This window comes from Cygnus atratus, chromosome 2 (genome assembly GCF_013377495.2).
Source record: "Cygnus atratus isolate AKBS03 ecotype Queensland, Australia chromosome 2, CAtr_DNAZoo_HiC_assembly, whole genome shotgun sequence".
NCBI classification, from domain to species: domain Eukaryota; kingdom Metazoa; phylum Chordata; class Aves; order Anseriformes; family Anatidae; genus Cygnus; species Cygnus atratus.
The window spans coordinates 110046573-110118661 of record NC_066363.1 but is presented as its reverse complement, the minus strand read 5'-3'; the positions used below and the strand labels follow the sequence as shown (position 1 = coordinate 110118661).

Genomic DNA, 72089 nt, shown 5'->3' with positions numbered 1-72089 from the left:
ATGGATGATGGTACTCCCTCTATTCTCAGGGGAATTCTGTGGATAAATACATTAAACACTTAATGTGGTTCTCAGATGTTATAGTGAAAAGAAGAAAAAGATTACACAAACCATCAAGTAAAGCCAATATTCAGGACTTGCCTTTACTTTGTAAAGCAGAGCTGTACTAATGGGTGATTCAAACACTTCCTAATAGATGTTCACCCCCCTCTGCAAATTAAATGTCTTATCTACTGATAGAGAACAGCTGACAGCGAGAAGTACAATGAAATGTGTTGATAGTGGGGCTTGGCATGAGAAACTGGCAGCGGAGGAACTATGCTAATGCAATCATGTTGTTTCCAGTTGCTGCAGAGGAACGAGAATTTGTTAATTCGCGTTGTTTGGCTCTGTCGATTTAGTGTCAAGAGCTGGCAAGAAGATGGATGCAGCAAGAAAATATTTACTTCAGGCTGGAGACTGCTATTCTGAAAGGTACACGTTGGTCTATTGGCACCTCGCTGCTTATGGTATATTTTGACAGTTATGGTATATGTTAGTTCTGGTCTTTGGACTCATTAAAATATTTAATGTGAAAAGTGTTTAGGTGTAGCTGATGGCGATGACTTAATACTGATGCTGACAAGGAGATTCCTTGGGGGAAAGGAAAGGTTACGTACAGCCTTATAACACAGCTACATATACAACATCCAGGAGCGCTGCGGGGAGCAGCCAGCCCTCACTGCACCCTGACAAGGGCACAGCACGTCATCTTCCTTCTGGTTCCTCTTCTGCAGAGGTTACTGCCTGCACAGCAGAGCTGGCCTTAGGGGAAATGTGTTCCTTCTCCACTGCTCCAGCTCACCGTGATGCACAGCACCACGGCTAAATGTGCAGGCACGGCCGAGCATGTCTGTCCGAGTATGGCCCTGCCCATGTGCCAGCATCCCCTGAGCAAAGCTTGGTGGAGAAGCCAAATTTCTCCTGGGGTGATGTGGAGATTGGGCTATGAAACCTCAATGCTGCATCTGCTGCAAGCAGTGAGCATGAGATGAGCATAATGTTGGACAGGTTACATTTCTGCGGGGTCTTCAGGAGACCCGATTCTCAAGCAAATGGTGTACAGGCACCCTGACAGGCTTAAGAAGATGAAGTACAACTTGGTAACAGAATAACCTTGCATGGATTTGGTCTCTGCAGTTGAGTTAATGCAGCACAAATAGATTGGACACAAGAACAGGAGCCAGGAACCTCTTCATTCCTACAACCGTGCGCTCATACAGCCACAGGAAGGTGTGCCGCGCTGAGCACAACCTGAGCACCACAGCCACAGAGGAAAAACTAGCTCTGCTAATAACCCTTGGGCTACCAGGGGATATCAGCAGCCCTGCAGCTCTGTCCAGACCATGTTGTCCAGACCATGTTGTTCTGCAAGGATGTTCCTGACAGCTTCAAGTCATGGACGTGGCTGCACTGTGCTTCATGCTGAGCAGCACGGTCTTCTTCTTGTGCCTCGCTTCTCTACCTGTGGTGTGGGCAATGATGATCACAGCTGCACACTTTCATGTTTCTCACAGCTGAGGGGATATAATGTCAGCAGTTACTCTCTTAATTAAAAAAAAAAATCATGTATTTCCAGGTTGTTCACAGAAATTATGTGTGAGAAGAAAGGAACCAGGGAGAGCAGGTGAAGGGAGGCAGCCTTGGTAGGCAATAGCTGAAATAGATATCAGGTAATTTTCAGCTGTAATATTTAATTCTAGTGAGAAATGCAAAGGAGTTTTGGCACTAGCTCCAAAGGCTAGGTGTTTGTTGCATTAAATAAATAGTAATTAGGAAAAAGCACACAGCGCTTACACATACACTTACCCTGTTGGTTGCCACACCAATTCCTAGCAGTGCTAAGGCCTGCAAGGAAATCACAAACATTCAAGACTTGCTTCTGGTTTTTAATTCCCAGCAGAGTTACCCAGTAGCATAAAGGATGGAATAACAGTTGATTCAGCATACTCATTTTATAGAAAATGTTACACACTTTATAAAACATTTTATTGATATTTTTTTTTCTGCCTTCTCCGCTCCACAAAAAACGTGAAGAATTATATAGCAGTGTGTGCGGAGCAGTAAAGAAATGCATGTTCTGTATGTCTGGGGTTTTAATGGTGCTGCCAAGTGCAGCATGTGGGGAGCACAAATGCTGAACTAAACTTCCAGTTTCATTGGAAGCCACACATTTTTAAAAAAGTCCATTCACATTTCCTACTAAAAGTTGGCTGCCTTCCTCATGCAGACATTACAGTTGTTTTACATATATTTTTTTTTTAGAAACAAGCTATTCCTTTAAACTTAAGGGAATACAGGTGCAGAATGTGTGTCAGGGTCCTGTAGCAAATATATGTAATGACACCCTGAATAACAAGTTCAACCTGAACTCTGAGTATGTCAAGGAGCGGTATCAACATTACACCACAATTTTCTAGACTGTGTCATTTTTTAAACAAATAATAATAATAAAAAAACCCTCCAAAGAATATCATCTGGAGGAGTTGACTCCATGAGGGTTTAAATTCAGCCAGTTTAGTGACCCACTCTATTGCTTTTATTTCCCCTTGTTGGTTTGCATCCAGCATCTGGGGATAAGGAAAATAAGAATCAAATACACTGCAGGATCCTATTTACTTTTTCTGTCAAACTCTAATAAAAAGAGCTGAAACATTGATATGAAGTGATGGGAATTCAGGAAATAGAAAGGAAATTAAAAGCTGGAATTCACATTCTGCCTGTATTGTGTGCTTTGGGCCACACTTACTCCAGGAGCTCGCAATGACTATAGTAATATCCAAACTAGGTTTGAGCCAGGCAAATCAGGAGCTGCAGGAAGGAGAGCAGAGTCTTCTGTGGGAATGAGTACATCTTGGCAGCATGTGTTGGATCAAAGCACCCTAAAGCACAGACGTGGCTGCCTAAAGTTTTCAATGGAAAAGATTTTTTTGACAAAAAACATAGTTTAAATAAGATGGCTACCAAACCAGCACCTCTCTCTCACACAAGGGAGAATTTTCCTGCCTTCAAAGAGTGAAACACCTGAAAAAGACACTACACTTCCTCTACATGCTGTTCAGGTCCTTGTCATGCTGCATTCAGAGTTCCTGATTAGGCATTTCATGATATACGGCACCGTGAAAACCTTGTGCTGCACTGCAGCACCCATGGTGAGTAGGGAACAAATGGGGCAGAGATTCCAGCCCATAGCAGTCCAACAGAGCAACATTTCTGAATCAAAATGCATGACTTCCATCTAATTATTCCTTATCAAGCTTTCCTCTGGAAGCCTCCCTGAATATAAAAGACATGCTAAATCTTCTAGAAAGCAATCCTCTTCATGAGGTTCCTCCACAGACCTGAGTGAAAGTTCTGGCACGTAAAATACTTAGTCATACATCCACCTCAATCATGTCAAATAATGCTCTTCTTTGGTATTATATCACCATTCACTGCCATTATTATTCAGGATCTGAAAAATGAAAAATAATCTTTATCAAGAAATGTATATAATGGGAGATATTTCATCCAAGGATTTTGAGGTAGCATAGTAACAAAAGGTGATATTCCCCATTACCTTTCCAGGGCCAGTCATTTGTCATATAAATCTGCATCTGTGAATATCGTACTGCAGATCTGCACCCACCTTTATTTTGAAGCCAGATGCACATTTGGAACAAGATATAGAACACTTCTGAATGATTAATGCAGCTGTAAACTGGGATCCATAAACTAGAATTCACAATTGCAGCATCACCGTCTTAATGAAAGAATTTTCTTATTACTTCTCTTATGAGTAGGCTTCATCCTACTCTGAAAACAACAGCAATGTGTTTTTTTTTTTTTTTCATCAATCAATGGAAACGTGGTTATTGTCATTTGCAATCATCCTTCAGCTTTGCCATACCATTACCGTTTTTCTGCAATGCAGTATTATGCAGCAGTGGAAGTGGGGAGGTGTCAGAGATACACAGAAGCAAAGACATCACTGCCCTTATCACAGACTTGAAAGAGTTAGACAAGATCTAGTCTATCTATCTGTTCAAAGTATAAAACACAGAATACCATTCAATATATTCAATACAAGTGTTTTCTGCACCTTGTCCAGCCCTCTCTAAAGACCTCTGTGCATAGCTGCCAATAAAGTTATATCAATTACACATGTTCAAATAACTCTAGAATAATATTAATTTACACATCTTTAGAAAAAATAAAAAAATATAAATTTTATTTCTTCCTATGAGCTAGCAGAAAGCCAGCAGAAAATGAGATCAGACATATGAATAACCTCCAGTTGCAATATAGGAACCAAACTCAACTCAGCCAAGTATAACATATGACAAATCTTTCTAAGCCAGATACGAACATCTCATGACTGAGCACTGCTATTTCTAGATATAAGAGGTGTATTTCCCAGAAGACAAATCCTAGTTGTATCAACTAAGTCTGACACCAATAAACTGTCAAAAGCTTTCACAGCATTTCACCGAAAGCCAAGTCCATCGCACATACCACCCTCTCAGGCAGGAAGGATGCTGCTCCCCAAAGGAAGATAAGGACCCTTCTCCTGTTCACAGTTTCAAAGTATCCGTCAAAGCCAAGGCAACCAGGGGTGGTAGAAGAAACCAGAAATTATTGGACTTTAGAGGATCATGTAATCAGCCAAGGAGACATCCCCACTTCTCAAACATGAATTTACTACAGGCTAACAGCACTGTGCTTCTGCTCATAGCCATCCTAGCACAGACTCAATGTGTTTCCATTAACTCATAACAATCACACCTTTGGTTAATACACATCACTTTCCTAGTATCCCTATGTGCTTCAGCTCCTGGTTTAACCCAACACAGCTGCACCAAAGTAAACTCTGTTGTACACAGCATACCAACATGAAGAGACTTCCATTTCAACCTTAACACATAGTTCTCAATACTCAAATTCTTTGGGTACAACGCAAGGAATAGAGAGGACTGTAACTCTGTCTTACTGGGAGAATTAGTTAAATGGCATTGGGCCTGGTTTTTACCTCTCAAAATGTTTCTGCAAGGTTACTTTTTAACTCAGTCCAGCAAAACTTCTAAGTGTTTAGGAACAAGTAGTGAGAACTGATCATCATCTGTTAGCATTTCCCCATTCCATATACCATTTTAGGTCCTCCTGTTGCAAGAGAGAACATTCAAACCTGTTTTACCTGCTGGTCAGAGTAGTGCAGCCAGGCACAGGATGTTGTATAAGCAGGATATCCATGCTTCAACATTTGCTCTTCTGGAGTAGACGACGACTGTCTCAAGCCCAGTTGGCGTTTTAGTCAACAGAGGATTATTTTGTTAAATGGCTGATCAAAGACTGCTCTTTTGGGAAACTGAAGGAGTGGAGGTGTTTTGACCTCTTCTTTTTTTTTTTTTTTTTTCTCCTTAAAAGTCATAATTTTGATTCAATAGATCAATTTTTGAATTACCCCCTCTATCTTCTCTCTAGCTATTTCATTGCAAGAGAACTGCAAATCAGAAAAATCCTTGGAAGGAGCAGAGAACAGCACGATCTCCTTGCTAACCCAACACAAACAGCTGTATGCAGCACAAACCAAATGTCTGTGACTTTGTGCTCCTGGGACACAAGAGAAGATGCTGGCAAACAGCATTCTTCATCTCACACAGTCACCTTCCTATTCTCTATGAGATGCAGAGCAATGGTTTTCATCAGGTGCAGATCTGCTTTGGCTCATCCCTTTCCTTTTTCCCAAGCAGGCTATTTTGGAGTGTTTCTGCTGGGGAGCAAGAACATATTTCAAATTACACCAAAGGATTTCTCCTCGCCCCCTGAATTTCATCATTATGGTTGCCCCTCCAGCCTAAGTTGCGCAGACTGGTGGGGTATTCCTGTGCTACTCCCCCCAAAACTGATGAAACAACTCAAGGATTAGGAAGAAGGAGGGTGCCAAGGTCTACCTTTGAAGGAAAGATGACTTGCTATGACCTTTGTTAGCACATCAACAACATATCTGAAATCTATGCAGCACAGCAATTGTTTGGCATCCTGATTTAAGGATGGCATACAAAATAAAAAGCATAGCGTAATAAGACAGTATGATGATAACAGGTGAAGTAATGTTAGCCACTTGAGGCATGGCTATCAATCTTTTCCCTGTTCCCCTTAAGCCAGCAGGGAGCTCAGATGCTGCAGCTATTTGAACTCAGCCTGTGCTGCACCGCCAGACATGTAACTGTGGCTGTGAGGAGTTGATATAAGCTTCCTTTAAAACTCTGTACAAGCAGGAGTGAAAAACTAAATGGGAACGTCAAATCAAACATCTCAGCTGTCATATTTACCCAGAGAAGCACCCCCTGTTGTCACACCTCCTGCTCTCAGGGAAAAGCAGGCTCTTTTAGAACAGGAAAGTTAATCTTGGAAGTGAAGAGAATTCCCCCAAAATGACTGATCCTTTCAGCAAACAGATCAACACACGAGGCCCAAGTATTTGATAGCAGACAGTGGTAGCATATGAAGTTCAGTTACTTGGTTTTCAGTTTTCAGTAGGGAGCTATTGTTGAAAAAAAGACCCCAGCCATTAAAAAAATGAAATCAAACACCCAATTATCCAAGCTTAAAGAAAAGTAGCTCCTCTGCAAAGTCATAAACAAAGACCTACAGATTAAAGCATAATCTCCAGGTACACAGTTTCCTGCTAGCACTCGGCATCAGTTCTCATTATCTGTGACTCTAGAGCTGCACAAGGCAAATTGCAGCCACCTCCCTGGAGGATCTCACATCAGGAGGGACATGGGCAGGGCTTGCTGGAAGGGAAGGGGATCTCTGAGCAGAAAGTAACACCCACTGCTGGGGAAGTGGCTTCTCTCCAAAATGAGCTGTGAGAGCATTTCATTTGGGACACAGTGCCCAGTTGCCTTTAGACTGGAAATACAAGAGGATTTCCTTACCATGACACCTAGTAATTTCCACAGAAGCCAGAAGACAAAACAGACTGAGTAACTGGAACCACATGGATGCCATAAAGGAGGTAACATACAGATGCTTTTTTCTTCATTGAGGAAATGTCACAAAGTGCAAACATGTTTACAATTGGCACACAAAATTAATTACTGACAGCAAAGCGATGTGATTCTCAACCCCGGGCAAGAGCATTTGATGCTTTCCCCTTAAAATCATTAAGGCTTGAGCATCCATCTTGGTTTCATTATGGTAGCAATACTGGTGGTTATTAAAAAAGAAACAAAAGAAGTGAGCCTCATCAGAGACCTGAAGTGCTGACCTTCCCCATGTTCCCCACCCTTGCTGGAAGGCATCGCCATACAAATGACCCTTTTTACATTTAAGATGCCTCTGTGAATTTTTGATGAACCTTTTTTTAAGGACTGTGTTATACTCCTGGACTTTGGTGAGCTGAAGGCTGCTGACCAATTTCCCGAGGAACGATATCCAAAGGCTCCATCTGACAGAGCTGAAGCAAGGACAAGAGTGGATGCTGGCAGCCCTGAGCCCATGGGATTGCCCGCCTGCAAGCTGTGTGCTCAGGGTAGAGCCGCATGGTACAGGAGCCAATTTCTGCCCAAGTAAGCTATTTTTAATACTCAATAACATGCTAAGTATATGAGATTTGGCTCCTGGATCAGGAACATAGTCAATAAGGAAGTGACTAAAAGATTGAAATCTCAGATAAAAATCTCCAAGTGAGAATGACAAAATCAAGAGAGGGGCATACAAACATCTGAGAAGCAGAGCTAGGCAAAAATCTTTTCTTTCAGCCAAAGCTCCAACAAAATCACTCTGAAATGTTCTGATCGATTCCACTTCTAAGCAATGCACAGTTGTTGCAGCCTTCCACACTGCAGAAACTTAGTCCTGTGCTGAGACTCCAAGAATTGTGATGCCTGTACTTTATCCGATATTTTAAAGCCAAACATGTAGAAATTACTACAAAATCAAGACCAGATGTGCAAAAGAGGACAACAAGGAGTGGGGAATCTCTCTGGGTTAATGAGAAGCATTACATTCAGGCCCCATGAACATTATCTTTCCCTCTTGCTAGGCCTATAGATCCCACAGAGCATTCAGGACAGCAGTGGTGGCCAAGTGCACAGCACCTTTCTCTGGTCCGATTTGTTGAACACACAGGTGTGCATGCACCAGTGGCATCCACAGTGCTTTGATACTCACCAGTGCCTCTGTTTCTGTTAAATGACATTTGTTTCCTCAAAGATTAAAACACATCAGTGCTGATAACACAAAAATTACAAAAGAAATAGATGCTGAAACATGCAGTCTGTATCAACCGCCCATCCGGAGTGCTCTCAGTGGTCATTTTCACACTTCCTGCTCTTAGCACCTTATATGTTCAGAGTTTCCAAGAATAAAAACTATTTTGTGAGAATGCACAGCCTACACATTTGTTACCTTCCCTTTCACAACACCACCCCCAGCACATCTGACCAGCAGAGCTGCCTGTTGCTGGTGAGCTCTCTGTGGAAGCCAACATAGCTGCTGGCAATTTCTTCCATGTCTCTTTTGAGGACTGGTAGCACAAGCAACTGCAAAGCACAGTAGGTTTTCCTGACTCACTACAGCAAAATACCTGTAGCAGAATGACTGTGGGTCCTTTCTGCAGGTGATGCTGAGAGAAGTAACCTTTTCCCAATAGCCTGTGAGCGTGATGTGTCAGTATCAAACCACTCACTTGGCACCCAGGTCTGGGTGGCCACTCTCTGTCTAGTTGCATGGCCATGTTTCATCTCACACTTGTCTGTTTCTGGATGCTGATCCCTTCCACAAAGCATATCATAATTACAAAAGGCTTTCAAGAGGAAGAGTTGCTTTTGTATCCCTTCTGCTCCACAGGGGAACAAAACCGCCACCGGTGTAAGCTCCAAACCGACAGTCCAGGATGCTGTGGAGGAGACAGAGGCTGTCGGATCCCATCTCCTTTGGAGAAAGCAGCACTTCTGTAACTGGGAGTGGAGTGCATCTCCCAGACCTGTTTTGGTACTTGCAGTCATGTCCAAGCACCCGTCTCCTAACAAGGCACCCAGCTGCTGGGAATGATGCCGTGGAGGTTGCAGTCCAGCCATTTTGAGTCCCCAGGATTCAGAGCTGAGGCAGAATTATGTTTGTTTCCAGTCCTACATACCACTTCTCACTCAACAGATATTCCCAGCAAGGGGCTTTTGTTAGAGTAAAATGCATGCAAATCGTGCCTAGCAAGCTGCAGAGGGTCAGAGGGAGGACAGGCACAGTATGAGACTGCATACAAACCATTGTTTTCTGCAGCAGCAAGGAATAAAGAGAGTCTTAAGGAATACAAGACCATGAGTCCAGTTCTGTAAGATCTCTCTTGTTGAGAGTATTTGTTTGAGATCCAAGAAACTAGTTTTGTAGGAGCCTCTTTGTGTGATTCTGGGCAAGACACTTGCCTGTGCCTCAGTTCCTCCACTGTTCCCACCTGAACTGTGCGGAGTACATCCCATCCCACTTGCCTTGGATGCAATGAATCATGTCCTAGGGTGACTAAGGTCATGTAGGTGTGCAGGCAGGCTGTACCAAGCTCATTTCACTCGTGAAGATGGAAGGGTGTTCAGCATCCTGCATTCCTGGGGCTGGAGCAGCAGGTAACAGGCAAGGAGGCATGCAGGCTCAAATCTTAGGCTGATTAAAAATAATAATGAATCCTTAAAGAAGCTTAAAATAGCTGAGTGGGTAGTTGCCAGATTGCTAGTTGAATTAATATATATATATGTGTGTGTGTGAGTGTGTGTGTTGAAGTTTATATATAAGAAACAATTGCAAAGGTAGGCTGAGAGAGGAAAAGCCATGATATCATGAGGCCACAGATCTGTGGGTGTTCAGCTGATTGCTTGGAGGTTTTTGATGCATGCAGCAGTGCCAGTGAAACACTGGACTTGAGTGGCAAAGGAATTGCTTGTACTGCAGCCTAGGGCACCCAGTGGCTGAAAAGGACAACAGAAAGGCCTTATAAAATACTGCTGCAAACCAGTATTGTATGAAACACACAAACAAACAAAATCCCATGCAACTCAGCTCTGCCTCTTCATGACAGCATAGCCTTTTGCATGCACAGGAGAGAGGACATCCTTAGCTACCCTTCCCAGGAGGCGAGAAGCACAGACTTCTGCTTTGAAAGTGCAGCTGGTGGGCAGGACAGGGAATGAGCGACCACACAGAAGAAGAGTTCTGTATAAACAAGGGCAATGCTTACACAAATAAAAACACTATGTAGAAACCCCATTCAACTCACTCTGATCACAATTTTAAAAAAAGTTCCCCCATGTATTTTTTCCTTGGATTTCTATCCTCGCTGTCAGGGCTGCAGCATGCCCCGAGGTCCCTTACAGACCCTGCCCTGAGGCAAAGGGTGCCAGGCCCAGGGTGGCCACAGCGCGGATGTGGCAGCAGCAGCATGAGCAGCACCCACCCCACATGGGCTGTGCCTGAGCTGGGCCCAGGCCGAGCGTGACAGGGGCTGGCAGGGTTTAATCCAGGTTTTTCCATTTTTCGGAGTAGGTCAGGTGTCTGCTGTGGGGCATAATGGGAAATTACCGCAGGCTTTTCTTAGGAAATCACATCTTTGAGACCAGGAGTCTTGTTTGATAGGAGGTACTAAAATCCACCCATCTGCAAGGTTGCTCCCAAACCCTGTATTTTGTCTGCTGCTTGGTCATAGTCTTCAACTTGATCCTGGATTAGACAAGATACCCTGCCTTGATTTCCCATTTGGAGATAGTGAAACCGATTTCATTTTTGAAGTGTTGGAGAGTGAGAAATGCTATGCTGGTTATATAAATGCTGTAAAGACTGTGGGGTAAGATGGCAGATGCCTTGGAAACCCCAAAGAGAGATGCTGCCTATCAGTAGGTTTCCACTACTGCCTGGCAGAACAGTGTCAATTTTGGGATGAAGAACAGGTGAGGGCTGTGCCAGCTTGTTGCTGATCCAAGAGCACCTGCACAAAGCAGGCTGGTCTGTCCAAGTGGATTTTTATCTCATTAACCTCCTGAATGCCATCAGCCATCCCTGAGCTGCAGAGACTGTCATTCCTTCTTACTTACCTCAATGGGCAAAAGTTGAACTCATTGGGCAAATATATTGCTAGGTATACGCAGACTTGCTCACAAAATATTGCTTAGCGTTTTGAAAAGGCTGGAGCCATTCTAATGACAGTGGCACCAGGGACTATATTTAGCCTAACAGTAGTCTAATTATTATGATCTTAAACCCCGTGAAGCTGAACTTTGGTTTTGTATGAAAAAAATCTTTCTTTGCAAATAGGCCGTCCTGTGATAAAGGTGGCAAGAAGATGAAATGCACAGATTTTGATGGGATGACCTTACCAAATAGCATTGAATTAAAATGTAAATACTCAAGGCATTTCTACTGTACTTGCAGTCCTTTAGCACAAAGAATATACATTTATGCTAGTCATAAGCCAGTTTGATAGAGACAGTCATTCCTCAGAGCTTCCAAACACTGAAACAGAGAAGTACCATCAGCCACAAACCCCCTGGAAGACTGCCCTAAATGTGAATGAGCGTGGGGGTACCGAACAAGCAGTGAATGCAGCACGTGGCACCTGTTGAAGCCCAGGAAAAAAAGGGAGTTGTTAGCACAGACGGGATGGATTTTCAGGAATCCATCTGCCAGTACGCACTTATCAGTAGCCTCAGGGAGAGACTCAGTGACCTAGCAGCAGGGCACAAAGGAGAGGGGTGAAGTCTCCCACTGAGAGTAGCTTTCTGATAAAAAAAGGAATGCTTTCACAGCAGTTAGCTCCAGCGCTGGTGCATGACTGATTCATCATGAATGCTTGTACTCAGGTTTCCCTTTTAAATTTGCAGTCTGTTCTTCAGGCCCTGCTGAGTTTAACTAGGTAACTGTCTCCTCTCCTTTAGGGAGAACAAATGAAAAGCAGCACAAGGGCCAATGCATGTTTCTACTCAAAATAAATGAAATGCTTGGGGGAGATGGACCGTGTTCTATAAAAGCACACAGTGCTTTGAATAACTTGATGCCCCCAATAATAGTGGGTTTTACACTTTAACAATAAATATAACTTCAAATTTAAAGAAAATGTTTAAAATAACTAGTGTGTTATGCCTAATAAGCAAATGTTTGCATGCAGAACTGGCAGAAGAAATGAGCTCAGTGGGTCCCATAAAGACTATGGGTCCTGTGGTGAATGCCTGAACTCTAGTAGGTTCTGAAGCACTCTACACCTACACAGAGAGGAAGGAAACCTAATCTGAAATCCTACATCAATATACCACCACAAGGAAAGAAATGCTAAACTAAGCCAGAGTATCTGAAATGCCATCACTCTGAGGGTGAGTTCCAGAGGCAGGCAACCCTGTCAAGCCGGGATCCAGACTGGTATCTCTCTGTATCATTTTTGCCTAAGAACTGATCAAGGTTCTTTCTTCCAAATGACAGGAGGATGTTGCTCTCTTTTTATATTGGGACCACGTAATATCAAGGCACTCTGCTAGGAACCAGGCAGTGTGAGCTGGCCAGACACACAAGCACCACAGAAACAGCACTCAGCATCAGCCCTTTTCCATTTCAGCTGTGCACAGGACAGCAGAAGCTCCTCAGTTCCCCTGCATGCCCGTTTCTACCTCCTCCTCAAAATACAACGCAGAGGAGAGCAGATGATATGGGCAGTGTCATGCCCCTCAACCTGCTTCCCTCTGCCCCGTGGAGAAGTGTTGAACTTCTTACCTCAGCTGCTCACCTCCATCCTTCACTCCCGCTCTCTCCCTTTCCCACCCCTTTGCTGCAGAAGCAGGGAAGCTGTTGATGCTTCTCCAGCTCATCTTCTCCCCCTAAGTGTCAGCAGGGAATGCTGCAGAAACTAGGAACCTTGTCCTAGAGAAAACGCTTAAGCCTATGTCTGTGGATGAAGTCCTGCACTGGGTTCCACTCCCTACCTTTAACACAACCCTCACACTGAACAGCCACCTACTTAAGATCCAGCAGCAATCCAGGACTCGAGATCAGAGCCCAAGTTTCCCACTCTAGGCCATTACATAAAAAATAAATGCAACCACGCCATTCCCATCTACTGCCTCTTCCCATCTGGCTTAAAAAGGCGTTTGCTGGAGATGTGCATCAAGAGGATTCCCTGTCCTGCACTGACTGCAAGCCTCCAGCAATGCCTGGAAGGTCGACGGCAGCAGTGTTCCTGCTCCATGATCAGGCTGACACAGGAGCAAGATGCGAAGGCACCTGCACTTCTAGGCATTCACATAAATATGTCCAGGTACCCACCACACAAAACATGAGCTAGATATATAGGGAATGAATGAATATCAATTCTGGACTTCAGCAGCTGTCCACCCAGACCTGCCTTTGGTGCCCAAACCAGTTACACAAATTTAACCCTGAAGTCTTGACTAGTACGTGACGATTTGAACCTGCTGTTTGCAACATGCTGCTTAGCTTAAGAGCATGCTGTGGTTTAAAACCAAGATGACTGTGTAGCTCCACAGCAGTCCTGTGTACTGAGGGAAAGTTGGTACAAGTACAAACAACTACACCCTCTTCACAGAAAACATAAAAGCTGAGGATTTTATTGGATTAAACAGATCAAAATAAATAACAAGAGTGAGGGCTCATTAAGTTTAGTTAGGTTTATATTCATTTTCCATGTTTGAGGTTTCTCAATGTGGTGTTGATAATGTTTCAGAATAAACACTATTCTAGATGACTAAGGGTGAGATAGCATTCTGGCTTGTCTCCATTTATTTATTTATTTATTTATTATTATTCATTCATTTTTAAAGACCTTTCTAAGGCTACTTTTCAGCCCAGTGAAATGACATTTCAGTGGTTGCAAGGGTAAGAACACATAAAGTTCTTTTCATCGTGCTTTATACTAAAATTGGGATGTATTTTATCTAAACAGTAGGATCATACACTTTTTTATGTTTGGAAGTTTACTTGAAAGTAGAAAAATATTCTTAAAACACTACAGCATGAAAGAATGAGTGACAGAAACAATCTGCAGGCCTACCACGAAGACTGGACATGATGACACTCTGATGGGACAATGGGGAGCACACAGATTACCAGAAATTACATGACTGTTGTCATTAAAAATAGCAAAACATTAATTACAGTACAGAACATATTTAAAATACAGTAAACCTTGCAGCTCACAGGATCAGTAAGAACACTTTTAGCGCCGTGTTATGAGTTGTTATTGAAACTCAAACCGTATGTTGGCAGCAATAGCTGCTTCATCTAGTGGCACTGCACATGAATTTCAGGATTTGTGATTTGAGCGCACTGGTCTTTGTGACAGCTAACAGTCTATGAAGTTGAGATAAAACACCAGCTATCACAAGAACAAATTTACAAAGTTCCCTGAAAAAAACTGCGCAAAAGTCAGCAGTGACTGCCAACAGCAGATAAAGGGAGAGAGGGGATGTGCGCCTGGCAGGCAGCGTGGCAGCGGTTGCCAGCCCAGAGCCTACTTCGGGATTGCTCATCAAAACCCCAAGCCTGTCTGTCTGTCCATCGCGGGGCATTTATTTTAAGTTTAGAGAGAATAGTTCTAGCCAATTCCTCCCAAGGACTTCTGAACTGCTCTAGAAAAAGTCTCCCTTTTCACAACAACAGTTTCTAACACACCATGAACTCAGCATTTTTTAAGGAAGTACATTAAAACAGTTTACAGAGGATAAAAATACACCCCAAAGTCATCAAGACAGCTATAGATTCAAAGTTCAGTTTTCCTTTTATTCCCCTCCTTTTTCCCTCAATATGAAGGCTTTTGTTCTCTCCCTGCCACATTCCTCCCCCCCCCCCCCCCCCCCCCAAATAAGCAGATGCAATCAAGGAGAAATTTATTTTGAACCAATTCTGCAAAACAGTTCAACAATGCCATACTTTATAAAAATACTTAGTTACATAATTAAACGTATTACTATTTATATAAAAAGTGTGAATGTGAATTTTAAACTCTGTTAGGGTAAGAACCACATCAAGATCCTCAGGTGAAACAAATAAATTTTCATAAACATACAAACTCTTTTGGAGAAGTCTTATAATACACAACCATTTACAATGAACACGTTCATTAAGTTAGTGTTTTATTCCTTTGCTATACAAGTGTTATTACAATGAACTGTTCCATTCTGTAATTAAAATCCAAACAATGCCAGTGTCATTTTTGGCATTTTTTGTTATAGCTGTATTAATACATAAACTCATATGATTGTGTTATTTATTTTAAAATATTTAGAAAAATTAAAATTCCATTGTATTTTTCGATTTTGTTGTGTTTTTGTTTTGTTTTGTTTTTCTTACATAAAGCCCTTTTAAAATTTGATAACCACAGATGCACAGGTGATGAGTGATGATGAAGGAAAATGGAAAATGATGGTACTGTACTTACAAAGATCTGTTTGGTAGCTGGATTCAGTGTAGTGTAAACCCATGAAAAATGGTAGGTTTAGTACCGGAACTATATTACCAACTTTTCTGAAATTCATTTGTTGGATAGCTTTACAATGCTAATATAAAGTCAAACCCGATAGATACGTAAGAGTTTAGTGTTTCAAAATTATATAAGCTTGATCAGAAATTCAAAAACGTCATGCAAATTGTTGAGTAAAAGACATGATGTTATTGCTTGATATGTCAGTAGCCAAAGAAAATAAATCTAGATGTCGTGTGAGCTGAGCTGAAAGCCAGCAAATTTCAATGTCACTATATTTGGACAATATTAAATATATTTTCTCCCTTTAGTTTTTAAACTTTCACATTTTCTTTTCTTTATTTTTAGTTAAATAATTCTGTAGGAAGGGCATAAGTGGGAAGAGCAACTGTGTAAGGGTGTCTTAATAGTCAAGAAAAGCAAAAGTGCAATCAAATCCCTGAACTAGTGACAATTAACATTTGTGGCACCCACCCTTGCTAACATATATAAGCCACATACAACAGTACCAAATCTGTCTCTGCAAAAGGACTAAAAAGTGGCCATTTACCAGCTTCAATCTTGCTTTCATGGTGAGCTTTGTTCAGGTAGTCTTCCCATACAAAAGCTCTCTGTAGGATCGGAGCTTAAAAGATTAAAGGATTTCCCCTCATGATTGTATCACCTAGTTTCAAGTTCAAATATCATCATACTTTAGCAACATGATTTTATAAAATATTACCTCATTTTCTAGTTACCTTCATTATTCTTAATTAGCTACACAGAAAGAAAAAAGAAAAATCTCTCATGCTACTTTCCAGTTATATTAATACAAGTATTAACACAGTGCATTATGCTCTCTAATTTCACTATTGAGGTCTACCACTTAGATCAAGTTTGTCATTCACTGTTCCAATTTCTCTTTTAACCTGCCTACCCTAATTAAGTCCATGCAAGAGGAAGCTTAAAGATCAAGACTATGTATCAAATATGGTTGTATCATCTTAAGGGGGGGGCGGGAATGGGGGACAGGACATGTAATTTTGAACACAGGAAGTTTTACAGAACTGGAATAGCATTGCTTGGTCCCACGACATTCTTCTGCTTTAAAAATGTCCTACCCCAAGATCACTTTAATTCCAGACAATTCCCTCCTTAGTAAATGATTAAATGTTGGAAAAATACAGGATTTGAAACAGTTTTTTTCTGCTATCATTCACACCAACACTCATTTTACTAGCCCATATTTTCAGTAAGCTTCCTTTGGACCCTGAAGTAAGTTGGGAAATAGGAAAAAAAAACCCATGTCATTGGTAAATTAGATTATAACACTTTAAAAGTGGTTTTGTGCAACTGTATTATGAAATTCCAGTTTGCCATTAAGAGCATGCAAAGTAGCGAAGATTTTCTTTCCTTTGATTCCTTACAGACGTCACGAATTCTTTGCAAGTCTTTTACATTTGGCAGATTTGTGCATGTTACATAGACTGTTGGCTTATAAATTGTCTCCAGGCTGGTACTGTGGTTCTGTAGCAGTAAAGTAGTCCTCCAAGAAAGACTGTATATATTCGAATGTTGGTCTCTCATCAGGGTCCTTCTTCCAACACAGTTTCATTAACTCATGGAGAGACTCTGGGCAGCCCTGTGGGCAAGGCATCCTATATCCACGTTCCACTTGTTCCAGAACTTCCCGATTCACCATCCCTAATAAAAAGAAAGCATTTTACCTTTGAATGACATACAAAGAACAGTTAGCCAAGGCTTTTGAAGCTTTTCCAGCCACGATGTTGTTTACAATGTGCATGTGAATCTACCCATTTCAGAATATTTCATGAATGCATTTTATGTTGAGTGAATTTTTAAGTTCTTGGATTAAATACATTTTCTGAAAACTATTTCATTGTTCTGATAATCCCTCAATACCTGGTCCTTCCTCCATTTGTATAGTTACTTGTATGTTTTGCTACAGAACATTTACCACTGTTTTGAGCCTGTTATTTCTAAAAGGAGACTCAAGCACAGATACCTTCTGCTTGCCTGAAGTTCTATTAAAGGACCACTTAACTTGATATCATTATGCCTTTTTATTATGCATATGCCTAGCAGAACTACCTTACAACTCTAGTCACAGAAAAATATCTGACAGAACATGTTACATATGCTTAGTTTCAAAAACAGGTCTGGCAGGTTCACTCCAGGGATGCTTACTGGAGACTGGGAAAATGTCAACAAAAGTAGAAATTTCAGAAACAGACAGACAGGAAAACCTAAGAACACCCACTAATCTGAAAAGAACTATCAGTCACATTTGCAAATTCTATGAGCTTAAAACACTTTAAGGAGCATGTAATAGTTAATCTGTAAATAAAACAAGTAGCTTTTGAACAAAGGAACCAGTGAAGCGTTACTAAGCTTTTGTCTCTGCTTGTCAGCTGTGAGCTCTGGATGAAGGTAAAAAGTCAAAAAGGTAACTTCAGAAACACAGAACACTGCTAAGTAAAGAAAAATCTACCACATTATCAAGAAAAATCTATCACATTGATCACATATCAATCTATCACACAGAAACATCTATCACATTTCTTCTCACCTGGATATGGCACTCTCCCCTTTGTTACCAGCTCGGTCAGTAAAATGCCAAACGACCACACATCTGACTTAATTGTAAACCGACCGTACAGCGCTGCTTCTGGAGCGGTCCATTTAATTGGGAATTTAGCTCCTGCAGACATTGGAAAGACAGATACTCAATTTACCCTTGGTCATGCATCGTTTACTTACACTTCAAAATATTTTAAAAAGAATACAGCACTCAAAATTTTTTAGTTTGCTTGGTTGACCAAATTCAAGGTGGTTTAATATTTTAGTATTTTAAGCTGGAAAGCAGTTTCAAACAAAAGCAGCAACTACTGGCTATAATTACTGGAAGCAGTTAAGACATCTGGGATTCTTAGTTAAAGATGTTTCTAAAAGTGGGGTGATCTTCAGAAAGTGAGGAATACCCTCTCTGGAATCTCAGCTCTCTTCAAACTGTAGCAAGTTTTTACCTGAAATAATCATTTCAAATGTCTTTCGAAAACATAAGCAAGTTGCTAAATAATTTTGAACTCAGAAAGTTTACAAAAAGTGCACTTAAGCAAGAGGGACACCCAAACATAGCTGTGAAAGCACATACATGCATTATCTTTATTCATGCAGACAGCATACATAGATATTCTGCTAAATGTAATAGTTCTAAATAATTTTAAGATAACTGGACTTATTTATACAGCAAATAAATCAACCTTACCTTGTCTTGCAGTGTACTCATTGTCCTCTATTAACCTTGCTAAACCAAAGTCTGCTATTTTACACACAAGATTGTCTCCTACAAGAATGTTAGCTGCCCGGAGATCCCTGTGGATGTAGTTCATTCTTTCAATGTAAGCCATGCCATCAGCAATCTTAAAAATAAAGTTTTATTAAAAATTACTTTCCATCTATCCCAAGCATTAAGTTATATCCTTTTATTTTAGCTCTATTCTCATTGTGTAAGTATAGGAAGTAAAGCACAGCTTGTGACAGCATTGATTTGAGCATGCCTGGCTCTATAGTATCTATTAATTTGTAACAGACCATTTCTTTCTGACAAATCACAAAAACCTACAACAGAAAATGTAAGAAAGAACAGCATACAATTGCTAGTGTTTAATATTTATATTTACTTGATATTTGATATAGTTTTAAATTTCTAAGCAAAAAATACAGTTTTCTTGGTTTATAAAGTGTACCTGAGCAGCCATGTCGACGAGCTGTGGAAGTTTTAAGTACTTCCCTTCTCCTTCTTTTAAGAAGTCTAGTAAGCTGCCTGTAAAATATGACACAATTCAGTGAAAAACAACAGAAAAACACGCTAACTTGTCCTGAAAACATGAACAAGATTTTTTTTTTCCTAGACATTACGATTGATGCATTCAGCTCCCAAAATCTGAGTTTGAAAATCCTCATTTACCAGAGCAATATTCAATGAGTATTCCTGTATAGTTGACTCTACGCTGCAAATTTTATCCAAGCATTTTTGAATCAATTTTAATAATTCAGGTAACGAAACGCTGATAAAGCAGACTGCCATTTGATGATTATATGCCTCATGATTATTTTGCCTGACCTTCCTGGTATCGATGCCTTTCCTAGCTGGACTTCTTGCCACAATTAATAATTAAACGAACAACAACGACAAAAAAAAAACCAACCCTGTTAGTTAAATCTTCTGCCAGCTCCAATTCTATACCAGAGAAGTGATTCTGAAATTGCTGCTTTTAATCCCTCGCATGGGAAAACAAAAGTATCTTCCATACTTTACGATACATTATGTTCTCATATTTATATAAGACAACTGTGTCCAGAATATTTCAACATTAGTAGTATTTAGAATTAATTCCAAGGACCTGTGCTTTTTTAAAGACAATAATTTTTACATGCATGTTAAAATCCTGTTTCTGACACAACAGCTTTCCATAAGGGTAGAGGAACAGACTGAATAAAGACTAATCCCTAATCTGTCTTATTGCAGTCAAAGTAAGACAGACAAAATGAAAAGTGCGGTGATGGTGGGGGAAAAATCACTAAATGGCAGGTCTTGTAGTGGACTCATGGCAGTAGTAATGAATTAGATCTCTCTGATGCGTTTTTAGTCAGTCGCTGTATTTTTTCATTGAAAATAAGAGTGTGAAAGGCTCAAGGCTGCTTTTTCAAGGTAACATCCCTAGAAAGCAATTGTTTATCTTGACTGCCTTGCTAAAACCCAATTTCTGAACAACGTAAACTGATTTTGCATGACTAATTTAAGATCTGACAGAGAGACTGTCTACTGTTATCTACAAAAAACAACAAAACAGAAGGAAATTCTTAGATTTTCTATTCCTATGTTTTCAAACTTGCAAAACACTTTAAAATCTCTTTAAACGGGGAAAAAAAAAACACACCCAAAACATATTTGTGGAAGAGTACTGAACACAAGCAGCTACTCTCTTGGCTTTGGCATTATTTCTATTTCTTACCAGGATAGCAAAATTTCTCTGAGGTGAACAGAAGTTTGCATTTTTCAAGATCTGGAAAAATTGACATGAGAATCCGTTTCTTCTAAATACTAAAATGCTTTTAAAGTTTATTTCCACATTCAGACTAAATCTCTATTTCACTAGCAGGGGGATATATCAAGGGGAAGAAGGGTGAAGGACTGAAAACAAGGAGAGATAAAGGCCAGAGTCTGCTAAAAATAGCCAACCATTTTAAAATTCATCACTCTTCTAGACAAGAAACAAAACAAAAACAAAACAACTGATTCTGTAGTTGTGAGCATGGACAGAAGGAAGGCATATTCTTGTAATGGTATTTGTAGCTATACCACCCAATTTAAATATACCAGGCAGTATGCACCAAAAAAATGAGGAAAAATGAAATGAAATGAAATGAAATGAAATGAAGTCATGTACTTGGAAGATTAGCAAGGGTGACACAGATGCATCAAAAAATTCATGCCTCCACCCATGATCTAAATCAGAACTGCCTCAAGTAGGTCAAGCATTGCTCATTTTAATTTAATCAGAATTATGATTTATACTCCAGCTAGTTTAAACCTAACATTAATTAAACATTTAATTTGTTCCTGAGATTTTAAATAATCTTTTAGATACAGTATCTTCAGACTATTCTGTCACACACCTTTTGTCATGAATTCAGTGACTATGTAGATTGGTTCCTCAGAAACAACGGCATACAGTGGAACAAGCTTGTCATGTCGTAATTTCTTCATGATTTGAGCCTCCTGCAGGAAAGCTTCTGGCATCATCGTTCCAGGTTTTAGTGTCTTGATTGCTACTTTTGTGGTTCCATTCCATGTTCCTAGAGAAGCAAATTAAATGTTATTCTCTGCTACAAAAACAAAGAGGTTTTCTGCTAAGACTTTTTTCTTTTTGCTTCATTTTTGTTAGATAACAGAGAAATCTTAAATTATTAACTACACTATTATTTTTAATTTTATATTTTATATCTATAACTTGATATTTTTTCCTTCAACTGTTTATAAGATTACCTTTTCAGATTCTGAAACTGACTTACTTAAAATACTATTAAATACTATTAAATACTTAAAATACTACTAAAACAGACAACTGAAAGATGTCAGATTAAGCTCTTACCCATCCATACTTCACCAAAACATCCTTGGCCCAACTTAACTTCCAGCCTCAAGGATTCTCTAGGGATTTCCCATGCATCTTTTGCTAGTCCCTGTGTTTGTGGTTTCACAGTGGGACACACAGTTGTTAGCTTATGACACAGCCCATCGGCATGTTCTGGCAAATGGAAAAAATAAGCTTAATAGTTAAACAGGGTAGCGCTATAGCAGAAGTAATGTCCTAATGTTGATAAAAGAACTATTTCATTTACTGTTTGTCAAAATCAAAAAGAAACTTTGTAATTGTGAATTTTAAAAATAAGCTACATATGAAGTTTTTCTTCCTCATGATAAGCACAAATTAGGATTGGAACACTAAAATTTAAGCTTACCTCTGTAGTGCTTCACCAACTTCTGTAGAGATTCAAATTGTGCTCTGGTTGTGATATAGTATCCACCATTGTCAAGTTTTCTGATTTTGTAGTGTTTCACATTATCACCTCTGACCTCATCCCAGTCACGTATGGAAAGGGAGTAAGCACCTAGGAAATAAGTCATACCTCCTGTTTCACCAAAAATTTACAAATATTTTCAATGCATCTCCCCTACTGTCATTATACACATACGTGTGTGCACATGCATACGTATAATGTAATCGACGTTAAAACAGTCATCATGCTCACCCTGGGGAGAAGAGGAAGAAGAGATATACAGAGATACACATACCTTTAGTGGTTTCACTCTCTCTTACTAAGAAAATGCCACGCTGGTTCCCAGGATTTAAAAGTAGCCTTTCTGCATCCTTCCTGCCCATTTTACCAAAATACCACCTAGAAAAAGTTAAAGGAAATACGTGTAAATAAAAGTCTCCTATGCTTTTCTAGTCATATAAATAGAAGATTTATAAATCTCAAGCATTGACTGGACTACTTATATTACAAAGCAGTTAAAAATCAATAAAAGTAAAAACATCCATATAATTGGAAGATTAAGATGACCTATTTCTACATGACTCTAATTTCTATTGTTCACAAAATAAGTATAAAAAGGCCTCTGTCTGCAAATATTATGTTTTTCTTATGGTTCAACAATAGATGTCAACAGTATTCATCACTGAAAGTAATGCCCTCCTTGTAGTAAAGTTCATAGGTCAAGCTGAATCAGGTGACAACGAAATACTGTTGGTGGCATACTCAAAACACTGCAGCAGCCAAAACTACCTTCTCTAGGAAGTTTCAGCTATATATTAAAAAACAGCATTTAATGCAAAGTGGGTGTGCAGCAAGATCATGGGATCACATGTTTATTCAGGTTGGAAGAGCCCCTGGGGGGGTCTCTGGTCCAGCCTCCTGCTGCAAGCAGGATCAGGATCATCTGTGAGATCTGACCTGGCTGCTTAGGGGGTCTCCAGTTCAGTCCTGAAAACCCTAAAGGATGAACGCTGCATAGCTTCCATACGCAACCTGTGACCCTACCTGGCTGCCTGTCCTCAGGATAAAAGGCTTTTTGTTACTTCCCGCTGGAACCTCCTCTGTTCAACTTCTGTTATCTCTCACCCTTTTGCTGCACACCTCAGTAGGGGGAGCACTTTTTTCTACTGTTCATGTAGAAATACCCTTGTGGTAGGTATCATGTAGTTCCCTCTGAGCAACACTCCATCTTTGAATTCTAATATTGAAAAGTATGTAGATGTTTTAACACATCTGCTTCTTTTCTTGACTGAAGTTATTTCAGAAAAGGAAATTCTTCTTCTATTAGAAGAAAATGATAATTTTCATAAAATTCATAAAAGTCACTAAATGATGCAAAGTGTAAATTTCCAACAATTTAATTTGGGACTGTTGTAGCATCAAGCTAATCTGGCTTTATGGTTGATGGAAGTTGGCAAAAAATGTAGGTAAGGAGGGATCATTTTGTTGGCTTGCGATTAGAATGGCCTGTGCAATCAGTTAGGAATTTTAAACTTATTTTTACTTATTATTGTGTTCACAATTTGACTGTTTAAGTAGACATGCAAAATTAGAATTGGTCATGAGCGTACATACACTTGAAACAACTTTGAAGTAACTCTTAGTCTTAATGAAACAAAGTTGAACCCCAAGACTATGATAATTTACAAACGATATTGTAAAGTGTTACTTTATTTTAGTACCTATAAAATAATAGCAGGTTTAACTTTTTTTTTTTTTATGAGTGTTCAACATCTATGTTATAGCAGCATTCAAAAGCCACAAGGATAATATGGACAAGCAGTTTGTGATATAAATGCCTTCAGGCTTAGAAAAGACCATTTAAAGGAAATCCTAGCAATTTGGGGATGTATATTGCCTTTGCACTCGTAACTCCAGCCGCAATCACAACACAAAATCTATAAACACAATCAAGACTAAGGGCTAACAAATGAGCTCTAAAGCAAATGAGCTCCATTCCAAATGCTGTAGTAATATTTAATAAAATTAGCACTAGTTCTTTAAAATACTGTCAGTTTAAAACAGCTTCCTCACTCATTACCCCTCACTCTCACCTCCAGTCATCACAAAAACCTATAACAAATCCCAACCACCCCATTTTGCCCGTCTTTAGGAGCAATACTTTCTTTGCAGAAGCACTGCATTCTTTGTTTGCAAAGGGCTACTGTTTCCATTTTACCACTACTGCAGCGGTAATGACATCATGCTTTTATTGCGGAGTTTAAAAAAGGGTAATAATAGTAATAATCTCAACTTTTTTCAAAAAACCTCAATTTTAAAAGCAGCTGAAATGCAAAGGCATAAAATAACAAGCCTGTGGCACAATCACTTTTCAATTGCAAAAAGCCAGGTGAGAGCAGCAGCATGCTTAAGTCTCAGATGAGATTCAGGAAATGTCTTGGAAATTGTGCAGTTTTCCCAAAAGTGCAGTAGGAAACACAGAAGCGCCCAGATCATGTATGGGGGACCTGCTTATTTGCAGAACCATGCCTGTATATCACAGCAAGAGCTGTGGAGCTTTACACTGGTAGTACAATAAATACAATTAATCCCTTGAAACAATTATCACCTGGAAGTATACCCCAACTCAGAACTACCAGAATAACTTTACACAATTCTGTAAGCACTCTGGGATCTTTGTAAATAAATGTAGGAAGTACTGGTACCCAAAGTCATGAAAACTTCCCAACTCATAGTTGTCCCTAGTGTGCCTAACAATTTCATCACCAAGAAGTTGCTATAGATTAATAGATTAGCAATAGCTGTCCATACCACTGTTTTTTAATAATGTGAGAACGGGTACTACTGAGGATATAGCTGATATTAAACTTAGGGTCTAGCAAGCAAAAATATGGATAAAAACCTACAGTTGAGGATGTGTGAACTCTTAACTAACAGCATGTATTTTTGCTCTACATGAAATACAGTGCATGTCCCACAGTTCTCACCTCCATTACTACACTCTCTCAAACTTTCTCCTTTAGCCCTGCACATGGCAAGCAGGCATAAAACATTTGCAGAAGTATCCACTTTACCACTAGTAATAATTATCTCTTTGACACTACCGACATAGCATTCCTATCCTTTAATTAGTAGTGTTATCCTACTATCCCTTAAGTGTTACATGCAGGGACTTAAGGGAATAGCATCACCATAGGGTACAAATGCAGAATGGATAATAAGAACAGATTGACAGGATACAGTGTCTTACTCTTCTGCTTGAATGGAGTCTGCAGGAGCTACATAATTGCTTGGGATGTAGCCTGTTTTTCCCGTAGCAATGGATCTTGCTTCCCACCAGTCTCCTTCCCTGCAATGAAAGATCAGTTATTTCTTCCACACATAAACAATACATCATTCCCTAACAGCTATAGCATCCTCACGTATGAAAGACATGTTAAATTTAGGTAGCATTTTATTTTAATTGAGAAGGAATCTGAAAGAATTTGTGCTACACCGGAATGTATTTTTCTTTTCACTGTGAACAGTGTGAGTGCGTCTTAGTGGAATTTTGTACTTTAAAGGATTCTTTGTTTAAAGTAAAAGGAGTTTATCTATATATGCAAAATGCAAACCTGCAACAAAACATTTTATGATGGAGGTGTGTAGACAAAATTCCCTGTTCTCTAGTCTTATTCTGCCTCACCCACATCATTCTGCCTGTACGCTGACAGTAAGCAACAAAAGAAGCAGAAAGCGAGCTAATAAAGAGAACTGGATGAATGAAAAGTGCCCCATCTACATATTAGAACTACTACCACAGCCAAAATCTGCATGCAAAGAAATCTCCAAAGTGAAAAAAAAAAATCTTCTTTACTGGGCTTCTAGAAATCAGGCCATAACACTCCAAAACATCAAACTACTACTAAGCTACCCTAGTGTGGGTTTACTATGGAGGCCAGCGAGATGTGCGTCCACGGTCAGAAGTCCTCTCCTACTGGCAGGGTGCTCACTCCAGCATTCGTGGTGCAGTGCTGCCAGTTCCCCCACCTCCCTGTCAGGTGTGGAGACTGGCAACATGCAGAGCCTGTGACATCTCTGCTGCCCTGAAGGGGATACGTGTGCCTTGCTGCAGAGGGGAATGCAAGCATGCAGCCCTATCAGCAGGGGAGGAGGTGGCTTTGGGCTTCCCTGGTCACTACAGCTCTACATCTGCACCCAAACATGACCTCAGCCTGAAAGTTATCGCCTTCCCAGTATCATTATTTAAATCCCATGCGTGTTGACTCTGTCATTCAAGAAAAAAAAATAATCCATCTACTCTTCACTGAAATATGACACACATTTGAAGTCGGGCTAAGGAATTCATTCATTCTGTACAATGCCCAAGTGAAGTTTGTGAATGAGAACACTTACGTGTTGTTTATTATCTGGAACCGTTCACCTTTCTTAAATGAAAGGTCATCTGTAGTTCTAGCTTCATAATCATATAAGGCCACAAATACAGTAACACCACCTTAGAAAAAGGAAAAAAAAAAGATATAGCAGTAATGCTGCAACTCTTGATTTAAGGACTTGCCTGTGAAAACAACTCATCAATTTTAATTTGGAAGCAACTGAACATTTCGGGTTCCATCTCATTTTGGCAGCTAGATCAATAACTGGTTCATTTCTTAAAGATAAAGGAAAGTCTGTAAACAAATAACCCTAAAAGGTATATTAATTCCACAGCAAAAAAAACAGTTAGATACACCACTGGAAGTACCTTAACAAATAGAGTACTTACAGAGAGACATCCGCAAAACACATCAATAGTTAAAAAAAAAAAAAAAGAAAAAAAGTTAGCTTCTTTATTAAGTTGGCTTCTTAAGAAATGCTATAATAAAATATTCTACAACACAAAAGCAGTCAACTGGCAGACATTAATTATATTTTTTTCCAGAAGTAGTTTCCTGTTGAACTCAGTTGTAAATAACTGTCATATTTACAACTTTCTGGGATTACAGAACAACAATCTACACAAGGAATTCAACTAGAAATACAAGTATTCTGTTGACGACAAAGACATTTCTCTGCTTTAATACTAACGATTTTTAAAAATTCCATCAAGTATCCCAACCACTGAAGCATACCCTTGCTGAGGATGATCCATCAGTGCATTCTTCTACAGAACAATGCCTGAGATATTTCACAGGACAAGCAGCTGCGCTCCCTCAGCCCTAGGGAATTTGCTTCCCTTGTCCCACTTCTGGTACAGGGCACGTTGCTGAACGTGACCCACAAACATGACACAAGTGTGAGAGAATGATGCCAGGGAGGCTCCTACACTTACGGTGGGAACACGTTTTCTATGCTTGAAAGAACTACTTAATAAAACTGGGCTAAAAGAAGAGAAAGAGGGGAAGGAGAACAGGCTGTGTGAGATGTACAAGCCATGAGCAAAAATAAGTACCATAGCTAGAGGAAATTTAAAATCGAAAACTGCAGATGGGCAACTCAGAAATACTTCCTGAGCTCTCAAAATGCTATTTCACAGTCTAGTGGGCATTTAGGAAGCCTAATGATAATCCCAGGAATAAAATAATTTTTGAAAGTACAATATTACATCTCTAACATGCATATATATGTACCAGGATATACACAGAAGACCACCTACAGAAACAAGCTGTGTCTAATCTTAGATGCGGCAATTAACATGATGGTGAAGAATACGTAATGCAATGGGTATTGTCTACATCTAGTGTTATTGTACTACGGATATTTTCTGACATTAAAGTTCCAAATCAGTAAAATATTTTAGTTTGATTTAGAGTCTTTCTGTGCTGATACTATCTCAGCAGGCCACAAATGGGAATGAATTTATAGTTCGTCTAGGAAAAATAGAAAAAACTCCCTAAGATTATAAAGTAAGTGAGAGTTTACGACATGGGTTTATGAAAGGTAGGTCCTGCTTGACGAACCTGATCTCCTTCTATGACCAAGTGACGCGCCTGGTGGATGAGGGGAAGGCTGTGGATGTGGTCTACCTTGACTTCAGTAAGGCTTTTGACACTGTTTCCCACAACATTCTCCTCAAGAAACTGGCTGCTCAGGGCTTGGACTGGCGTACGCTTCATTGGGTTAAAAACTGGTTGGATGGCCAGGCCCAAGGAGTTGTGGTGAATGGAGTCAAATCCAGTTGGAGGCCGGTCACTAGTGGAGTCCCCCAGGGCTCAGTGCTGGGGCCAGTCCTCTTTAATATCTTTATCGATGACCTGGACGAGGGGATCGAGTGCACCCTCAGTAAGTTTGCAGATGACACCAAGTTAGGTGCGTGTGTCAATCTGCTCGAGGGCAGGAAGGCTCTGCAGGAGGATCTGGATAGGCTGGACCGATGGGCTGAGGCCAACTGTATGAAGTTCAACAAGACCAAGTGCCGGGTCCTGCACCTGGGGCGCAACAACCCCAAGCAGAGCTACAGGCTGGGAGATGAGTGGCTGGAAAGCTGCCTGGCCGAGAAGGACCTGGGAGTACTGGTTGATAGGCAGCTGAATATGAGCCAGCAGTGTGCTCAGGTGGCCAAGAAGGCCAACAGCATCCTGGCTTGTGTAAGAAGCAGCGTGGCCAGCAGGTCTAGGGAGGTGATTGTCCCCCTGTACTCGGCTCTGGTGAGGCCGCACCTCGAGTACTGTGTTCAGTTTTGGGCCCCTCGCTACAAGAAGGACATGGAGGTGCTCGAGAGAGTCCAGAGAAGGGCAACGAAGCTGGTGAGGGGTCTGGAGAACAAGTCTTATGAGGAGCGGCTGAGGGAGCGGGGGTTGTTTAGCCTGGAGAAGAGGAGGCTCAGGGGAGACCTCATTGCTCTCTATAGGTACCTTAAAGGAGGCTGTAGAGAGGTGGGGGTTGGTCTGTTCTCCCACGTGCCTGGTGACAGGACGAGGGGGAATGGGCTCAAGTTGCGCCAGGGGAGGTTTAGGTTGGATACTAGGAAGAACTTCTTTACTGAAAGGGTTGTTAGGCATTGGAATGGGCTGCCCAGGGAAGTGGTTGAGTCGCCATCCCTGGAGGCCTGTAAAAGACGTTTAGATGTAGTCCTTAGTGATATGGTTTAGTGGAGGTTTTGTTAGTGTTAGGACAGAGGTTGGACTAGATGATCTTGGAGGTCTCTTCCAACCTAGGCGATTCTGTGATTCTGTGATTTATTTTGAAGTATGAATTACAAACAGAAAATTAGACTATCCCCCAGAAGTTAACAGTACCTAACATACCTAACATTAGGGGCTGGAGTCAGATGATCTTTAAGGTCCCTTCCAACTTGAGTCATTCTGTGGTAAGTTAAAAATCAACACAGTTCTACCAATTTTTGCCTGCATTATTGTGCTAATGCGTTATTTTGATGACACGAACTGCTACATGGAGTAAGAAAATTGTGGCAACAGATATCATATTCACACAATCAGAAACCGAATGTTAAGGAAATAAACTATCCCCAGAGAATTCTTCAGCAGATTATGAAAATCAATACTCCCAAGTCACAATATTACAAACACTTGTAACTGTTATAAAGCAACTTGGAGACTCCAAGAACTTCAAAATAAACTGTACAATCTCTAGAAAGATGCCAGGTCTCAGGCTGCAGGGTATGTCCAAGTTTTTTGTCCGTGTCAGATGACAGCAGTGAGTACGCTTGTGGGACGTACGCCTAGGTAGAAGAACTGCTCAGCCTGGTGGTAGAGCTTCAGGAGGAGGTGGGCAGGCTGAGGAACATCAGGGAGTCAGAGAGGATCAACTGGTAGAATCATACTCTACCACCACTGAGACAGATGTATCAGCCAGCCGCAGCACAAGAAATGAAGGATCCCCTACCCTCTCACCACCAAGCAGTAGAAGGGGAAATAAGAGACAGGGGGGAATGGAAGCAAGCTTCTCCTCTGGTTGGCAGGTGAATCCCCTCCCTGCATACCTCACATTCCCAGTGCCTTTACACAACAGGCATGAGGCTCTGGAACTTGATGGACAGGCAAATGATGATGCAGGTGAAGGTCCAGCCAGGCTGGAGGGGTCACCTTGGACAAGTCAGCCCACTCCCTGTACCACCTTCGGCACTAAAAAAACCCTGTTGTTCTCATAGGTGACTCCCATCTGAGGGGAACAGAGGGCCTGATATGCCGACTGGATCCAACCCACATGGAAGTCTGCTGCTTCCCTGGGGCCCCAGTAAGAGATGTTACTAGAAAACTCCCTAGCCTGGTACAGCCCTCTGATTATTATCCTTTATTGGTTTTTCATGTTGGCAGCAATGAAGTAGCAAAGAGAAGTCCAAGGGCGATCAAATGGGACTTCAGGGCTTTGGGACAATTGATTAAAGGATGAGGGGCACAGGTAGTGTTTTCCTTTATCTTTCCAATAGCAGGGAGCAATATTGTAAGGAACAGGCAGACCCAGCTAATCGTTGGCATTGCAATGAGGCACTGGCACAGGCTGCCCAGAGGAGCTGTGGATGCCCCATCCTGGAGGTGTTCAAGGCCAGGCTGGGGCTTTGGGCAACCTGGTCTGGTGGGAGGTGTCCCTGCCCATGGCGGGGGGCTGGAATTAGATGATCTTTGAGTTCCCTTCCAATGCAAACCATTTTGTGATTCTATGAATACATGGCTCGGAGGCTGGTCTCACCAGAAGTTTGGGTTTCTTGAACATGGGATTCTCGAATACCAGGCCTGCTGCTGCGTGATTGGATGCACTTTTTTCTCAGAGGAAATTTGAGGGACTGCGTGCTAGTGAGATCCTTCAGTCCGCTTCATGAGGTGCTGGCTACAATGAAGCACATTTGAAATGTTTCTACACCAATGCACACAGCATGAGGAACAAACAAGAGGAGCTAGAAGCCTTGGCTCCATCCCAGAGCTATGACATCATTGGCTTAAACAAAACCTGTGGGAAGGAAGAGTCCTGTGACTGGTGTGCTACAATGGACGGTTATAGGCTCTTACAAGGGACTGGCAGGGCAGGTGAGGTGGGGGGTGGTTGGACCATACAGAGCTCGCCTTTGGCGATGACACGGCTGAGAGCCTCTGTAAGGATTGAGGGACAACCAAATAAAGCTGATGTTGTTGTGGGAATCTACTACGGGCCACCCAGCTGGGATGACGACATCACAGAATTATTCTTTAAGGAACTAAGAGATACCTCTAGGTCAGCCACCCTTGTCCTTATGGGTGACTTCAACTTGCCAGACATTAACTGGAAAAAAACACACAGATGATACAAACAGGTCCAGGAGATCCTAAAACACCTTGATGTCAAACATACTCCTTCTTGGCCTCTGTCTTCAACACCAATGATGGCCTCCAAGAACCCTGACTGTGACTGTGGGAATGATAAACTCCCAGCCGACCCCAAACTTCTGTGGGATTTGCTGCTCCAGCTGGATGCATGTAAATTTATGGGGCCCAATGGGATTAATCCCAGGGTACTCAAAAAGTTGGCTGATGTCATCATGAGACCTCTCTCAATTATTTTTCAAAGTTTGCAGATGACACTAAATTGGAAGGAGCTGTTGGCTTCCTTGCGGGTAGAGAGGCCTTGCAGAGAGATCTTGACAAACTAGAGAGCTGAGTATTCAGCTGCATGAATTTTAACAAGAGCAAGTGCTAGATTCTGCACCTGAGATGGGGCAACCCTGTGTATACGTACAGACTGGTGGAGGGGAGGCATGGAGCTAGGACAGGGGAGGGTTAGGCTGGGTGTTAGGGAAAGATTCTGCACCCAAAGGGTGGTCGGGTGCTGGGACAGGCTGCCCAGAGCAGCGATCACTGCCCTGAGCCTGCTGGAGTTCAAGAAGCATTTGGACAACCCATCCAGTCGGGTTTTGAGTATCTCTAGAGTAGGAGACTCTACAGCCTCTCTGAGCAACTTGAGCCAGTGCTCTGTCACCCTCACAGTAAAGAAGTGTTTTCTCATATTCAGATGGAACTACTTAGGTTTTAGTTTGTGCCCGTTCCCTCTAGTACTGTCGCTGGGCACCACTGAAAAAGAGTCTGGCCCCATCCTCTTAACACCCTCCCCTCCAGATATTTATACACATTGATAAAATCCCCTCTCAGTCTTCTTTTCTCCAGGCAAAACCAGCCCAACTGTCTCAGCCTCTCCTTGTATGGAAGGTGCTTCAGTCCCTTAATCATCTTCATAGCCCTCCTCTGGACTCGCTCCAGTAGCTCCATGTCCCTCTTGTACTGGGGAGCCCAGAACTGGACCCAGCACTCCAGGTGTGGCCTCACCAGGGCTGAGTAGAGGGGGAGGATCACCTCCCTCCACCTGCTTGGCCACAAGGGCAGTGCTGGCTCATGGTTAACCTGCTATCCACCAGGACCTTCAGGTCTCTCTCTGTAGAGCTGCTTTCCAGCAGGTCAGCACCCAGACTGTAGTGGTGCTTGGGGTTATTCCTCCGTAGGTGCAGGGCCCTGCACTTGCCTTTATTGAATTTCATGAGGTTCCTCACTGCCCAACTCTCCAGCCTGTCCAGGTCTCTCTGAATGGCCACACAGCACTATGGTGGATCAGCCACTCCTCCCAGTTTTGTATCATCAGCAAACTTGCTGAAGGTGCACACTATTCCATCATCCAGGTCCATGGATGAATAAACTGAACAAGACTGTGCACAGTACTGACCCCTGGGGGACACTGCTAGCGAAAGGCCTCCAACTAGATCGCTGAGCACAACCCTCTGAGCTCTGCCATCCAGCCAGTTTGCAATCCACCTCACTGTCCACTCATCTAACCCACTCTTCCTGAGCTTGCCTATGAAGATGTTATGGGAGACAGCATCCAAAACCCTGTATCAGAGTAATGAAACAATGTATTCAAGTGTAAACAATGCAATAAGAAAATTATCATTATTTGTGAGCTCAATTATTTGTAAGAAAGAACTGAAAAAGCTAATGTACAATCCTTGTAAAGTTTTGCTTTCAACACTTCAGCTATCATAAAACCTCTTTATTTTCACTCACGAGGGTAATTTACTCTATAGTAAAAAATAATAAAATGCTTCAGGCAAACAGCATCAGCACAGAATATTTTAAACAAACAGATACAGCTCAAATGATTTTTTAAGTCTCTTGCAGATGTTTTCTTTGTAAATTACGAGTTGTTCAAGATATGTGGGATCAAAACTTTTCCCTGAAAGAGAATCCTCTCATTAGTGCCGATTTTTCATCCTCTAATCTAGGACTGGTTTTGGAGAAGACTTTATTTTCTTGTTCAGTGTAAGGACTAGAGAGCACTAGTGCATACATAGCTGCATAGAAGGCAAGAATGACAGTAAATTATTCTGTTGTGATTTTCAGTAATATTCTGTGTATTCATACTGTCCGATGAGAGAATGTGTAGTACAGGAGCAGTGCAACTAACTCACGTTTCTTCTCCTCTTCTGCTCTAGAAGAATGGCTCAACTCTTTTTCAGCCTCACTACCAGTTATGATGACAACCATATCGTCCTTTTATCAGACATCACTGATGGACTGGATAAGTACTACTGACACTTATGCCCTGTTTGACAAGCCCATCTATTCTCCCCTCTTGCAAAACAAAGGGCTCCAGAATGTGATCTAGTGCTTTATTTGTGACAAAGACTGGAAGCTTACAGCCAGATGAAATTTGTCATTTAATCCATTCACAAAAATACCCAGTTTTGATTGATCTGAAAAATCATAAGTGGATCTATCAAACAACTCCTGATGCACTTTTTATTTAAAAAGAAAAAAAGAAAAAAGGAGAGAGTGCGTGTTTGAGGATGGACTGGTTTAGCAAAACAAGATGGAATAATTAAGTACGAAGTATCATTTTACCTGATCATAAAATGATTGTGGCATTCACCCAAATCAACTTGCCTGCAAATAACTGAATGCACTCTAATGAGATTCAAGCCTATCTTTCCATGAGAAATCCCTTCTGTTGACTCTGATCCAAGATACAACATGCTTAAGTACTAACAGGAACAGAGACATGCAGGAGACCAGCCCTGCTGGTCTAGGCAGAAAAAGATTTATGGTATCCGGGGGGGCTACATTCCTGATGTCTGGTAATGCCCAGGAGTGCCTGCATGCACTGCAGGAGATTCCCACGTGAAAGAACCAGATCTAGCAAGAAGTAATACACAGGGGTTTCTTGGAGGATATGAAGATTACTGTAAGCATGCTAAATAAAAAGAAAGGCTGCCATTATTTCATTTTTGCACATGTTCATCCAAAAAGGATTCAGAGCAGGCTCAAAAACTTTGAGACAGGATAGATGTTCATTTTTTTTTAAAGAATTCCCAAATAGGGAATGTGACGTAATCGTTACTTGACGATTCATATTTTATTTTCCTGAATTTCTTAATGTCAAGGCCACAGTGGATTTTCATGGATCTCAAATTTTTTGTGCTTAGAAGTCTTTAGATGCTACTGCAGCAAACACTTTAGATGTTACTGCAACAAACATTTTACCACTATAACTGTGCTAACAACAGAATTTTGTAGGAAAACTAGAAGTAGACTAATAAGGAATTATTTACCATATTTTGTGGAGTGTCTGCGTAAGGTTTCTTCCCTCTCTCTCTCTCAAATGCAGAATAAATGACAGTTTCCTCTCAAAAATATACATCAAAACTAAGTGAACTATTGAGATTACCCATAAGCACAAAACTAGTGTTTTTTAATAAAGTATTAAGATTTTGATATCAAGTGTATATTGCTTTTAAATGCTGTACCTTCACAGACTTTGTGTCAGCCAAGGCCTCCGCACCTTGTAAATTCTACCTTCTATATTTTCAAATTTTCTTTTAATATGACCATCAATTAGAATTCTACTCTTTTGTTTTATAATTGCTCATATATATAATAACTTTATAAAAAAATAGATTTCATGCCGCCTTAATGTAAATAACTTACAGCTAATCAAAAGATCTGAAAAACAGTTTAAAGCAAAGTATCAGCTTCATAAATTTCAGATACTTTACATTTTGCCTCTCTCTCCAAAGGTTTAAAGCCATTACTGCATATGCATCATCCCTTCCAGAGCTTAGAACTTCTAAAACATTTTTATCATCTACTCTTATTACTGCCTTTAATGTGTCAAATATCTCTGTGCTGTGGTTCTAAAAAAACATCCACCAAGCCCCAGTTACTAGTTGGTATGGGCTGAATTATTATCTGAGCAGTAAAGATACTGAAAATTAAAAATCTCTAAAAGGAAATTTATTTGAAATTTGAAGTTTATTTCTGTGTGGCAAGGGGTAGTAGTATTTTTTTTTTTGACTATGACTGTGAAGCTTACATATAAATAGCAATACAAAAAGAATTTTTTGTAACACTCACCTGTTAAAGTACTAGGATATGGACTTGGCACAGCTGAAAATGAAGACGATGCTCCTCCAAAGGGTGTCATTCCTGAGGGTCCTCCAAAAGGAGTCATGGAATGACTGTTAAAATTAACCGCTGATCCCTTTATTGCCGGCGACTGCGTTGCTTGGCTGGAGTCTGACCCGTAATGGCTGACATGGGAACTAACAGGTTCTGGAGTGTTATCAGTCCTGTATTTCATGGCCGGACCTTTATCTTCCTTGCTTTTAATGCACCCCATGATTGCTTCTGTGAGAACAAGAGGAAAAAATTAGTTCTTCTAGATTTTGCATCTTTTGCTAGTTAATACAGAAAATGTTGATTTATTGATGTTTACAAAAAACAAACAAGCAAACAAAACCCTCCAGCAGCTTCTACTATGTGCAGGTTATAAATGCCAATATTAATGTGCTCTGGAATAAGATCTAAGCCATTCCTGGACGAGAGGGGACATAATTATTTCCCCCTACCACAACACATAAAAACACTACATTTGAATTATTCTTCACCCCAGATCCTTGCTGGACTGTACAAGGCAAACAAACAAAAACCCAACAAAAACAGGCAGCCGAACAGAGGAGGAAAAGACATCAAAGTCTGCTACAGCAGGAAACCTGGGGAAGACCAGGAATTCTGACCAGAGGTGACAAGTATGGAGCGATGTAAGCCATGACACGAGGACGAGCGGGGCACCCCTGTTCTCTTTTTTAAGCACTTGTGCAATAAGGTCCAGAGCTGCTGATGGCATAACAACTAAGGATATCTTTAAAGACGTAAAGAAGTTGCCATCCATTTCCAAGCCCCAAATGCAACTCGCAAGTAAACCCATAATATTCATTGCCACAGGACAGGATTAAACTCCAGTGCTGAAGCTGAATTAGAAGAAAATTTACAAGAGTAATTACAATATCCGCAGTAGCTTAGAAACTGACATCATGGCAGGTGACAATTTATGGCCCTGGCAGCCCAGGATGGCCACAAATTTCCATTAGAGGCAGACCGTGCCAGACGTGCTTACTGCAGGGACACCTCTTACCTGATGACAGTCATCAGAGAGGAGACATGTCAGAAACAATTAAAATTACCATGTCTTAACAAGTCACCACCTGTCATTTATCAGGTGGTGACAACTGATAGCGGGCATTTTATAGCTTCCCCAGCTGGGAAACAAATCAGAGAGATTTGGAGAGGAGCCTGTTTTAGATGCAATACTAGTTTGACATGAAAATTTCTATGTTCTTAGGAAGAAAAAAAAAAAAAACAAACAAAAAAAAACACCAAAAGCACCAACCCCCCCCTACTTTAACCTCAAACATAGAAAACCCTAAAAAATAGGAAATTAATTCTCTAACAAATCAATTAAAAAAAAATAATAGCAGCAATTTGAAAGCACTAAAAATGTTTCTTTCAATAATTGCAAAAGCAGTTTCATGGATTCTTTAACTAGGAGTTAGGAAAACTGTTTCCCATTGTATATCTAATTATTTTTCCCTTTCAGTTCTCTCTTACCTTATTGATTATTAGATACTGAAATCTAGAGCAAAGTAAATCTTACTAAGCAAATACTGCCTTAATAGAGTCACAATGAGAAAACTTAGTTTTCCAATCTAAAAGTTTTCTCATTTCCTCTGTATAACTACTACAATATTAAAAATGCTGCAATTTCCTCAAGAACCTTCAATCAGTGTTCTTGGAAAGAAGAACATCCATAGCTATTGAAACACCATATAAAATTTAAAACTAAGAATATTCATCTGACATTTCAGTCTCTAACACTAATGTGTTACAGAGAACTACTGGTGCATAAACAAGAAGCAACAAAGTCAAATAACTGCATTTTTACAAATCTCATCTAAGGGTTTTATGTGGAATAATGAATGATCACAAAAGCACACCTTATTGGTTTTTTTTTTTTTTCCTACTTCTGCTATTATTATTGCCAGCTTATTCTATTAACATTTGGGCACAATTAATGACTCACATACATACATGAAGAATGTAACACATCTAAATACCTTCCAAAGGAAGCCTCACAATCTATAGTAGAAAAGCTAGTTATTAATTCATGATATAAGTGTATCAAATACACAAAACACATCCTTTTCGTTTCTCTACCTCTGTAAAATAGACACTGTAATTTGAAGCACAGTTTTTTGGCTGTTTGTCTGCTGTTTGTGAATTCTTGTCTTACTTTCTTTGATTCTCCTTAAACAACTGCAATCAAAGTTTTCTGTAAACAGGGAATACAAGTCCAAACACCTTTGTGAAAATGTGTTTGGAAATAGCACTGATTCCCTACCTTTGGTAAAAATTTAAGCATCATGCATGATTAAAAAGTACTTATGTTAATAAGTAGATTAAAAGGTAAGGGTAGGAACATTCGTACATGTTCATCACAAATATTTTTCCTCCAATATTTCAGGCATTTGGTTAACTTGTAACAGGCTGACAAGACTTTGAGATTAAAAAAGAAAAAAAAAGATAGAAGCAAGTTCACCAGTCCTCACAAAACCGGTGGATTCTGCCCACACTAAGTGACAGTAGTATCGCATGCTGCAATTATAACTAATATCACCTGTATGTGCTCACGTCCTTTGGTGGTGGTTTCACAGTAAAAAGTTAGCATTGGTGTACTTCAAAGCAATGAAAAGCCCTTACTGAAGACCTGAATTCATTCTAGAGAAATACACTGTCTCTTTTCCTTGTTTCTTCCCTCCCCACCCATTTCACTGCTAAGGTAACCTTCATTCAGGGGTAAAAGGGATTAACAACAGATTCAATCAGCACTTCAAAGAGACAGACATTCACAATAGGCAAACAAAAATGTAATCATTCTTCTACTTTTATAATTGCATACCCACAAAATAAAATCACAAAAGCAAAATAATTTGCTTTTGAAAGTCAAAAACATAGGTGGAAAAATTTCTGTAAAATACTGTGTACGAATTTATGAGGAGAAAAGACAGGGAATATGGCATAAAGGGTGAGTAGTAGGGAAGAGACTGCCCACACAATGGAAGGGGGAAAAAAAAAGCCTTATTACTGTTTAGCCTTGCAATATATTACTGGATAATGAAAAAAAACCTAAGCAGCTGGTAGTGTTTTTGTTTCTTCTAGTATTGCACTTGTTATTAAAAATTTATGTAACTGGAATAACTTACAACAACTTTCATTACTCTTTGACCAGAAACAAAACACTAAGAAATGTTTCTGCCATAACATCCATGGCTCTTTCTGAAGCACCACATTCTTTTTTAGAAACGGAGAGAAATATAAGAAGTTCCTGTTGGCTCTGCTGAAGTCAGTCCATCTATTCAAAGAAATGCTAACCCAAGGTAAGTAATCCATAAACCACGGATCCATTCCCATTAGTTAAACCTTTACTGTAGATCAGACAGAATAACTTCAGTAGCTTTTTTCTTTCTTTGAACAAATACTTTCCAGTGTGCCAACATGTTTGGTGGGTGGGTTAGGAGTCAGCTTGGTGGAGGACTAGCAGGAAAGCACAGTCTGAAAGGCCTGGAGTGAAACCACAGATGTCTTGTCGTGCTATCTACAGGAAACAATCCTGTATTAGAATGCTTTCAAGAAGCAGAAGCTAAAACGATTACTGGAAGGATGGATGAAGGCTAGCAGGATGCCCACAAAAATCAATAGAACGAGTGTATGCCAGAAAGTAGTCGTCATCAAATACGATTTTAGTGACATCTAATTTGACTTGGGATTTTAGAAGAAGTCATACAAAGGGCAGAAGTTCATTGTAATTCAATACTCTACAAACACCTCAATAACAAAGGCACCTTAACAAGCCCTCTGTCAAACAGAGAGCTCCAAGAAAGTCAATGCTGCCCCCTTATCTTCCTATTTTACAGCAGAGTGCCAGATCATAAGGAAAACACTGTTCAATAAATGAAAAGGTATGGCTAGTAATGCCTTTGAGTTTTGTTTTTTCCTGCTTTCATTTCAGAAGGATGACCTACTAGCCCAAGAAAAACGGATTTTTCCTCAAGAGCTGTCATATCCTCAGGTACTGACAAACCATTCCCTTAGGGAATCTGCAGCCTTGATGTCCATCCAGCCCAGATAGGTGGGTGCCACAAGGGAACCCACTCTTTCATTAAATGCATCTTTGTTCCCTCCAGTTGATAGTTACAGAAGTTATTTATTCACTGGTTTGTTGGAATATAAGGTTTCCTGGGAGTGCTTCAAGAAAAGTCTCCTACTGGCATGAAAGCACATCAGGTGGATAAACCAACAATGCAACAGCTAGCATTCTCAGAGCAAAGCAGTCTGCAAATGACCTCAAAACTGTGTATTATTTCCACTTCCTTCAAACTCTACCCATCAGCATCAAGATTTTGAGGGCCACAGGTTAGGCTCTGAAATCCTGAAGACCAAAAGCTAGGAGAGCCTCATGTTTGTTCTGCTTGCTGTCACTGATTTAATAACAAAACCTGTTCACTATGAAAAAAAAATATTTTTAAAATCAAGAAAAGTAAGGAGTTTCCTCCAGGGGCCAAACTGAAGGTATTCTGCTCTCGCACTTCTGTTACGAACCATCACTTCCAGTCCTCTGGAGACTTCATCACTACATAAGGCAGCAAACAGCAGCCACACAAAGAGGCTCTAACACACTGCAAAGGGAAAGATGCTCTAGGGAGTTGTTCTCTATTCAACCTCTTCACTAAATCAGGTACTAGAACCATACAGGGAATAAATGCAAGAGGTAGGAAAAAAAGAAAAATCAGTAAGGGGGATGGTGGAATGTAACACTTCTTTTCTCCACTCCTTTCAATTACTGAAAACGCCCACACTGCTGAAAAGAGCACCTAAGTCCTTTTTCACTATGAAGAGGAGTCATTACAAGAACACTGGGGAAGTCAAATCTCTTTCAACAAGAATAAAGTAAAACTGCAAGTATCTTTATTCCTAAAAAATAAAAGCAGAAACCCTATGTTACATAATATAAAAATGAACTTTGTTTGAGATTCACAAATTGCTAATGAAAAGACCAAAAAAGTAAAGATTTCCACTGCTACTCTATTTTCGTTTCTCAGTATTAACAACAATAGTCTCTATCAATAGAAGTAGCATCTTCAGTTCTCAAATGTAAAAAATGTCCTCCACAAAAAAGTTCTCTCAAGTTTTAAATAGAGCCATGATTTGAAGTTATTAAAGTTTCATGCTGTAACAAAGACAGGATATTCTACAGAAAGTACACTAATGGATCCATTAGCTAACAGCTGACTATTTGCTTAAACAAGTGCAGAGCTGACTCCCTATGTCACTGGAGACATGCAACCTCTACTGGCTTTTTGTACACCAGGCAAACAATGCGGAGCATTCACCAAACAGGTGGTTTCAGATGGCAGCATGTAAAACTCATTTATTAGAAGTGACACAGACCGAACCAAATGAAAATAATCAGAAAAGAGGCTAGTAACCCTTTTGGCCAATGCTATTGCATTCAACTAACTCAATTTTAAAATTCGCTTTGGTAAGAAAATAATATTATTTTTATAACTTTTTTTAAATACAAAGCAATACACCATGTAGGTAAAGAAAAATACAGTAAAGAATGACCCAAACTAGCTTGTGTTCTTTGCACAGTATACACAATTTTCATTCTCAAATTATGTACTTTTTACCATGCGATAGTTTATCTTCTATAAGCTGTCATAACTTGCAACGTTTCCTTACTTTACTACGAACAACCCATGACATTTCAAAGAATGATGTTCCACTGGATTCAGTTTTATAATTAGCAGTAACATTAGCATAATGAGACCTCAGACAGTCTGTATGATTATGCATTTAAAGTGCCACTGACATGACCTTGTAGTTAATGATCTAATAAGGAGCAAAAAGTGAAGATACAGGAAGAAGCATAAAACAAGACATAGAAGCAAGGACTCAGGCTATTACAATTTCAATGTTTATCACTCATCTGAGCATAAGTCTATCCAGAAAAATAACTATAAACCAGCACTATTAGATCTTAGGTTGCTCATACATTAAAATACGTATTTAAATAAAGTCCTTTATCACTAACTAGAAACTTTTCATCCTAATGTTTCTACAGACCAAACCCTGCTTTCAATATGACTGCAAAAACACATTCAAGGAAAAATTACGAGGCTCCTGTGGCAATGCATTTGATTTCATAGAAGCAGAACAAACTCCAGCTAGGCTGCTAATAAAGCTATGACTAACAGAACTAGTATAGCAAACAGAGGACACTGCGCAAAGAGAAAAAATGAGTACAGAACTTCTTTTGTAACTGGAAATTTTGGGTATTTCAGAGAGTTAAAAGCTGTTGCAAGTATTACATATTTCTGTTCTAGCTCCTACTTCTTACAGAAATCAGATTAAAAAATTTACGTTAATGACTTTGAGTGTGTCTGGAGGAACTAGCTGGCAAGATCATTACAACTATTCTCTGAAGGAACAACAGATCCCAAAATACTACCTGAAAATTCAATATAAGCAGGAATTGCATGAGAAAGAATGAAGCCCTTCAATCTTTCCTGTTCTCTAATGATTTCTTAACATTTTGGTATGGAAGACGAGTCTGATGATATGTGCTTCTTCTGAGGCTTGACTGGGTTACACGTGGGACACCTGGCTACATGTATCAGACTTTGGACATAACTGTCTATGAAGGAGAACAAGTATTTCCAGTCCTCCAGTTTGAATTGTCTCAGACAAAGGCTTCTCTCCAGAAGAAACACCTACTGTTGTTGGAACTAATATGCAGGAGGAGATGGAGCTGCTCCAGAGGGCAGGACTACCCTCATCCCAATCCACACCAGGTCCTATCATCCAGCTGCAAGGCTCCATCAGATGTCAGATTACAGATGTAAAGGAAAAAATAACCACTGCAACAACAACAACAACAAAATCTAACGACCAAAATGGAAATAAGGATTATTAGTGTGGTAATGTCAAGGAAAACGTGAGCATTCTCAGTTTTCCCTCTCAGTCACACTCTTGTTCTTCCTGGACAAAATATGTAGGATCTCCTCCCACTCCTTATGTGCTTGGACAGCTCAAGCTGTAGAGGTAGTCTTTCATTTTAAAGACATGCAAAAGTTTTGGGGGCATATAGGAGAAAATGATCATGTCACGGATGACACACGGCCTCCTCTGCAAAATATATGCTCATAAAACTGTTTATAATCATGGCTTTGCCTACACTATCTGAGATAACGTAGGTTTGCTTTGACTACATATTTTATGACAACATAGCTTTTCAATACTCTTTGCAGCTTTTCAGTACTTGAAGGGGGATTATAAAAAAGATTGCGAATGACTTTTTGCTCAGGCAGACAATGACAGGACAAGGGGGAATTGTAAAGAGGGGAGATTTAGATTAGAGGTGAGGAGGAAATTCTTCACTGTGAGGGTGGTGAGGCACTGGCACAGGCTGCCCAGAGAAGCTGTGAATGCCCCATCTGCGGAGGTGTTCAAGGCCAGGCTGGATGGGGCTTTGGGCAGCCTGGTCTGGTGGGAGGTGTCCCTGCCCATGGCAGGGGGGCTGGGATTGGGTGATCTTTAAGGTCCCTTCCAACCCAAGCCATTCTATGATTCTGTGATAGCAAATAAAGATGGTTTTTCCAACCAGAGTAATGTATGCTCAGGAAAGACAGACTGGACCTGCAAGACAGCAAGCCTACTGTAATTCTAATGACTTTTCTAACGAAAGATGACCTAACTTAGTATCCTGTCTTCAGTACTGGCCTTTGCCTCCAACCAAGAGCTCCCCATTCACCACGTGCCTGGGCACAGCCTCTGACAACCAAGTAGGCTGTCTTTTTGTAGGAAGAGTGACAGCAGCGGATGCCTTGGAAGAAGAGAGGAGCAGGATAAGCACAGGCGAAATGTCCTCAGCCTTCAGTGATCCACTCAGGAATTCCAGTCAGATGGAGACGAGGGACTCTGCTACACTGGAAAAGTCCTGCAGGTGCGAACCTGCTAATGGATTTAAACCAATGTATGTTATGTTCATGAAACACACGGATAAGATTTCTACCTCCACTTCAGCTGGAAGCTGCCCACCTTGTGCGAAAGGTAACAGAAAGCATGAAAGAAAGCAGATGCTGGAAGGAAAACCAAAAAAAAAAACAACCAGCACCCCAAAACCACATGTACTAGGCAGAGCCTAGCCAGACTGAGCCAAAGGGAACTGCTTCTAAATTTCATAGCACAGCAAAGACAAAATCATCAAATTTTAATGTTTAAGCTCATTAAAAAAAACCTACAAATTGCTATGCAGAACTTTTATTTTAAGAAAGTTTATGTTTTCGGGATCTACTCAGAGTTTTCAGTGGAGTCAGCAAAGTGTTCATACGCAGAAAGAGTAAAAAATAATTTGCCTTTTTATACATCCAACAAAGACCTGCCAACAATCCTAAGGCAGATGATGCAAAATGGATACACAACACTGAGATTAATTTTCTTTATTCCAGAGGTCAAGATCACAAGGGAGAGATTAACTGAAATATCAGAACTGCAAAAGCAATTTTATGTGCTGAAATATATAATGCATATACATGAAGCTATTTTTAAATTTAGAGTTATAATGTCAAGCCCTACAATTTGAAGCCTTTACCACACCAAGAAATTTTCTCTGACAATAGACTATACCACAGACAAAACAACCAATATATTGTCTAGACAGCATTATTGCTGCTCCATTGTCTTGAACACTAAAGCTCCAAGTCAATAAATAAATTCAGGCAGAAAAGGACAATTTAGTGCAACAGCTATTTATACTTCCTAATTTGTAAATAATTAGAATTATCTTGAAAACTAAAAGCCCGAAATATTCAAGAAGTCTCTCCAAAAGAATGTTTCAGATGACAGTAAGATGCATGTCATAACTTGTCAAGCTGTCTAGCCTATTTCAGACAGGATTTACGAACTTATTTATAAACAGAAAGATTTTGTTTTCATTGAATCCTATTCAGAAGAGAACGAAAAGTATGCCTGGTATCACAATACTTTTAGATATACCATTTCCAACTATTCTATTTAAGTATATAACTTCAGAAAAAGGTGCCTCCAGAAGTAATTTAAAAAGCACATTTTATATATTGTTTACTAAAATGATTGTTCTGTTTTCAACAAGATGCATACAGATTTCCCAAGGGAAGTCTGTGTTAGAGAAAAATCGAAGTGAAATTTCTGCAGTAGAAGAACAATTTGCAGCATTTTTCTTCTCAAAAATTCTGTGAAAATTTAAGAAGTCATTTTTTTCAAAGTTCAATTATGAACTACATACAAAAAACAGGTTACAAAAAGCGCAAGCTCACAGAAGTTCAGATACTGAAATTCACAAGAATCTACAGTATTCTGCATCTTCTCAGCTGGGCTTACAGATAAAGTGACAATTACATTTTAAGATGAGAGAACAGAGGAATTTAGTAATAGCGACACTCCACCTGCTACTTCATTTACTCACTGTTAGTCAACTCAGAAATACTACAGAAAGGACCAGTCACAGCAACTTAGAAAGTGAACCAAAAAAAAAAAAAAAAGATGTTTTAATAAATGATTGTTACCTCCACCCAACTTATACCACAGGAACAGTGCTAGGGAATCTGATGGAACTTAAACTTAATTAATTTGGTGTGTGTTTGACACAACAGTTACTTTACATTTGCACATACCTGCTTTGTGGAGATGAGTTTTTACAGCTACTGTTTGCCAAACGTCACTCTAAGTTGAAAGCACACTCCCCTTTATTCTAAAGCTATTTTATCCTCACTAACGTAATTTACATGATTAGCACGTTAACAAAAATCAGTAATTAAAGTATTTAAATCCAATTACTGATAAAATGTTACAGCTCATTTATTCAAAGACCATAGACCCAGATCTCCTTCAGCAATTAGTTCTTTGCTGAACAACAGGAATTTCAGGAAGCCAGCTGGAAAACATCACCCTTTTGACTAAAACAAAAAGTAAAAGTATGCATAAACAATTACAACCAGACATGTACGCTCTTTTTCGTGATTCAATAGCTTGTGTTTCCCTTTGCACGTAAAAAACAAGTGAAGAGTACAATTATATTGTAAAGAAATTCAAAACTAAACAAAAAAAATGTACGACACCTGCTAAATAATAGCCTTATTAAAAGGGAAGAGCTGGATGATGTTTTAACTAAACAAGAATTATAACCCTAATAGCTATCATTATGGCTGTTATGTTACTTTCTGCACTGACAGATCTAATAGCTGTCATAGGAAAGAAGACCGGAAGAAATTATCTTAATTAGCTAGTCAGGCATCTCGCACAACAGAGGCCATAGGGCTGTGCTGAATTCATTTCTCTTTTTCTGTGTTTTTGAAAGTACACACATGCTCGAATTCGTTCAATGTCAAAATGATCTGTTATGAGAAGCCACCCACACTGGACAAGTAGCACGTTTTAAACACGGTAACCTCTGGAATAGGTGCCCTGTATCACACTCGTAACACCTTCGCCTGAGAGCCCCACCAGCACCAAGTCTCCGTTCCCTCTGCACACAGGCTCCTGGGCACCCTGCCCAGTCAGGGGCTGCCCCATGGGACCTCCAGAGGGTCTTTCCCACCTCAGCCACATCATTCTCTGGGCATTTCATGACTCTCACCTTTCCCTCCAGTAAGTGTGATGCATCTCACTCGAGTGCAGTCCTGCGAGTGGCTTTCCAGACAATCTCATCTTCTCCAAGCCCCCTCAGTTTTTTTCAGTGCTTTCCTTTAGCAGGGATCTCCAGGCACAGATACAGCATCCCAGGTAAGGCATTTTCTTCCTCATCCTTCCTTGAGATTGTAGTATTTTTTCAGCTGCAGCCACTGTCCCTTACGATTCCCAGGGATTTTTCAAAGCTGCTCTAGAACAGAACACCCTCATCTTGAAAGCACAGCCCCCATCTTTCTTGCTACAGGTGTATTACATGTCGCTGTACAAAACAGGCCCAGACTCTCAACTAATCCAGATTATTCTAGTCATGGAGCTGTGAGGAAGAACTGGAAAAAGAAAAAGCTATCGCTTGTCTGAAATCAGAGACAACTGGACATGGTAAGAGCAGAGTCTCACCATTACCATGCCCAGGGCTTCTTACACATGCCCCAAACACTGCACAGTCCCATTCATAACCTGCCCTACAAGCACTTGGCATTGCTTTGCAACAAGCACAGAGCTCAGCCATGCAGCAGCTCTAGTTCCCAAACTCATCTGCTTCTGTAAGAGGAAGATATTCCTGCTGCACCACAGCACACACACTGCAGAAAGCGTCCACTTTGTCTTGGGAGGCAGGAAAGCATTCACTTTCTTTTTGTCCTGGGAGGCTACACTGGAGTATTTGCACACTACACCACTTGTCCCAGTCCAGGGTTGGCTCCTGCAAAGTAGGAGTATCCTCTCTCTTCAACAGGTTAAGTTTTGTTCTTAATGTGGGCATTTCACAAGCAATTTGTGAGCCTGCTACCAAAAAAAAATAATCTCAATTCTTTGCTTTCAAAAGCAACGTGCTGTTTTCCCTCACATTCATGCTGATTCTTTTGCCTAAAGGAATCAAAATACTCAACTCTTTCCAGCTCCAGACTAGCAATTAGAGTGGCATGTACAGGATGTACCAAGCCTGCAATGATGACATGTAATGGAAAACCACACAGCGTTCACTTCCCATTTCTCCTTTGTTTTCCTTTAGATGGATCTTCTGCTGATTTTTCCTTACCACTTAAAACTGTCCAAAGGACTTTAAAAAAAAAAAGTTGAAGTCTTCAGGCATACTCTAAATATTAAAGATTACAGCAGTTATCTAGTTATCTGTTATCTGTAAAGGGTTTTCCACACCAGGCAACAGATCTTCCCTTTCATTTAGCATTTTCCAGCTCAGATTACTCACTAACATGCAGTCAACAAAATCCGAGTGTGAAACTCCAAGTGAGCAACACATGAAACACATTATCAGTCACTAGTTTCCCCAGCGTGCAAAGTGAACACAACCGATGGCAAGTTAGCTGCTGCACATGGTGCAGAAGAGGAACAGATGAGAGAAGGGTGTGAAGAGGTACAATTGGAGTGCTATGGGTTCTTACTAGAAAAAGAAAGAATATTAGTAATCAACAAAGGAAAGAACAATAGAAAATTTTTATTTTGAGGTATTTCACGTATGTAAATACTGTTCACCTACAATAAAGTACTCCGTAGTACAAGGACATCCTTCAGTTTTTATCTGTAGGTTCTGATAACACTACTCTAAACAAGCAGACAAAATGCCTTAGCCTTTTTTTTTTTTGTTTTCAGTCATTCTGGTACTTATTTTTCAGAGCACACAGTTTATATTTAAAGATTCGCTTCAAGCTAACTACTGTTCAGTAGCAAATTTTCTCATTCCTACCCAGTAAGCAGAGCAGAGCAGAGCTCTTTTGACTTGAAGAGTATAACCAGAAGGAAGGGCAATTTCCATTTTAATAAAATGTTAAAGGTGGAAACACTGAAAGGAGAGGGGGGAAGATGGCCAGGATTCAGCAAAAAACATGCACGTCAAACAACTTATTCCTCGGTAACTTCTGGCAGTTATTTACATTTTGGTCACAGGTCAGAAGGATTTAAATTCTGAGTAACAACGAAGGAAACAAATTAACGACATTTAGAAAGAATTAGTGCTGCCTAAAATAGAAAGACTGTGATGCCAGAACTCATACCCTTCAAACATAAGCAGCATGCTTAAAAGAGCTGAAGTATGTACCCCACAGCAGAGCCGAGAAGCTCCAACAGAAACTTTCTGTGAAACAAGTATTTATTAAAAACAAATAAAATTTTAAAAAGCATTCAAAATAACTCTACTTTTTTTTTTTTTTCCAGAAAACAAGAGAGAGAGAAGAAAACCTTGTTCTGTGTCTTTCCAGGGGTGGTAGGGAAGGTATTTTAAGTCCTTTTATGTGGTTTTCCTATTCAGTTCAGTGCTCCAGTACTTACACGGATCTAAACTAGTGGCTTACAAATACTTAAAAACTTGTATTTGTCACTTCTTGTAAGTTTAAATAGGAAGTTGTATCTACCTGAAAGTTAAGAGGTATTCCCAATCCAGCAGAAATGGGATTGCTTTGCTTCAAATCTTCTAAACTTCAGAAATTCCTCAGGTCCCTACCAGCTCTATAACCATTGTGCTTCTACATCTCCTCTCTCAAGCACGGCCAGTGCAATGCCATCATCCCACAGGTTAACTTCAAGAACCAATTCTGTGTATTTTTAAAGCCTGTCTTCTAGACTAAACACTAACCCAATCTGCTGGAAAACAAGCTCTGCTGTTTGGAACAATTTGTGGACGGCTCACTGCCAGAGCGCCCTGCTATTCACCACCAGTAACAGCAACAGTGATAACCCTGGGGCCGAGCAGAATTAGCAGGAGTAAATATCTGCACCTTCAGCCACCAGGGGAAGGTTGGCATGGTTCATTCACAAAGACTGGTAAAATCTACACAGTGTAATGGTAATCTCTACCTGAGAAATGCTCTGCGAGTGCTAAGGACAGGCCAGCAGTGTGCTTCATCCGTCCTTTTTCTGCAGCACGTCATAGTTGCGGCTTCTGTCTTTTTGCTATTTCTGTGGCAGAGCCGAGAACTGTTTTACCTCCTTGTCGGTACAAGTAAGGAGTGCACATGAAATGGGTCCGACACCCAGCTCCCCGTTGTGAGCTGCAATAACCCTGAGCTCACGGTGAGGGGCTCCTTTCCCCCTGGTGTTTCTATCTGGTGCTTTAAAATTCACAGCTAGAAAAATGTTTGAGAAATGCACATTTATCTAGGTGTATATAACCTGAGATGATGATGTGAGTTATTTTCTACCCCCAAACTACTTGTCTAGAATGTCAAGATGGATATAGGAAATGAAAAATACTAACTGTAATGGAGAAAAAAAACACAACAAGCCTGACAAAACTCTGACTGCTTTTGATGTGTAGCTGAACACAAATATAATGAATAGGACAGAAAAGTAGAAGTGTACAGTACAATCCCCCCCCCCAATATAAGGATAGAGTCTGGTAGTAGGACTTGATTAGTGTGATGAAGAAGACGAAGTTGCCACATGTGATGACATAAAAAGCAGAATTCCCCAAAGGAAATAAAAAGAAAACAACAAAAGATTTCCCCTGAAAGGAAGTAAGACCTATAAACAAGGAAAAATAAAGTTTAGGGGAGGGGGCAGGCAGGGGACTGACAGTATTCAAGCATGATGGAGTGCATGAGCACGGCACAGCATTAAAAGTTCTTTAAAAAAAAAAAAGGGGGGGGGGTGATATGAGCTATTCCAAGCGTCAACTTCAGAGAAATCGAAACAAAAATTAAGGAAGGTATCTGCATGCCTGTCTTTCAGTCTGGAAAATCTGAAGGCTGGATCGCCTGTACGTGGGCTTCCTGTGTAACCAACAGAGAGACATGGGCTGCTCTGGACACCTGAAGAGGTTTTTGTGTTTGTCTTTTTGTTTGGCTCTGTTGATTTTTTTTCCTCTAACATTTAACAAAGTTCAGAGCATAAAGAAAATTGTATTATACGCCCTGCTCTTCTCATTATGCCACTTAAAAATAAAATAAAACCAGCTGGCAACACAACAGCTTGGCTAATTTTAAGCATCTAACTCCACAAGGCTATGTGAATATACCCTAATTGTCAACTTTCAAATGTGCCATAAAAGCAGAGCAGCTTCAGAAAACACAAGACACAAAACAGGATACAGAGCACTGATTTTAAACCTCTGGAAACCAACTCATGGGAGAAAACAAAGGACTTCTACTCAATTGCTGTGCCAGTCAAAGCTTGTCCTTTTGAAAAACTCCCTAGCTTAAACAAATGACATTTATACTCAGCAATGGACTTCAGGTGGAATTCATCTTCCAAATTTAGAGATCTCGCTCAGGACGAGATGAATCATGCAGTGGAAGTGCTTATTTCTCTCCACTGACTATAAAGGGAGCCTACAGAACCAGCTCACACACAGGCAGCTGAAGCTGGTGTTCACCAACCTGCCTCCTGATAGCTAATGCTGAAGTTCACGTTGCACAGCATGCTTAATGGTGCCATCTATTACTGAGTCAAAGAATTAGGCTGGGAAACTTTTCTTTCAAGAAGGTGAGAAGCAGCAATGCCCTAAATTAGCATCTGGAATTAGCTTAAGTTAGGTGTAAACGTTAGCACCCACTACTATTTTCCCCTCACACTATGGTTAGAGCACTCTTTGTATAAAAACGAGCACATCTTTCAAATATAAACCCCAGACATCTGACATCTTAGTACAAATTGTAACACCTGATGAATATGAATTAATTATTTTAACATAATGCAACCACATACAGTAAGCTTTATAAAATTATACAGAACTAGATGAAAATGCTAAGATTATTAATTGCCTAAACTCAGCCTGAACTGTTTCTAAGGAAAATAGGGACCTGGGATTCAAAACCCCTGCCATGCTAAGGTACATTATTAAATCAAAATTATCAATTAAGATTGAACCAAAGAGTAAAAAATCATGAGTTGTGCAGCCGCCACATTAAGAAGAGAGCAGCTATATTAAATAGCAGTTTCTTTTTTTTCAAATAGCATGAATCTGCTCAAATGCAGTACTTCTATCCAGCACAAAGTATGTCTTCTTTATATTACTCCTCCACTTACAAGTAGAGAGCTCTCTCTAGTCACTGCAGAAACAAAGAACTACATTTTTCATCAGTAAACTGGTCACATACGACACGGAGATACAGGGTGCTGAGTATGCCTGTGGGAGGGCAGGGAAAGACAAAATCACTGCAAAGGAGTCTGAAGGGAAAGCAGGAATAACCAGCCTACAGACAGTCCAGGCCGTGCATTTGTTTTATCAGCACCCACTCAAAAATGCCTCTCTCCCAAAATACCTCTTTCCCCAAAGGGCCTCTGTTGTGCATGGAGCATGAGATAAATGTGACTGGAAGGGCATCCGTTAAATAACCTAAAAAATACTAGGCAACAGTAACAGGACAAAGTCATACGAAATTAATCCACCGTCTGACATATGCCAGCAGTCTTCTCCCTGCCCTGAACATGACCCTGGCTTCGTGGAGACTCTGTATTTTGGCGGAAAATACAAGGTCACACAGAGAATATGTAGCCTATGGATCTACACCACCTCCTACATAGGTTAGTGTCTTGTTATGGCCCAAAGTTTGAGTGCTACTGGTAGTAAGGATTCTGGAAAACGAGTCAACAGAGAAATCAGGGGAGAAAAAAAAAAAAAAAAGCTTTACAACAAAGGAATGGCTGTACTGACAAGATCAAAAGGTCCATTCAAATACCCTCTCACTAACAGTACCCGATACTAGATACCTTGAGAAGCATGGAAGAACATGATAAATATACAGCAATACTTCCCCAGAATACTCCTTAGTTGAGGAGCCTCCAACATCCTCCAACAGTTTGCAGAAGTAGGGTTTCCTGAACAAGCAGGTATTTGCAACTGATGATTTTTCCTCCACGTTGACATCAGCACCGAGGGGAAATGTTTAGCCTCCTTAAATTCCCGAGGCAAGAAATTCTATAGCTTAATTACACGTTCTGTCAAGAATCACCTCCTTTTGTCTGTTTTCAATTCATCAGCTGCTAGTTTCATTAGATACCTCTTGGTGTGTGTGTGCTAAAAAAAGACAGTGAACAAACACTCCCTATTTATGTCCCCTTTGCTACTGATCACTTTACAGAACTCTACCACACCATTTTTCAGTCGTTGCTTCTACCCAAAAGAATTCACGTTGTTCCTCTTACACAATTTTTTTCCTATTACTTTGATATTTGCTCTTCCGTAACACTTCAATTATGTTCTGAAACTGTTTGATTTTTATTTCTAATTGTCTTAAGAAGTAGTAGAGGTGAGTGGGGCAGAACTAAATAAAATAATTCACAACTTTAAAAAAAAAACAACAAAACAGTATAATTACTAGTCTCTCTTTATTTTCTAAACATTTCTAACCTTTGGCTGTTTTTGACATCAATGCTGAGGGGCAACAGTCAGCTTTAACCTCACCTTTTTAGATGTGAAGGTAAGCTTGCTCCCCTACTCCTCCAGAATGCACCACATTAAGCTATTGATTGGAAACAACTTCTGCTGTTTTAATGTCCACTTGCTGAGCATTATCAAGTCCTTACGTGGCGTTATGGTCTGTATTTGTGCCTACTACCTGTCAGTCAACTCTGAGAGCTCACCTTTCTCCCATATCCATCATGAACATGAACATTCTCATGAACAAAACCATGGAGAATTATTACCCAGGACTCCTCTCTACTCTATTTACTCCAACCCTCTATGTCTTTTATTTTAGTCATCAATTTAGCCACATGAAGTCCTTTCTCCATACCCAATGGCTGCTTAGTTTCTTCATAGGTTTTTGGTGGGGGCTCCTGTCATATGACTGTTGGAAATCCAAATGAACTATTTCTGTCAGATTTCACTCATTCATGTGCTTGCTGACAGCTTCAAAAAGCTCCACTGAGTCTGCAAAACATGACATCCCTTCATAGCAGGCTCCTTACTCTTCCTCACCACATCATGTTTGTCCATGTTGTCTTCCATTATTATTTTTACTGATTTACTTGGCACAGGTGTCAAGCTTACTGATCCTCAGATCTCTCCTGAACCCTTTCAAAAGATGATGATGATAAAAAAATCAGTGTTACATAGGACTATATATATATATATATATACATATATACATATATATATATATACACAGTGTTAAGCCATAACAAATCATCCATAAACGAATTTGTATCTTAACTAGATGGTGTCTTTGTTGTTTACTGCATACAGTAAGTACAATGTTTGTTTGCTTGCTTACCGTTTGGAAAGCTAGACTTATAGGTGTAAGCATAAATGCAAGCCTCTAGAAAGAGATGTGTATGTTTTTATTTTCCTTAGACAGTTTAAACAGTATTTTGGGGAAGATCAGTACATGATAAAGATTTACTTTAACAGTAATACTACAGTAATACTACAAAGATTTAGTTGCATCAGAAGAACTCTGTTATCTTTCCAGTCTGTAAATTATAGTTCCATAAATATGCACTGCTGTGCAGCAGGAGCTAGTCAACTATTTAAGAGTGGTCCTAATCACCAGAAGACACAAACAAATGTGCAAAAACACAGTTATTCATTTATAGATAAGATACTGTTCAAAGGGAAGTATAACTTTTAACATCTTGCTTGAGGACAGGAATTGAGAACTTCTACAGAAATTATAACCAACAACCAGGCAACTTGAGAGAAGGACTACACCAAGCCAATTTTTAACATACGCAAGTATTTTTATCCTTACCAATGGTTTGAAATTGCAGCTTCATTTTACAAGGTTGCTAAACGCTCTCTAAATTTCAAGTTGAAGTTCACCCAATTTTTCTTCAGGACGGTGCTGTCATTTACTACTCACAAGTCCTAAGACAGAGCTGAAAATGAGTCCCATCTCACTGAACTCATCAGGTGCCTTTTTCTGATGTAAGCTCAAAAGTTTCATATACGCCTGCCTGTGACAGGTTTCCTTGTGACCATATTTCTAATATAACAGTGTATATAAATCCACATGCAACACTTTCAGATTCTTATCTATATTTTGTATTAGTTTAAGTCAAGTTTGTAGTTCTAACACCAACACAACGACAGTACGGACTCGACAATTCAGGGTGTTTAGTCAAACGTATGGAGGAAAAACAAAAAAAAATCACCTCATCACCATTAGTAAAGACAACATTGGAGCAAGTATAGAGTTCACATCCTAAGTTTTTACAGCATTAAGGAACAACAACAAAAAAAGATGATTCGATCACAGATGTTGAAAAACCACCTTTCCAAACACAAGATGAAAACATTTCTTTGACTTAAAAGCCTCTAGTGCTGTTCAGCCTTCCAGGCAGCAGAGAAATTAATCCCAACTCCTCTTCACTCCTTCCATGGAGAGGAGGGAGGCACGACAGACAACGAGGCCATACACAGACTTTATATTACTAGCAGAAAGCAAAGAAACCCAAGAGAACAATGCACTTGCAAACAGTTATTTCACCTCTCCCCAAGATGTCAGGAAAAAAAAAGTTGGCTGGCAAAACAAACAAACAAAAATATTCTGCCTTTAAACACCCGTGTTTTGTTAAAATTCAATTATGACACTTATTTCTGTGTCGCTTTTACTCCTTACATAAAAACTACCCTGAACAGGTAAACTTGGAAAGGACATCTGCAGGTTGTCTACTCCACCTCTGCTGCTCAAAGCCATGTCCACCACAGCAAGTTGGTAATGGCTGTATCCAGTTAGGTTTAAAGTTACAAGCAAGGATGGAGATGACACAACCTTTCTGGACCACCTGTCCAGTGTTCAATCATCCCTACGATTTTTTTTTCTATTATGTCTGTATGGAATTTCCCATATTACGATTTGCGCCCACTGCCTCTTGTCCTGTCTCCGGACACTACTGAGAAGAGTCTAGATCTGTTCTCTTTACTCACCCTGTGAGGTATTCATACGCATGAGATACTCCTCAACCTTCTCTTCTCCAGCTGGCAGCAATCCCAGCCTGTCTTCGTATGTCAGACACTCCAATTCCCTCATCATCTCTGTAGACCTATGTTGGTCTCTATCCAGCGTGGCCACGTCCCTCTTGTACTGGGGAGCCCAGCACTGGACCCAGCACTCCAGGGGTGACCTCACCAGGGCTGAGCAGAGGGGAAGGATCACCACCTCCCTCCACCTGCTGGCAATGCTCTGCCTAATGCAGCCCAGGTTACCACTGGCCTTCCTTATTGCAAGGGCACACTGCTGGCTCATGTTCGACTTGGTGTCTACCAGGACCCCCAGGTCCCGTTCTGCAGAGCCGCTTCCCAGGGTGGTCCCAGGGTGTCCTGGTGCCTGGGGCTGTTTTTCCCCAGGTCTAGGACCCTGCACTTCCCCTTGTTGAACTGCAGGAGATTCCTCTCTGCCCAGGTCTCCAGCCTGTCAATGTCCCTCTGGATGTCAGCACAGCCCTTCGGTCTATGAACCGCTCATCCCAGTTTCGTACTCTCTGCAGATGTGCTGAGGACACACCTGCCTGATCACCCAGGATGGCGGTGAAGGTGGTGAACAGTACTGGCCCTGTTACTGAGCTCTGGAGTATGCCACTAGTGACCGGACCGCAGCTGGACATCTCGCCACTGCTCACAACCCTCCACGCCCAGCAGCTTGGCCAGTTTCTAGCCCCCCTCAGCATGATTCCTCCTTCATAAAACCATGCTATGCTGACAGCTCCTAACCACCTTCCAGCCCGTCATACTTGGAAATTATTCCAGCTCCCGTTCTTCATCTTTTCCAAACTAAATATTTTTCACATCAATGCAAATACATACACTCAACAGTAGTTGTACATCTAATAGCTGGGATGTCCTTAAAACAACCGACAATCTCACGCCGCTCCTTAAAAAACTGCGTAGTCCAGCTAGGCACTGAAACAACAATGCTTCTTTTTTCTCTGGCAAATGTATCTAAACCGATAGAAATGCTGTTGCAGCTGTAATGGCCAAATGATCTCAGAGAAGCCAGGAAAACACCCCCACCCCCCAAACACACTCGTTACTTAACGTTGGGAAAAGAGTTTACCAGGCACACTGTATGACAATCATGCCTACAAGACCTTTTCTCTCCTTTAGAGGAGACATTTAAATTAGGAGAAATTTAAATTTAAATTAAGCATTTTGTAAAAAACATCCTTTCTGCAGATCTAGTTTTATTCCTGTATTTTGTCATGCTCTTGACAGAAGTAGCTCCCCTTCACAGATTCCCAGGCCTCCCAGCAATAGCGACATTAGGAATCTTAGGGTTCATCTTCTCCATGTTTTTTTCCACAACTTTTTTCACCTTCTGTCTTCCCTTCAGGGTGCAGTGAAGACAATTATCAGACCACAAACTGTGCTAAGAAGGTGCCTTGTGCTTACACCATCACTCCAACGAAGGGCAGGTTTGGTACTGCCCAGTACGTGTATCCAGAACGTGAGCATCCTTTCAAACCCACTACAAATTCATCAAAAAACTTTGGCCCGCAAAGAAATGACACAGTATTCCCAAATCCCAGACAGCTCTAGACATTTCCAGGTACTAGATAAGCCAGGAGCTGTGTGGCTAACTGGTGGCTCTGCTCTGCAAGCCTTACAGGGATGGCAGGCTGCAGATGTGGTTTTGTACCGTATTACGCATCCGACTAAGTGCTTCAAACACAAGCTGTGGCATTACACTGCAGTGGAAGAGCAGATTACAACACGAATCCTGTATTCTTTCACCAATTTAGTGATGTACTGCCAAAAAAAAGGAGCCCATTATAAAAGCTATGTTGTACATTTGGCCAGGGCACGTCTACCATGGTTTTGATAGACCAAGGATGATCGTCTAACAATAGCTCCTAGGATATTCATACCCGCTGCAGTGAAGTGGTTGACTAAAATATTTTAAACAAATTTGGACATACTCCCAATGAGATTATAACAATTTTCAGGCAGCTGAAACCTTGGGCCAACACTAGTTGACAGCATCCATTTAAAAACTCTTTCACACTTGTGCAAAGTTAAATCAACTTGGCACTCGCTCTGGTAGCCAATTGTCTCCTTAAAGTATGAGCTCTATTCATTCCATTGAATCGCTGCATTAAGGGGACAGTTGGCTGGCATGGGGAGGCTTGGGCTGATTGGCAATGTGCTTTAGTCACAAAGAAGTTGCAGCAAGGGTTTCTAAAAACCAGAAAAGCAGTTAGGACGCTGAATAGATGAAGCTCGCTGAAGACAACAAAAGTACAGGATGTTTCCGGGAAGAAGCCCGTGCTTCAATAACCTTCCTAACTACAGCTGATCTTAAAGCCCTTTTTAGGTTTTGCTCTGTAAACTTAGCATCTCAAGTATGACAGTGAATGTTAGTTTACTGCTTAACCCCACCCCAGCAAAATATTGCAGCAGCAGTCAGGATTTGGGGAATTTTTATTTTTGCAGAGCTGCGAAAGCTTAAACAGCTTAGAACGCTGTGGATCTGCGTTCTTCCCACTGATGGGATTTCATTTTGCTTGTGAAACATTAATAAAGGAATGCTGAACAGCATTTACGCACTCATTCTACGATTATTCTAAGGGGATTACAATGTGCCAGCCTTTCTTCCCTTTGTGGAGCTTCAAAGAGGCAATAAAAGAAAGCCATCCAGTGCTTAGGTCAAAATAGTTGCAGAGACTTGAATTAATTTGCGATCCCAACAGATACTAGAAGCACTGAAAGAAAGACTTGATAAGCAAAATTGACACACGATACATTTTACATGAAGTATTACACAATAGTACATGAGTAATCGCTGTATTTCAGTTCATTCTGCAAATTCTCTCCCTTGTTTGCGTACACAACACAGACAACACCACTGCGTAAAGCACAAAAGAGATGCCAAAGACGCTATTGTCTGTTGTGGAAGTCAGTGAAATTACTCTGCATACCCATGGTAAACACACAGGCTGACATCCAGCCCAGCTTCTGGTGTAAGTGAATCTCCTTCCCACCTTAGCAAGACCACGGAAAGCCCCTCAGAAGACCTGCCCTACGTGAAGCAGGTGAAAATACAGAAGCCCCCCAAACCCCACATAACTAGTAATATAAATCATATCAAATTTAAATGGCATATAGAGCCCTTTAAGCAACTGAGAAGGTGAATGGCTTGAAAATTTGCTAACAGTTCAGAAAGTGTTTGTGTTTTCTCCTCGTATTTCTTACATCACACACGCACAAGAGTTCATAAACAGGTTGCGGCTTTCCGGTGCTAAAAGACTGATACTGTAAAATATCTCCAGTCAAAAGTAAGTGACATCTGAAATTGCTCAGTGCAGTGAATCAGAACAACCGATTCTATCTAACTGGAAAAAGGAAAAAAACTTCTTTGATTCACTGCTAAATGAGCCTAGCTGTTTGAGACAGCAGATCCAATTTCACTCCTGTAAAGGCAGGCCACACTTCTTTGTCTTCATTTTATACTCCAGTGAAGCCTACTTCAATACAGTTGCCTCCACTTATCCCAGCGGACAATTTGGTCCTTTTATGTAAAGCTAAGCCAACTCTCCCTGAAGTCAAGAGGAATTTTGCACTTAACTTCAACATTAAAAAGGATCAGGTCCTAGAACAGCAAAACTAAAATATCCATGAATAAGAACAGATTCAGGTTTTTCCACTTCCTAATTAGTTGAAAAAAAAAATCATACAATTGATTTGACAAAATGAACAATTCAAAAATGGAAAAAAGTCTGATTTCCACTTCAGTTTAAAGCATGTGAAAAGTTGTTTAATATGGCAAGGTTTTAAAAATAATAATAATAACCCCATTCCAATTTTCTGGCTGTAGAGCTGCATCATTTAATGAATCCTGCTTTGTCTTTTCAGTTTCACAGGAACCGAGAGGCGGGGAAAAGTCCAAGTCTAGGAAATAGGTCAACAGAAGCAACAGGTCAATCGCACGGTTTCCAAGCTGTACAAGTCATGCAGCAGCAACACTTACACACTTCCCAATTGCCCATCAGCACATTGGGGTTTCCTCAAGAATCTCTCACGCTGCGATTACTCTGCTGGCTCCGAAGTTTTGGCAGGTTCCTTTGTCAGCCTGAATATGAATTGATTCAGACATCTAAATTATCTGGTTACCTGCGTATACTATATGACATCTAACGCAGTAAGTAACATTAACTTCTGAGTATTCTTGCAAGAGCAAAAGGAAAATATAACAGATCTGCACAGGCAAACAGAGTCATATGCTAGCTGGGCACAAGCCATGTTATAATGGAAAGTTACCTGTCCGGTTGCATTTTTTAATATTTAAGGTTGAGAAATAAGTATTTATTTTTAATTACAACATCTATTTATAGTAAGACCTAAATTTACTGTTAGGATAACCTATATTAAGTCCAATTGTATTCAAATTATGCTAGCTAACAAAATTTTAAACCAATTCAAATCAGGCAGAGCTCACTCGTAACCAGCGTTCAAATTCTGATTCAAGGTGATGTACCTTAACCACCAGCTTCTCTTACAAGTATGCAGGATTTCCACCCAAATTAATATTATATAAATATCAGTTCACTACGATCTGTGAAACATTCAGTCAAAATATGATCAGAAGAGGCCAGATTGTTGTTCATGTCTTCAAAGAAAACTAAAACTTACAAGTACAGATCCATTCATTCTAACATTTCAGAGCTTTTGGTAACCAAAACCAATTAACAAATTGAAGCTAACATTCCCTTTTGTAAATATACCCATCAGATTTAAAACAAAATGGGCTTTCCATTTAAATTATCACCTTCTAAAACCTCATCTAAAAGTCAACATGTAAGTTGTTAACACCTTAATATATAACACTGGTTATTTATATGAATTTCAATCACAGCTCCCATTCAAATGCCACTGAACACAAAATGGGAAGAAAAAACTATCTCGCAAATAAATTTCGCTTTCATTGTTTAACAATTATACATGTAACTTAAAAGAGATATTAAGACTTTTTATTATTAAACAGTACAATTGGAAAATCCATGTCACTGGCAAAAAACCTAGCAAGATTAGCACAAACCCTAGTATACAGTTATAGTCAACTTATTTTATTGACCAGGAATACTCAGCCTCTTTGACTGGGAAAAGAGCTAAGAAGTACAAGTGCAAAACCAGGTTAAAATATTCATTTAAAATACCATATAAAATCAAGGTGTCGTGCTTGTTAACTTAAGTCACTTTACAAATCACCCTGTATTAACTTGGCCATGGTTTTACCATGTACACACCAAATGTAAATAGTATTTGGATGGTATATCAGACTTAAGCTAAAGGTGGAAAAAAAAAAGTTAATAAAAAAGTCCTACATTTAATAACCAATGCAAATTAATTCAAGAATACTTAAATATACCTACTTTGTATGAACAAACCAATTTTATTTTCAGAGCAACATGGTTTCCATCTCTAAACTATCACTTGTGCCTTTTTTCGTGTATCGTGATAACCTGAATCAATCAGTTCTACAGGTTTTTACAGTGTATGAAGTATTTCCTAAAATGAAAAAGGAGATTGATATCTTTAGCAAATTATATAATATATATAATTATTCAGCAAGCTATTTTTAAAGTGATAAGAGCAACCTCAGTCACTATGATTTATGAATTGCGTTTTAAGTGTAGAACTGTACTTCAAGTACAAAGCTGTACTTAAAAGTTAAAAAAAAGAAAATTATAGTCATATTACTATTGCATTTTAGCCTCTGACACCATGTACAAGTCACTGCTTAATTTTTGTGTTATTTCAGGAGTTGAGAGTTTTGTCCTTGAATTTTGCTTGCTCATTTGAAAACCCCAGAATGCAAAAAAAACAAAGCCAAAACCAAAAACATAAAACACCAAAAAAACACAACATAACCTTTTTTTCTAACCTTCAGAGAATATTAATACAATACCTACTTACTTTTCAGGCTTGAAAAAGTATAGCTGGTGAGAAAAGCAATTTTATTCAGGACAATTTCCACTGACTAGCTGTAGCTCAGGAATTATCTTGTTTTTCCCTACAATTCTCTTTGTTTCACAAGTACTTGTTTTCAAAAGGAACAGTATTTTACTATACACATTCCTGATTAGAGTATTTAACTTTACAATGAAAAAGGAATTAAATATGGGTGTCCACGGTGAGAATAGTATACCCTCTCTCTCTCCAAAGCATGCTTTCCAGTTAGGTACAGATGAGATCTGGACTGTACTATTATAACTTTTAATAACCCTTTAAACCAATCTTCAAAGATCAGTTAAACCCCTCCCTTTGATTTCAGGAGGTTGTCATTCCATTAATGTACCTTCTACCTAGAACTTGGGGGAGGGGGAGGAACACAGACACAGACACGCACAAAAAAAAACCAACAGAAAACATACTTTGGCAAAAATCCCAAATATCAAGTGCCTCAGAAACTAGAAAGCACATGTACATTTTGAGATACTACAGCTGGAAGAAAACCTGAATACTTTTCATATAAAACAGGCAGAATCAGAACCACCACCTGTAGCTGAACAAACCTACTCTGAAATCTTCCCCGTAAGTGATGTTCCAAAAACTTTTACTGGAGACTTCATTATTTCTGAGTTCAGGATAAACTCTTAATATCTCTAAATAATCTCTTAATAAAGAGATATTTGGTCTAGACTTTTGGTCTGATTCACGACAGCTGTCCTTTCAGGAGGCTTTATGTACTGAATATGAGCATCAAAGAGGAAAAACACTGTTACAACTTAAGATAAAAAAAAAAAAAACAAACAACAAAACCAGACAAACCCAGGTTTTCAACGCCCATGCAGTAGGAACAGCCTTCTTACAACAGTGATGCACAACTCACCTGGGCTGGCCATCACTCAAAGCAGAGAAAGGCCTTTGCCCCAGGGATGTTACCTAAGCCTTACATAAATTTGCATTAGGAAACATAATAATCTGTGCTTTCAGGTTCACTTGTCGCATATTGCAAGACTTTCTACTAAGGGAAATTACCCAGTGGTACGTAAGGCGTGCAGCCTCATAGTAGCACCAAATGAGTTTGCACCTACATGGAAACATGGACTACTTCGACTGAATTACTGAAATCAGAGCTAATCTAAAATACTAAATCATTAAAAAAAATCAGAAGTAAAACATTCTGCCTGCACATTTTGTTTTCAGCTCCAAACATTATGGGAAAAGGGACACAAAACATTCACGTCTACCACCATAGCCTTCCTCCCATTCCATCTCACCTTTGCTTAGTCCTTACATGAACATAAAAGCCACGTCTTTAAAATGTGAAGTTTGCTACTAGGTTCCGTGCAAATTTTTCATTTTAAAATCACATAAAACAGATTTATATAACATTTTTAAACTGTGTTTGGAGACCACTCACTCCAAACATATTTCAGACATACACATGGCCCTTAATTTTCAGTTTCTCACAGGATAACTTCGTTAATTTTTTTCTGAAACACCAAAAATTTTGCCTGTGAATACGCTTCTGAAGACCTCAGTTTGGAAAGTACTAAGATAAGGTTTTAATCTCAAACTGCAGACATTCAGAAAAATAATATCAGAATCAAAGAAATTTTTTAAAAAAAGGAAAATGTACTACTAAACTTGCTGATTTTAAGAAGTTTACAGTAAAGTATAGAACTTTTGTTATTATATTTGGATTTCCTTTCTTGACCACATAATAGCTCCTTGAAACTAACATTTTTCTGCCAATCGGTAGGAATAAGCATTAACAGGTAAATGTAGATTTGAAAACTAGAATATTGCCTATATATTAATTCTGTATTCATTTTTCAGTGGAGCATGCTTTGACCAAAACCTTAACTGTGTCTCCTCTCTGATGCACACACATTATTCAGTTAAACCCACTGAAAGAACATCTCACCAGCAGTCCATCTAACCCAAATCTCTCCCTGAATTGGATCAGAAGCCTACCACTAGCACCTACTGCCTGGGATGGCAAGCTGTGCCCTATCTTCAGGGTGTTCAGGAGCATAAGAACCAGGAAAGCCCGTGCCAAGGACGGTTTCTGGACTTTGTGGTACTGTCACTGGCAAAACAGAGTAGTTGTGTTGAACAAGCCAGGCTGGTGAAGACAACCAGAAGCATGAAGAGTGGAGAAGAGTAGAGCAAAGTATATACATAAGCACTTGGGAGGGTTTTGTTTTGTTTTTTAATTAATTACAAGTGTAGTGATTTTAGCTTCCAATAAAATGTTCTTGAAAAGCAAGAAAGTACAACACAACTCGGACCTATTTTTTCCTTCATCAAATTTTAAGCATAAATATTAATTTTGTTGTCTAACCGCACTTAAAAATAACTTATTAGCATGGGATTGTTCAGCATTAATTTGTTTTATGTCGTCTTCTCCTGGCTGACTGCCAAAAGCAGTTACCACGCTACACAACTGCAATACACAAGGGATTCACGGTACCCTCTAATTACTCTTTAAACACCTCACTTAAGCACTGTCTTTTATTACAGTTGTGAGGGCATTAAGTATGGTTGAAAATTTCAGAACCTTTAGCCCAGATAACTGCATTTTTCTTCCTGAAGCTGAACTTTCCAAGCATGGAGTAGAAGCATTAGAAGGTCTTCCTGAACTGTGGACAAACATTTCGAGCTGAGCACAGACAAGCATGAATGCTGTCCTCTGCTCCTACTGCTCTTTTGCTACGGGGCCATCGATCCTGGTAAGCATACCTGAGACCTGACTGCATTTATGCTCTGTTATTCACACTGCGGATAAAACACTTCTACTGTCTCATTTTTATAAGGTTAGAAGGTGCTTTGGGCATGTGGAAAGGAAGGAAGTTAACCCCAGTGAACCAAAGCCCCCCGATATGAAGACTAACTTGAAATATCAGATTAACACCACCAAATGTGCCAAAGTTTCCCCCAAAACAAGTTAGAGATCTACAAAGATTAACTCCTGTGACCGTGTTTACTCAGCTCACCAGCAATGTAAGTAAATGAAGATACTCACTTCTGTAAGCCTCATTCTAAAATCCGAACAGAAAGGGTGGCTCTAAGCTTCTGAAGAATCATTCATTTTTTCTCAGAGGTCTCTAGACTTCTGGTGTGAAGAAAACCACAGAAGCATGTATCTTAAACCACAGAAGTTTTGCTTCCTCCTGAAGTACTGATTTGAAAGACAAGCTATTTGAAGTTCAGTAGCACCAACAGAATTCACAACTTACATAAACGCTTGAGATTTAAGTATCTGTATTGATTATATCTATCTTATATAATGCTATTACGATAACATTTGCCTTCCAAAAATACAAAGATAAAACAGAGCTAGCCTAGCCAAAAAAAGGTCATCTAACTCCATATGTGGCCTCTCAGAGTACTCAAAAAGTTGAAAACCATGTAATGCCTGCCTGAGGTTTTGGTGGTCACTACTTCCTTGGCACTCTCCAGCCATATCCTGTAACATTACGCAAGACTACAGTCAAGAAAAATCGAAACAAAACCCCAAACTCAGCGATAACAGTCAGCACGGCTAAAGATGCGCTTGCTGACAATCCCTTCTGCTGCATCCCGCTCAGCTGTGGGGTCGGACAAAAGCCTACAGCAGGCAGTCCCCAGAGGAGACCCTTAGCCCAGGGACTCTTTGCAGCAGAGTGCAGCTTTCACTTACTAATTTTTGGGACAGAGCATGAGACCCAGTGCAAGACCCAGCACTCCACGCAGGCACCTACCTGAAGGGACAACAGAAAGGGATGCTTGGTGGCTTTAATCCCACTGCCAGTCACGTTTTTAAAGAATATCTATTTAAATATAAAGAGAATAAAACTTGTGCACAACTAATAACTTCTTACTTTACTTCTCTCTCTACCATTACTATCATCTTGATCTCCGATCCCTCAACCAGCCGTGTGTGTTAACGTTACCTAAGGGTGCAGTCCCACTCGCTTCACCAACTTGCCTCGGTGCTGATTGCTGCTTTGATGCACTGGCACCATTAAGAATAAATCCTATTCCCATAGGTGGAACTGGCAGTAAGAATGACCTCTGAAAGACTAAAATTAAACTTGTCCTGCAGTTAGCTGACAGCATCTTCTCAATACTACTTTTTCCCTTCAGCATACAGATGGGAATTTGTTCAGGTTTGCCTTCAAAACCTGGCAACTGCTAACACGCTCTGGAACCCCACAGCTCCAAGTCACTGGTTTGAATGCAGCCTAGGACTGCAGCGATTGAAAGAAGTTACCATATGGCAACTGTAGTTTGTATTCAAAATAAAAATCATTAACAAGAAATAGTGGTCACTACATCATAAAATCCAGCACGAGAGAGCAGCACCCTACTGGCATTCTCAAGGAGAGAAATGAAATAAAGACAGAGAATGAGCTATCTTCTCGTAGTCAAAGGTGGTTCCTCTAAGACCCTAAAAATTAGCCCCTACTTTTAACAGTAGTTTTAGAAACTACATTTCTTCCTCAATACTGGACCTGTTCTGTCAGCTTACAGAGGATTTCCAGTGCTAGAAGCTGAAACCTTTCAGAAGGGCTTCTCAAAAACTGGAGACTGCATAGGCATGGAAGGTGTCCTACCTGACAATATCTGCCCAATACGACACAGCCGAATAGGCAAGCACTCTTGAAGTAGTCTGCGTGTTAATACTGACACCGATTTCTAAATTAACATCAAGTTAGCGTACTCAAACTGTGATCAAAGTACAAGGCAAAACAGTTTGATTCAAATGGGAAATAAAGATGAAAGAATGTATTTCTCTTAACTATCAGTCTGAACATGAGGAATCAGCTACTGACAACGCGCTGCTTTTGCCCACATACAGAGCATATAGGAAAGTAAAACCGTGCAGCTACCGCGTTCATAAAGTAAACTTTGGCCACGTGAACTGACATGAGCCACGACGCAGACGTTCACATCCCTGTCACATGATGACAATCTTTTATCAGCGTGAACACAGTCCTGACTTATCTTCTGGAATTGCAGGAAGTACACAGGTCTCAAAACACAGAATATTCCTCTGGTGCAGAAGAGTATTGTTAAAAAAAAAAAAAACAAACAACTAAATTATAAACCGCAATTTTTCAAGAAATAATTCTGGTACTTACTATGCACCACACCAAAGATTTATTAAGTGTGACACTCCTTTAGCTATTTCAAATAAGTTGGCTATTCCAATATACTTTTAGTGCCATTCATTTATTTCATAGCCAGAGAACTGTTAGGTCGTAAATATTAAAAAATAGAATAAAATAAATCCCTCTTTATAATACGAAATACAGATTACAGCTACCATGGCCTCACCCTCACTCCAAATGAAGTTCTCCAGATTTCAAAGAGGAGTACTAGGGGTTCAAAAATTAGGAAGTTATTAAAAACTACACGGGCAGCTCTGCGAACAGCAGAACCGGTGAAGCCTAATTTCCTGCATCGATTTCCAGCTCGAATGAAGTGCTCATGTGAACTCTGCGGTGTGCAGCTTAAGAGCTCTTTTCTACCTGGCTTCCTTACTTTCGCAAATTCCGTACAAATTGTCCACCTGGGAGACCTCTGCTGCCAAATTTGTTTGAAATTGGCTAACAGCTGGAAGATTTGTTAGAGGGACTGACAGGCACACAGATGTTGCAGTTGCACTTGAGTTGCACTTCTTGAGGAAATAAAGCTAACAAAACCGGTGGAATAAAACAATTATTGGCAATCACTGTTATCAACTACTGACACAGTTTTATATACTTGGTATTGTGGGTGGTTTTTTTTTTTCTTTTTTCTGAAATTCAGCACAGTCCCTTTGAGTGCCAGTGCTGCTCTCCTTCTGTTCATGTCACAAATGCTACCTCATCCTGAAATTAACCTTCGCACCCTGGCAGTACAAAACACACCCAGGGTCTCTGCTTTACACACATGTTCAGTAGAAACCCCCTACAGCTGAATTTACAAACATGCATAGGAAACACACATAGGAGTTGTTTTTTTCTTTTTTTTTTTGGCTGGAAAGGAACAGTCCTTAAACTTACCAAGCCTGCAGAAACATACAGTTGTTGTGGTGTATGAAGTACAGTGTTACAAATGTAACTGACAACACGGTTTTATTAGAAAGCCTTCTTTATAGTCTTGGTTTCCAAAAACGAAAAAGAAAAGAGACAAGTAAACTTTTGTATCTCACTTCCTCAACTAAAGGTCAATTTTGCTTGCAAAATTTGCCTGAAATTTCATTCAGCTGCTGACGAATTGTTAAGAAAAATACAATACACTTTCCTTGGCAACACGTTCTAGGTTTTAAGCTGGGTTTGGCTTAGCCTGCCAGTTAAAGTAAATTCATACAGCTATTTTCTAATTAACAACCAGCCTCTGCCTGGGCTCAAATTCAGCAGGTAGGCCTGAACAAACCTTCTTAGCAACCACGAGGTTCGCTCGTATTCATATCCTACTTTCTCTGACACAAACTGGCTCGTGCCTCTGTACGTATCCGACATCTGGAAGGGACCATCCTGAAGCAAACGCAGTGAACCCGTGCATTTGTAGCAGGGTGTAAGGCAGGGAGGCAACACGCTGCTAGCCCTTTGCCTGGAGGGACGCGTACATAACTTCACTCACGGCACGCCTGGGGGTCTGCAGCAAGAAAAGTTGCACGCGGTGTCTGCGGGGATGGGGGCCTGTGTGCTTTTAATGCTTTTTTTTTAAAAAAAAAAAAAAAAGAAGGAACATGAGGAGGTTTGATGAAGTGTTATGACTGAATATTCAAATTAATGACTCAGAAATCTCAAGCAGTCGTGTTCCTGCTAGGTGGAGGGACGCAAACCAGAGCACCGAACGAAAAAAAATATATACATATATATAATAAAATAAACCGAGGCGCGCACAGCCCCTTCGGAAACCAATTTCCTGGATCTCGCCCCAAGGCCCCCCCACAGCGACCGCGGCCCCGCTCCGAGCCCTCCCCGGGGGTCCCCGGGGAGCCGCAGCCGGCCCCGGGCCGTGCCTCCTCGCCCCCCCCGGGTGCGGCCCCCCCAGCCCCGCCGCCTCCCCGCTCGGTGCCCCGGCGGGGCCCGGCAGGAAAGTTGGCGAGAAACTTCGGGCGGAGGAAGGGGTCGCGGCGCGGGGAGAGGCCGGGGGAGGGCGGCCGGGGCCTAGCGCCTCCGCTGCGGCCGCCGCCACCGCCGCCGCCATCGCGGCCGCCTCTCCCCACGGGGCGGCGGAGCGCGGCCGGGTCCTCACCTGCCTGTCCTCGGCGGCGCCGGTGGGAGAAGGAGGGGGGAGAGGGAAGGAAGCGGGGCCCCCCCCGCTCCTCCCGGAGCCGCGGCGACCCGGGGAGGGAAGGGGGGGAGGAGGGGAAGGGAGGAGGGAAGAGGAGCGGGAGGAGGAGGAGGAGGAGGAGGGAGCCGGGCTCTCCGGTGCGTGCGGGGAGCCGGAGCCTGGCGGCGGGAGGAGGAGACTCCCCGCCCCTACGGCCGGGCTTCTCCGCCGGGCACCGCCGGCCCCTCCTCTGCCTCGCCTCGCCTCTCGTCTCCTCGACCGGCTTCGCCTCGCCCGCCGCTGCCTCCGGGCGAGGCTCCCCGCCCGAGTCAGAGGCCGCGGGGAGGAGCCGGGCGGCCCCCACGCCGCGGGATGGCGGCGGCGCGGCCCCCTCCGGCCGAGCCAACATGGTGGCGGCGCTTCGCTGGCGGCGGGGAGGCGAGGGGCAGCCGTCCCCGCTCCCCGGGGGCGGCCCCCGCGGGCTGGGGTGGGTGTAGGGGGGTCCCCCGGGGTAGCAGGGAGCAGCCCGAGCTCGGCTGGTGGCCCCCGGCTTCACGCCGGTTCAGGTGTGTGAGCTCCGTCCCCTCCGCCACACCGCCAAGTGGCTCCCAAAAGCCCGGCGAGGAGGGAGCAAGGCTTCCTGAGGTCCCTCATGTTTGGTTTTAAGGGTTTCCCACTGTCCTCTCCCTTAGCTCCGAGATGTTTGGAGTCATGGGTTTCCCACCAGCCTCAATTCCAGACGCCAGCCTTTCACGCTGAAGAAGTAAAAAGGTTGGATTTGTGTTGAGGTGGGCTTAAGGAGAAAGGTCACTGCAACCTATCCAGCCTTCCCAATTACTGGCTGCAGGAAGAAGTGGAAAAAAATAACACAAACCACCCGAAGGAGACAAAGTTATTGAAGTTTACGTGGGCCAATTGGTGGTTATCACTCAGAATTATCTTTTATTGCTTTCAGCTCGCTAATAACAAAATTTGGTGCTGTAATAGTGTTTGTGTCTATTGCATCTTCATCTGGTTCACAGGCTGAATATAAAATGGTAATTGTATTGATCTGTAATGATAATCTAATAGTGTAGTTTTAATCATTAAAGCAAGCAAAACATGAGATCTGTTCTCTAGGCAGGGATGCAAAGTAAAGCCATTTGTAATTTTTAATTTAAGACAATACATGTATTTGCTTTTACAGGACCATAAATACACTAAGCAGGCAGTTAACAAAAAAAAAAAAAAGCATTTCAGATTTTGAGGCTCCTTACCATAAATCATATTCGTGCAATCCTGTTAGCGTGGTGGAGTTTATCATTTTCCTGCCCTGTCAGGAGCCTAAATCACATTATAAAGAATTGATTTTTAATTTAGAAATCAACAGCGAGTTTTATGAATCAAGCTGGACAGCGAATTACTTAACCGAGGAGTATTTGCGGAGTGGCAGAGGCCTGAGTCTGTCTCTGCTTCCCAGCACTGGTGGGAACACAGTCTGACCTCCAGCATCGGTCGCATTTGCCTATACACAGGCAAGCACCGCCACATGGTTAATTTTACATCTCAGTGGTAGAACTTGCATATCTGAAAAAATGACAGCCTCAAGGATGTCGTCATCATTATGCTTCAAAGTTACTCATTTTTGGTAAGAAATGGAGCAGCTTTGGGCTGAAGCTTTATGGTTAGAGGCATGCTGGCTCTTGGCACTGCAATTTGGTGTCTAGGTTTCAGGCCTGCGGTAGGTGGATGGGATTTCTCTTGGCACCTGGCTGTACGCATATGGTAACGACAGGTTACCTGGGATTTTCAGTACATCGTACCTCTCCGATTGCTTTCTCTCCCAAGGAGCAATATAAGGAGTGTGTCGGTGGGTTTCTGAAAGGCAGCAGTTGACTGTGGCCTGCGCTTGCTCTCTTATAGCATATATGCTGTTGACTGCCCAGATGTGCCTCCACAAATAGTACTAGGGCTGCACCAGCAATCGACTTCTCTCAATAGTGAAGAGACTGGCATGTTTAATTTCAAGCCCAGTGTGATTAAAATAGCACAGCAGTTTGGGGGAAGAGGAGATGACCGGTCTTGCAACTGGTAACAAGCTCGGCCCCGCACCATGTGGATGTGAAAGAATAGATTAGGGTTTGAGTCTGGAGTCGTGGAGACTAGACATGCTTTCATTGCAGTGGAAAAACTGGCCACTTCTTAAATTGTCTTGCACTTGTTACTGGCAGTCTGAGTGCTCCTCGTTTTTATGAGGCCATGTTGAACAGGTGACTTAAACCCATCAAGCTGCTGGTGGCTCACTCTGTTTAATTCTGTGCTAGAAGGGACTCGGGGCATCATTGCCACCTTCTGCCTGTGAGTCAGCCTGCAGCCTGTCGCCACATTTTACCTAGGTAAAGCTCTCTTCTGTTACTGCTCGGCTGCTATTGAGTGGGCTCTAAAATCTTGCAGTGCTGTAAGTGCCATAAGTCATAAAGGTTGGGCTTAAACCCTTCGCTGTGCACTCAGGAGGCATCAGCTGTAGCTGGTACCAGTCTCAGCTGAGAGTCAGCTAAGACCAGTGCCTGCTTTTATGAATTTCTCCACCCTTTTGGTTTAAATTTATATTTTTGACAATGTACAGGAGGGGGAAGGAGGAGCTGTAGCACAGCTGGGATGCAGAGTGAGATGCTACCACTGCAGAGGTGAGCTGCTGCCATGTGCTGGGTATGATTTCCTGACCAGCCCTTCAGACAGGCTCAGCATTTGTTAATGCAACAACTGTGTTGTATTTTTAGTATTTTAGGAGAATTGCTGCTGTTGAGGTTGGCATTAGCATAATCACAAAGATTCAGGTAAATTCCTAAATATAGGCTATCTGTGAAAATTCTCATATAATTCTTATATCTGTGAAAATTCTTATAGATTTGATTTCTAAAGAAGGCAATCACTTATATTTATACAATTCTAAATGTGTTTTGGTTCAAATTACCTGGTGATTGGTGGGATCAAGAATAGAGTATGCCAGATGAAGTATTTTTAGGGATATAAGAGGGAATACAGGTATAAGAGAAGAAAGAAGGAGGAGCAGAGGAACAGATATGAAGGAAGGCAAACTGGGTTATTTCAGGTACTTGTATGGGTTCACTGATTTGTGACTGAGGAATACAGGACTTGTACCCTGAGATTTTGAAGGAGGCGGGCAGACTGATTTTCTGAAGAGCTTTAACAATACATGCTGAAGGTTAATATATGGTACACATTATAGGTATAGAGTAACTTGGGAACGTTGAGACATTTTTCAACACAACTGATGGGATTATTTCCCAATAAATATGAATAAAAAATAAAATACTGTAGAGGTTCATGGCCTCCTCCAAATAACTTTTAAAAGAAACCTGGACCTAAATTAATGCTTTCATTTTGAGAAATAAATGGTAGTCAAGGCCTAATCTTAGCTTTAAAAGTGTGGAAAATAATGGCAACAGCTCCTAAAATTCATTGGCAAGTTCCCATTGTCTATTGTATAATGTCATCAAATTACAAAAAGCAGTTCTTCTTAGAATTAATTGATATTCATCACATACTAACTTTTAAGCACTTATGTAAATATTTTAAGAATTGGGAGTTTAGCAAAGCATAGATATTTCTTTTGAATCTGATTATTCTAATTGTTAAGTGTGTAGTTTTTGTTTTGTCATGTTAAATTCTTAAAGTGAAGTTATTAATAAGATCATTGATTTTTAAAAGTCAAACATCTTCCTTGGATATAACGCAAATTGCATATGCATGTAGTAGTTCAGTAAGGAAGGGGTGTTAAGTCACCAAGTGGTGGATCTGTCATTGTTTCTTATTCAGAAACAAGTAAGCTATTTAAACTTTATGTTAATCTTCAAAATGTTTTCTTCACAAATATCCCATTTTGCCATAAAATGATTCTGCATCTCCAAATAGCCGGGGTCTTTGTGTT

At 40.7% G+C, this 72089-nt stretch overlaps 1 protein-coding gene across 1 annotated transcript; it reads right to left on the bottom strand.

Moving 5' to 3' along the window:
• Positions 1–16806: 16806 nt before the first annotated feature.
• Positions 16807–68452, bottom strand: YES1 (YES proto-oncogene 1, Src family tyrosine kinase). The gene is made up of 12 exons (XM_035564023.2): positions 68141–68452; positions 35362–35634; positions 26450–26549; positions 25305–25403; positions 22350–22453; positions 22016–22165; positions 21646–21801; positions 21170–21349; positions 19237–19313; positions 18756–18909; positions 18057–18188; positions 16807–17170 (listed from the first exon to the last, which is right to left on the bottom strand). The coding sequence occupies exons 2-12, from the start codon at positions 35624–35626 to the stop codon at positions 16962–16964; spliced, it is 1626 nt and encodes a 541-aa protein (XP_035419916.1). The 5' UTR covers positions 35627–35634; positions 68141–68452; the 3' UTR covers positions 16807–16961.
• Between the last annotated feature and the right edge of the window lie 3637 nt (positions 68453–72089).

Coding starts and splice junctions, on each gene's coding strand:
- YES1 (XM_035564023.2), bottom strand. CDS start 35,626: ATGGGGTGCATTAAAAGCAAGGAAGATAAAGGTCCGGCCATGAAATAC. Junction 19,314..21,169: donor CACTGAATTCATGACAAAAG/GTGTGTGACAGA, acceptor CATATTTTACAG/GCAGCTTACTAGACTTCTTA. Junction 17,171..18,056: donor GGGGAGAGTGCCATATCCAG/GTGAGAAGAAAT, acceptor TCTTTTTATTAG/GGATGGTGAATCGGGAAGTT.